We start from the raw sequence: 72,089 nt of genomic DNA on the forward strand, positions 1-72,089 counted from the left end.
TGCATCCCTACCAAGCAAAAATACCTACTATTCCTAATTTGCTGAGAAGATTCCTTTCAAAGTTGGCATAAACCAAAATATTTTTGACCAAATTGATCAAAATCCCCAAGGTAAGGAAAGATGCTGTGTCCTTCATTTTGATGAGATGGACATTAAAGAAGCTGTCCAGTACGATAGTGGGGGAGATAAAATTCTTGGTTTTGAAGATTTTGGAGGATTCAGCTTCAGTAGAAGGCTTGCCACCAAAGCATTGGTATTTATGCTGGTAGGGTTGGGCAAAAATTGGAAGCAACCAGTGGCATTTTTTTTCAGCCACAGGGGTTGTAATGCTGCAGAGTTGAAAGATTGTCTCTTAACAGTCCTCCCTGCAGCAAAGCACATGGCCAAAGTGGATGTTGTCCCCTTGGTGCTACCATGGGGACACCTTTTTTCTTCTTTGAAGAAAAAAAGGTTTTTTGCATGTTCGACCCACCACATCTGTTAAAATGCTCATATTCTCTGTTTCGTAAGCATAATGTCCAAATTCCGCTGAAAATTGGTGAAACCACAGTAACCAAAATAGCGAAATTTGAACATGTGGTTAAAGCTTACGAAATAGACAAATCCAAAAATATGGTGCTCAGAAGTCTTTGCAAAATCAAGGAGATTTACTTGAAACCCATATTTCAGTTTGCAATGGAAGTGAAGCTGCAAAAGTACTGAGTCATACAGTTGCAGCTCACGTATTCACTTTGGTCAGTGGAGGAGATATATATTTCATCAACCTAACTTAACCAACTCTAATAATCTTTTCTTAATCTTTCAGGGCAACTGGACGCGGAAGCTGTCGCTACGGCAAATTTCACTACGGAAGTGGACATGCTGTTCGACAGCTTCAATGGGAAAGCGGCTGTAGGTCCTGTAGGTAGCTGAGGGGACCTTTGAAGCTAGGCTCCCCTCATTTAAAATTTTGGAAGGAGGAACATGAGAAGGTGCAAAATTGGCAGTTCATGAGGTATACAAAAAATGGCAGCATCCGAAAATCTATGCCACCTTCCCAAACAGGTTGGCTCCAATCTATAAATGCGATTCAAATGATCTGGAAATACTTAAGGAACAATGGTTTCATTTCCCTGAACACCAGATCTTCGAATGAAGATCCATTGGAGAACCTGTTTGAGCAAATGAGATATGGTTGCCGATCCAATGACAATCCTACAGCGCAGCAATTCATTGGAACCCTGAAAACACAACTCCTCAATGGTTTGGTTGATCAAAGCTTTCAGGGGAGAAATTGTGAGGATGACGAAAATACACTTTTGTGCAATTTGAAATCATTCCTTAATATTTCCCTTGAGAGGGAGGAGATGGAAGTTCCAGAAGATGCTTCTTTGACCGATCAAATACCTCATTTCCAGACGTCACCTGAGGAATTGTTGGTCAATATATCGGGAGAAGTTTCTTCTGGAAACCCTGGTGTTTTTTCGGTAGCATATATGGGAGGAGCTATTCTGAAGGCCTTCAAAAAACACATATGCTGTGCCTTATGCGATAATATGATCAGTTCATCCAGTTCAGAACCTCAAAATTTATTCATAGTGAATTAAGAATGGTCAGATGAAAGATCAGTCTTAATGTACCCAAGTGAAAGGTACATTGTTGCTGTAGGATGTGGATTTAACAGGTTGGAGGAATTTTTAAATCACTCCCCATCCCATCCTAAAGTAACAGTAACCGCACGACTGCTGCAATATATAGGATTGGCATTCCTGGGTGGTGCAAAAGGAAGTGCGAAGAAGTAAAGTCAGATGCCAAAAAAAAAAGGCCTATGAAAAAAAAATGAAAGAAAGGCTTCATTCCTGATTTAATTTATTTTTTTCACTTCTCTCCGACCAGCTTTTGCATCATCACCCATTTCGATCGCCATTCTTGTCCATCTTTATGACCTTCATGGCTCTAATTTTCATGGTTTTCAAAAATTTCAAAGTTTAATGAATTTTATATGTTCTAATCTTCAATTTTTATGCACCAATTGTAATAAATCCTTGAATTTACTAGTTGTATATGTATGTACCAATATGTGTGTATGTCAATAAACATATTCTTGTTCTGTTATTCCTAAAAATGTGAAAAATGATTAAGTTTGCACATGAAGAAAAACTTTCATTTTTGTTATTCAAGATATTTTCGTCGATATTATATGTGTCTTGAATATAAAAAATGAGAGCTTTTTCCTCATGTTCGCAAAAATCGAAATATTTAACTGCGATATGGACTAATGGAGATTCAAATTTCCTGCCATTTCTTCCGCCGCCTATTCCAGCGCCACCTATATATTGCCAAAGCCAATGTTAGAAAGAGATGGAAGATAAAATCGGACATAGATTTAGTTCCTAGTTGACCGTCTCGGTTGTTTCTGCTCACGTCATCCCGGGTAGCTCAGAGGAGGAATTCATAAAAACCGTGAAAGCGAAAGCGAAAATAATCATGAAAGTTATAAACGAAGAAATGCACGACAACACGCAACAGAAAGTGAATAAAAGACCAATAAACAGTGCCACGGGGGAACCAAATAGCGAAACCGACGAAGTGTTAAACGTACCCGCGTACGCGACAGTGAAAACCCAAGTTTCTCGCACCCTATCACGAATAAAAAACAAAAACAACTCGAACCACACGAAGTACGAATCAAAAAGGACTTTGCAACTCTTAACAATGAAGAAACAGATGAGGAGTAAGACAATGAGCAAAGAACAACATTTAAAAAACCAAAAAGGCCACCTCCGATTGTTGTGAGAGGCCATTTTACGAAACACAAGTGCTAATTGAACAAATAAAAAATCATGTGACCAGGAATTTCGAAATCAAATACGGGAGATATTCATCAAAACTACAATGCGAACGACTATAGGACCATAAAAATTTAGTCAAATGCTTCGCAGACCGCGGACAAGTGTTGTTCCACTCGTATACACCAAAAGAAGAGAAGACTCACGCATTCGTACTGGTTGGACTCGAAAACGATCCGGAACCGGAAGAAATAATATCCGAATTGAAAAACATAAATAAATACCAGTGCGGACGGTATATAAGATGAAAGGAACCAAATCCACAACATTCCTCGTGATAATAGTGTCACGTTCAAAATTTCCCGCGCTGCATATCGCACTCCTGGCGCCATCTATCCGTGCCCCATCGATTCAGTAGAGGTTTGCAGTGTTTGTTTTTCTCGCAACGTACATCGATTTTTCCGCGATCTGCCATCGATTTTGTCATCTGTGATCTGTCATCGATTTTTGGTTCTATGACAACTACGTTTTTTTGGTACGAAAGACACCATTTTGTGGAGCGATTCGAATGTTCTGGAAATTTTGGAAGTTTCTTGAAGAGAATTTTGTGTGCCATCTCGAAAGAGGATTATTTCTGCAAGAAAGTTTGCTGTATTTTGGAATCCAGTCGTCCTTCTGGTTGTCGATTGAATTTTATCGGTGATAACCGATTTTTTTTAGCAGCACCCAAAAGAGTAGAGCATTTTGAGAGTCGAAGATCGTAAGTTGTTATTTCTAATAATCATGTGTGTTTAGTTTTGAAGAATCTAATGGATCACGCTTTCCCTTTTTAGAGAATCTTTTTCCACCGGGAAAAACACCGGAAGAATTGATATTTCTGGGCCCCTAAGAATACCTACCTTTTTACCTGCGTTCAACTGAACGAAACGAGGGGATTTAGAAGTGGATTGTCTTCGTGTTTGCTGTAATTCAGAGAGTTATCCCAATCCAAAGAGTTGGGAGAATCTTCGAGCAACCCATACGCTGGACATCGTTGTGTAGAGCTTACTATAGAACCACATTTCCTGGTAACACTACGTGTTGGATGACAAGGTCAGATCCATTACCTTACTTTGTGTTTATGAGACAGACATCGCCACCAAATTTTATATAGAGCTCACACTACTTGCCGTAGAAGCATCAACGAGAGAACCCGAGTAGTTCTTTTTAAAGATAAAGATACATCTTATTATATTCCTTACTGTTACCATCTAATTTCAATTTACGAATTATAGAATAGTGTAAAGCCTACGTAACGTTACTGTGGCCCACTGAATTGTTTGTTTCTATCGGTACGTTTAATTTGTTCGAACACTATGTGTAGACGAATATACAATATTCGAAAATCTATAATATATTATAATAGCTTCCCTTTCACATTGATAGAGGTAACAATCCCTTTATTAAGAGACAAACGAGAGATCAGTTTACGATTGTTTGGTGCCCTTTTCAACAAATCAAAAATAAACCCACCCCTATTAGCTCCAACCGCTGAGGGGCACTGATCTTTCTTTTCACCGTCTGGGCAAATCGACGTGTGACAACAGACTCCACCATAACGATGAAAGCCATCGAGAAAGTTAGGGTCATAGACCATACAGTCGTTAGATGGTTTAGATATACCTCAAACAAACAAGTCATTCAATGCCATCGATGCCAATTGTGGGGACACGCTACCTCTAATTGTCACAGATCCATAGTGTGCCTCAAATGCGCTGAAGGGCACCTTACTAAAGACTGTCCCAAACCTAAAACATCCCCTGCAAAATGTGCCAATTGCAAAGGGGATCATTCAGCCAACAGTGTACAATGTGACACGTACATAAAAATAATAGAAAGGAGAACAACAAATACGCAACCGTTACCCCAAAGGAGATACTTACAAGCACCTGCACCTGCAAAAACAAACATATGGGAGTTGAGGAAGAAAAGCGCGAGAGTGGTAACCGCAGTAGTGTAGTGAGTGAAAGTGCGAATAACAGACCCAAAATCTCTACATATAAGAAGTGTTCAGTACATCCTTCAATTTCCATCACGAAAGAAAACTCACGGGTTATGTAAAAGGCTTGGAACGAAAAATTATTGCAGAACGTCTTCTTAGACGCAAACCTCTACAATGCAAAAAAGAGATACTGCTGAAATGCGATGAGCCGTTCATAAATAGATTAGAAATTTTAAGAAAAATTGTTTCTGACCCTACATTGAGGAAAATTCGATCAGAAAAACAAGCACAGTTTGATAGGGACAAAAATGATATTTTTGATCTAATAAAACTACAGGCGGATCATAAAGATTTCTTCAGAAAAGTTTCATTTACCTTTCAGGCTTTCCTTGGAACAAATACGCATATTGCATAATTTCTACATAAATAAGTCTGGTAGTCTTTTCATACATTTTGACGCCACTGGTTCAATCATCCGACATCCGCTGAAGGTTAGAAAAAGAGTTAATCTTTATGTTGAATACAAGGAGAATATTTCCGATTTTTCCAATAATTTCTTCGCATCATGATTCCAATGCTATATTCAAAATTCTTCACGATTTTAGATACTGCTGCGAAGAACAGAATAAATTCCCATTGTTTCGGGATTCGTGACTAATTTTTCGTTCGCATAATTACACACTGCAACCAAAGCTTTCAATAGAATGAGTTTCTTAGAATATCTCAATTTATGTTATAATGTAACTGACATTTCCACTCAATGTATTAAAACATTAGTAACAATTCATTTATGCTGTGCTCATTTCATGAAAATGGTGTGCAAAGATATTGATTTGGCAGGAAATAACGAAGTTGCTTTTCAAAGGTCTAATAGCAACTTCAATAAATATTGAAACTTTGATAGAGCTAGATCAATGGTTCCGAAATATAGTGGATTTACTCTATAGTAAAAATATGAGTGAACTCACACAAAAAAGCTTAAATGAATTGTACACAAAAATTCCGTCAGAAAATGAGAGTGCTTGTACATGTGATCTCAAATTACACGAATAAGAAACTGCGAAATCACTCCATCAAAGGAGTCTTTATTTCAAGCGATATGAAACGCTCAAAAATAGTGTTGTCAAAAAAATTAGTAATGATGAGAAGCCGGGTTTGGAAAATAAATATTATAATGAGGAATTTCACGCAGGACACAATTTTGAGAAAATATATTGCCTTGCGATTATCGAGAATCATTTCGGTTACTTGAAAAATGGCATATTAGAGGAGAATATTAAATGTTCGAGATTCATAAGGCTACACCAAAATGATATCAAATCAATGTGTAAAGAAATTGATATCTCTATTTCGAAATCTAAACTGACGGCAAGATCTCAAACAAAGATGAAGGTAATGAATGCTATTTTCGAGAACGAAGAGCAAACATCCGTCGTAGCAAAGCCCACTTTAGAGTTCGAAAAAAAGTCGAAGAAAAAACGGCCAAAGAGAGTTGGAGCAGAAAGGCTTAACGGACACATTCTCATTTTAGCGGGAATTATTTAGGGACACTTAAAAAAAGTCTCATATTCATCGATAAAGAATTGATAAAGAAATTCGTCCTCCATCAACATTTTTCAAACAACCTTCGAATAACCTCAGACAAAAATGTAAGGAAGAATTAAAAAAAATTGAGGTGTCCTCTGTGCAGAGGGAACTGATTTATCAAGAAACCTCTGCACAGAGGGACTCCTCGATCTGGAGGGCAGAGAGAGAAGAAAGGATAACTTCCTCCTTTTTTTTCAAAATTTGTCCATGCAAAGATACCACCAGAGTAAAAAATGTGAAAGATATCACGGATCCCACCATTCTAAATAACATTGAAATGAATCATGGTATTAAAAATGAAAAATTTTGACGGGCAAAATATTCAAAAATTTTCAATACGAAATGTGAACTGAGCGGATTGATAACCGATACGATTCGTCCCTTTTTAGCTTGTTCACCGGATGGACTTGTCGGTAAAATGGGCTTAATCGAAATAAAATGCCCTACTCGATCAGAAATGTAGACCCCAAACACTATATCTCTGAAATTCTTGAGTGAAAACAATGAATTATAGAAAAATACTCAGTATTTTCATCAGATTCAAGGTTTATTGAATATTGCTGGTAGAGACTGGTGTGACCTGGTAATTTTCATTGTTTAAGGATTGAAAATAATCAGGGTATGCGAAGACGAAATTTTTTGGCAGAGCAACATGCTTCCTAAATTGAAATCTTTCTATTTTTTCGATTTCTTTCCGGTAAAGGTACAAAAACATAATATATCTTTCGTAAAAGAAAATGGCATACGGTCAACAGGATCGAATTTCTCCCTTACGGATTGGTAAATGATATAGAATATAACAAAAATATTCCGGATCGCTCGGACATCGACAGCAAAAGTAGCAAAATGAAAACACGAGAGTATACAGTTGCCGCGTTCAATAATGAAACTTGCTCCGTACCCGAAATAGGTATCAGTGATTACCTCAGCCTTAATAACGGTGAATACTTAACTAGTTTTTTCATTGACAACTGCTTATGTCTGTTTGATGAGAACGGAAAATATCAAAAAATTTCAATACAGAAGATGGCGGGCTTGATATTTAATTCATGAGAGAATGTTCATATCAATTTGGAAAAAACAAGAATTGCTTTTCCTTTGAACGAAAATAATTCACAACACAACACACGTTATTCACAAAGTCAGATGCTACAAGGACAACTAAACCCGTTACAATTAGAATGCCTTGAAAGCTTAAAAAAACAAACAGAACATTCAGACACCCTCTGTGACTGTGATTCATTAGTGAATGAAATGCTCAGTTTTGAGTTCATCATATCACTACATGTCTGGTATGAGATATTATCACGCATTAATATAATAAGCAAATTATGGCAATCTGAACAAATCCATTTGAATATCGCTCTTTAGCATTCGCGTTCCTTCTCTGACTAGATCAAAGAATATCGACAATCTGGATTCGAAGAGTTCTCATCTGAAGTTCGTCAGTTTATTGAGAATAGCCAATGATTTCAGGAATAAACGGGTATCCAAGAAAAAAAAGTTCGATAATGAATGCAGCGATCAGCCTATTCAGTCCCCCAAAAGCCGATAGGAAACAGTTACACCATATTTGAGTCTATAATTAGCAATATAGATTCAAGATTTAAGTCTCTGAATCAACATTTTGCAACCTTTGGTTTCTTCATGATCTGAGGCAGTTGAAAAATAACCCAAAGCAATGTATTTCAAAGAACTATCAAGATTCACATGTAGCTCTGAAAGTTGGAGAGAGCAGTGATTTTCAACGAAACGAGTTGTATGAAGAAACGAAAACGATTATGCCAAATTTGCCCGAATTCATCGAAGATGTGAGACAGCTACTCCAGTATATAACAGAGTACAATTTTAAAGGAATTTATTCCAATTTATATATATAGTCACCAGAATGTCAAAGACCATATCAGTGAGTACAGCTTTCGCTGAAAGTAGCTTCTCCAAATCGAAACTTTAAAAAAATTATTCAAGAAATACCATGAATCAAGAATGATTCTCAGCTTTGGCAGTCTTATCACTATTGATATATATATCTGCTTCTATAAGCAGATATAGCATTTAATGTTGGAGTACGACACAATCATTGATGAATTCAGTGAAGCTAAAAGCAAGAAATTCCTATTTGTTTGATTTTTTTCATTCACAATTTTCTGTTGTAGTATTATTTAAAAATTGAAGATCTTCTTCATATAGTGTTTTATATTGAAGATAACAAGTTTTTCTGCATCAGCCAAAGGCCTCGCAAAATATATCTTGCCCACTGCTGACAACAAATAACTTGCCATTTTTGTTCATGGATACTCTGACAAAAGTTTGTGCTGATATATTCCCAGACTCTACAATCGCCAAAAATGTAGCATTGGATAGAACTAAATGAACAGCAAAGCTTAGGAAAATATTTCAAAGAGGAAATTTATTCTCACCTAAAAATTCCAGGAAATTTTTTTAGTATTATTATGGATGAAACCACTGATATTGGGACAATAAAGCGATGTACTGAGGAATTGCATGTAGCATTCAACACAATATCACATATATGTGATATTGCGCTGAGTCATTCCGTACGGTTCAAGGTGGTACTTATAAGAGGCTATCAAAAAGTGACAAGATTAAGAAATCCAGACCTCCATCCCAAACTGGATGGCTGACTTCAGGGGTTTTCCTCTTTAAACCCAAGATCCTTGAATCAAGGTCCTCTTGAGAATTTATTTGGATCTGTGAGATATGGATGTGGCGATAATCCAATAGTCCAACAATTCATTGGAAGCCTCAAGTGCCAAATTTCAAATGGTCTTGCAAAAAAGGCTTTCCACACCAAGAACTGCGAGGATGATGACCATAAGTTGCTCTCTTATTTTGAAATCCTTCCTTGAGTTGGATAAACTTCAAGAGGACACAGAGCCAGAAAGATCATCAGCTCAAATAATTCCTCAAGATAATTCGGATATTTCGAAATTATCTGCAGATATAGCTGGTGATATTTTTTGTGGAAGTCCCAAAATCTTTTTGGAACGTTGCTTATGTTTCAGGCTTCATAATCAAGGGAATCAAGAAGGGTATGTGTGCATCATGTGATTCAAAATTGCTTTGTAGCAATTTAGGATTTCATAATACATTCATATCCAATAAAGAGTGGTCTTAAATATCGTCATGGAAACCGCAATATGTCGTATGTCAAGAAAATCGGATTTATTATTATTGCACCATTTGTTGATCTGCACAGCATGCAATGGGTGTTATGTCAATAAACCAATCAGGAGCTGAGCAGCGCGCCCTTGCAATAAGTCGATCTTACATCCGCTTGATATCTGGTCATGAAAATAGTCGTCTGTCACAGGCGGTGTTGAGATTTATTTGTTTTCTTTCATTTTGTTCGGTGCAAGTTGTTGTATGTCACTACAGTTCAAGTTTTGTTGTTAAGTTTATGAAATTCATAATTGTTCTTGATAAAAACCAAACAAAACAGAAAGAAAGTAATTTTATTCTCATTCCATTATCATTTTACTCAAATTCATCACTTACACGTCGAATTTGCATGTTCATTCTAACCTAACTAATAAAATTCAATGAAATTGATTATCTTATCGTGGGAGTTTATTCTTAATTATAGTAAAATCACAATGTTGAGACTTTTAATGAGTAGCATGTTGATATTTTTATATTAACGTTGTTTCAAAGTATAATTTCAATGTGTGAAAGTATGATATACAATCTTTTGCATCTACAATTTTGGACACCAATTTGACATACGACATATTTTTATGTTTCGCAGGATAGTTGTAAAGAGGAAAAAATCATTAAATAAGATGTTTGGAGAAAGTCGTGGGAAATACTTGATGAATCTTGCATTATAACAGAATAGAACTAGAACTGATTTGGGTAAGTAAACATGGCTTTTAGAACACCCTGGGATACCCATTTCTATTTATGATATCGCTGGCTGTGTTAATTATGTATTTGATAAATCGATGACTCCAGCTAATATAAAATCCGGATTTCGAAAAACTGGGATTTTTCCTTTCGATAAATTCATATTTACAGATGACGACTTCGCAATTAGTAGCGTAACTGATAGGAATGTAAAGAAGCTCGAACACTTATAGACCAAATCAACCATCAACATCCAGCTGCATTGAAGAAAATATTATGCCAGTCTCCTTACTTTCAGCATCAGTTAATTCACACACAACTCCCAGATAAAAGCAAAGCACAGAAACTTCCGTAAGTCCGAAAGAATTCAAAGGATACCAAAAAGCTCAAGAACGAAAAAATTAGAGAAAGAAGAGAGAAACAGCTAAAAGTATTATCGCAACGGACACCCCAGAAAAGATCGCCCTGGAAGCTAAACAGATGGAGGGAGAAAGAAAAAAAGTTTAAAGAAGAAACATCGTGAAAAAAAAAGTAGGATTCGATAAAGACTCAACAGACGAAGAAAATGAGAACGCGGCGATAACTGAAGATTCTGATGATGAAAATTTATAATAAGATGCAAATATTAGTGTCCACCACAATAATTAATAAATTGATAACTGTATTTTGCGGGATAAGGACAAACTCTCGAAAGATCTTAAAGTATATTCAGCAACGTTTCGCAAACTCTCGTTTGCTTCATCAGGCCTAAAAACATTATAAAAATGTCATACAAAACACTTACAGTAAAGTATAAATAAATACCTCTATACTATAAATATATGATACTGATATGATATGATACTGAACATTTAAGCAAACTTTACAATTCTGTCTTGACAAAATATGTGCATTTATAGTGCTGTGCGAGCTTGGTGGAAACTAATTAATGTACGGTATTTCATTGAAAGAAAATGAAGATAATTCTGTGTTTGACAACCTTGATATTGTTTTACTGTATTGGTTTGTTCTGTTGTGTTTTCAGGTTATGTTTTCCTATGAATTATTTTGGATGTAAATATTCTGGAATTTTCCAAATGAATTTTAGCCAAACTTTTAGTATTTTAAGCTGTTTTTTTGTGATTTGACGTGGAATATACAGTTGATGCCGTCGGTTTTTAAAGTTTTTACATCTGAATGTCTTATTTATAGTATAGAGGTATTTATTTATACTCTACTGTAAGTGTTTTGTATGACATTTTTATAATGTTTTTAGGCCTGATGAAGCAAACGAGAGTTTGCGAAACGTTGCTGAATATACTTTAAGATCTTTCGAGAGTTTGTCCTTATCCCGCAAAATACAGTTATCAATTTATTAATTTATAATAAGAAAACTACACGTCCCTAGTTCACAGATGAAAATATTTATCATTTTTCATTTGAAGAAGTTTTTTTTCTGGTCTTGTTTGGTGTTCTGTGGTTTTTATGAATGAATGGAACATAGAACTGTTAGTTCACTGATTTTTATAAGTCTATGACTGTGGTCTGTGGATGAATTAATGAACATGGAACTGTTAGTTCGCTGTGATCTGTGAATGAATAAATGAATGAATTCAAAATTTTATATTAAAAGATGAATAAATGTGTTATAAAAAGCAAAGCACTTACTGAAGAACACAAAAAAAATTTCGAAAAACAAGAAATACAGGTAAGAAATAAGAAAACTGCTGTAAAATTTTCCATTTGTTATTGCGCGATTAGAGCAATTTTAATTTCTCAAATATATTCAGAAATACAGGTTCTATAGCTTGTCTATATTTCCAGAAGAAAGATTCAACGAAGAAATCAAATTTATCCCTAGAAAATAGTTATGGCATTGTTGCTGAAACTGTACCACTTGTACCAGTAGCAACCGGTTGCTCTTCATGGGATTCTGGTGATTCAACTCCAAAGCACAAGAATGATGAAGGTGAAAAACACTACAGTTTTGTTTCGGATACTTCTGATGCTGAATCTAAACATTCTGAGGTTCTGCTCAAATACAGAAATTTCATCATGATTTGGTCATGACCTTAGAAGAGGTCACCAATAGAAGAATAGAATAGAAGAAGAAAAGCATAATTCAGAACAATATATGCACTGTTTAAGAAAAATAAATAATATACTACAGAGACGGTGAGCATACCTCTGACCTAACCTAAAAAATTAGAATATTTTGAGAAAAAGTTGTATGTTTTATTGTATTTAGTTTATTGAGAGACAATTTTAAAGAGATCGTATCATATGTAGAATATGTAAAACTACATTAATTATATTTTTCAGCTGGCCTGATGATCGATAGCCAATAGAATAACTATCTTATAGTGTGTTTTATTACAATACCCTTATGATGAAGTTGGACACACTCATGGAGAAATTCATCAATAAAGGTCACTAAAACTTATGTTAGTAGTGAATATATAAGCGATGTTGGAGGGAAGTTAACAACACATAGTTATGCAAATGTAAGTGTCTTTCATCCTTTCAAAAGACAGTAATAGTAATGAAAGGCATTTGCGAGTGCATGCAATCAGCCCTAAGAAAATACAGTCATGTGTCTGCATTTTTGCTTTTCATCTGCGATTACATCAAAAAAAATGAACACGCAAAATTATTCGCCACAAGTCATCCCCGCCAATGGGGCCTTAGATCAAAAAAGCATAACCCATCAGCAGTTAAATCTGCTTTTTACACTATAAAGAGGTACGCATCAGAATAAGCCAATTTTGATCCAAGGACTGAAGGTAATGCGGACTGAAAAAAATCTTTGACTACGCCACTGCATTCTACATGAAGCAATGTCTACAGAATGTAACATTTGTATTTCGAAATCACTGATACTTTACGAAATAGAGGCACTTGTTTGAAGAGCCGAAAATTGAGTTTCCACATATAACTTGAGAACAAAAGAAGATAGAAGGAAGAGGTTTTGGCCATTAACAATCTTGTGAGATAACCCTGTAGATAAATGAACAGTCAACTACACACAAAAAAAACACCCACATGCCACAGTCATATGCACTATGTATGTACCATTCTTGCACTAAATGCTCAACTATAATATGCCTCGTAGTTATTGAAATCAAAAGCATTTTCTTAGCAAACCTATAAGTGGGGAGGATAAGTTCCTACCAACTCTTAAATGAAGAAATGTAGTGATTGCATTTTGAGTGTCACTCAATCCAGGAATAAATGAATATTTTTGATAATTTGTTTGCCTCCATAAGATTTTCTTCGCTAGGGATATCAGAATTTTCATTTATAAATATATAATATAAACCATTTCAACTAATAATATGTGGTAAATATCTTTCAATGAAAAATGTTTTCAGTATGTCAGTATTTTTTTGAAAAATACTTGCAAAATATTTCACTTATGCTGGTTACCACAACTAAGGATATTTGCTTAACTATCAAATGATGGCATAGACACTTGAACAATTTGCTCAAAACGATTCAATGTAAACAATTGATCCACATTAAAGATTACAAGAACATGTGGCTTTACATAAAAAAGTCTAAAATAATATATTGTCCCATTGCACACTGGCACAACATGAAAAGTAAGGAGAACTCTCTGAAGGTATCACGTAGAAGGGATAGCTCCTAGCTAAAGCTTCTGTTACCATGTATTTGTTCACCTCCTTCATAGAAAAACAGTATATGATTTGGTGAGCCGTATGTTTATTTAACTTGTTGAATAAATATTGTTATTACCCAAATGATGACTGAGGTTCTCAGTTTTTTCTATTGAACCATCACTTTGTCCTGGAATAATTTCATTCTTGGTGTAATCTTCCACAAGATTCTCTAAGGTTTAACTCTTAACAGTTTGCTAATGCTATTCTACTGAAAAACTGTATCACATTTACTGCACTCGATTTTAGTAAATAAAATCTGCCAAACACTCACCCGGCTTCTAGCGGTTATCATTGGAGAATTTTGAATTTGCTTGCTTCTAGGAAACCACCTGAAATGTGAATGATTAGCCATTTTGCGGTAATTGATGTTGCTATAGTAAATAAGTAGACCTAATAAATATTCAAACATTTTACATAAAAGTCGAGTTTTCCTGAACAAAACAGTTTCATTTGATATATTCTAAACTAATTAACAGGTGACAATAATAACCAAAATAATTTTGTTGATAAACTAAACGGAATGAAACCCTTTAGCAGTTCTATTAATAGATATGAAAAATGTATTATGCAGATATGCCAAACCAAAATTTGAATTAGGAAAATAACAACCAAATACGAAGTACTCACCGTTTTGAAACACTGCCAAATTTATCGACCTTTTCAATATCGGAAACCCGCACATTAATTTCAAATCAACAAATCTGTTTTTCAATGAGTAGATCAATCAGTTAATAACCACAGTCGCTTACATGATGTAAGTTTAACGATGGAAGTTACATCGTTCAATTTATTATAATAGCAATACAATAACAATAACAAAGTTAACCTTAAAATTAGAAGTCGGAACTCCAAGTATTGAGGTTAATCCATAGAACTTTAAAGATATTGACATAGAATTATGTGGGTTAATTTCATATAAAACTACTAGGTTCTGTGCATGGACCAGAGATATATCTCTGGCATGGATAAAGTCTCTGATTCTGTGGTAGAGAGTGTAGTGGACTGCTTTTTTTTTCAATATTGACATAACGACTGCCCTCTAGTGGACTTTATCAAAGACCACCAGTAAGAAATGAAATGTTAGAGAAGGTTTTCTGTACTAGCTATTGAATTGAAAGGGGAGATGGCGCAAGCGTTAAGAACCCTGGAAGACGCTCTTTTTCAAGTAGGTACTTGAGATCGAAAAGGCAAGAAATTCCTAATGAAGATGGCATTCATTAAGCGTCCTTTCTTGAAACGAGTTAAACCGGTTTTTCCTGTTAGTTAGTTTTTTTTCTGGAGTGAATTTTTGAGTAAGACAAAGCTTGTTTTTTTCTTTATTTTGTTCAGTGAATCCCATACGTAAGTTACCACTCATTTCATTATTACCGTTTCTTATTTTATTAATTTGAAGGTTTTATTGCGAATATGAGGTTTTGGGTACTTGATGCATCATATTAGTTTTCATTGTTAAAGTATTTCGTTAATTACTCGAGGGCCAATACCGTCCCCGTCTCTATTTTATGTGCTTCACACACAATATAACTCATTTTCTTTATTGTAGATAATAACATACTTTCTGAGTTTTTCTTTCTTTGAACACGTTATAGGGACGCCAGACGCCATTTTGGACGCTACCCCTTTTTGCTTCAAATTCTATTCCATTTATGATATGAGGGCTTGTTATTATAATAAACTTGTTTCATGGTGGATGCGCTTGTGTTATATAATATTCATAATATTAATTTCTTAATTTCTACATATTTTTTTGTGCTTATTTTATGAATACTTGTAAATGTCACTGAAGCGTCCCCAAGCCAAGCCAATGATTCGATTACTTAGGTACGACCAACAGGGTAAATACTGTAATTGCATTAAGAACCCTTAATTATCATTTTTCCTTTTCTTTTATTATTATTATTTGTCTCTTCACTGGTGGAGTTGGTCAATACAGGACATATTTGAACGTGATAGCCAAGAGCGGAAATAATTCATATTTGTGTTACGGGACAAACATACAACTTTTGTGGATTTTGCCCTTCCTAGTATCCTGCAGGCCGGATACCCTTGTATCTGCGTCGATTTCTGAGGCCGGATGCCCTTGCAGCTGCGTCTCTCTCCCCTGAGGCCGGGTACCGTTGTAACTGCGTCTCTAACCCTTTAGGCCGGATACCGTTGTATCTGCGTCGATTTCTGAGGCCGGATGCCCTTGCAGCTGCGTCTCTCTCCCCTGAGGCCGGGTACCGTTGTAACTGCGCCTCTAACCCTTTAGGCCGGATACCGTTTTATCTGCGTCGATTTCTGAGGCCGGATGCCCTTGCAGCTGCGTCTCTCTCCCCTGAGGCCGGGTACCATTGTAACTGCGTCTCCAACCCTTTAGGCTGGATGCCCTTGCATCTGAGTCTAATCCTTCCCACAATCCCCTGACTGAACCCTACCCAATTCAGAACTGTTGTATGCTGAACGTAACTCATCTCACTTAAGTATCGGGTTAAGAGTCATCATAAAGGAGCTGATAGCTGTAGATGTAACTGATTCCACCAAGTGTGCATTTCACATGAGATTTTCTCTCGCCAGTTGAACCTGTTGCCGTAGCTACGTAAAATCATACCTGTATAGGATATTATATAATTGCTGCTGTTCTAAGGGGAGGTTTTCTCGCAGCTCTTTTTCCTCCCCTCTGCTGCGCCCTAGAGCTATGACATTGGAAATCGTCTCCAATGAAACCCGAAATAAACGTTTCTTGTTTGGGTTTAAATGTGTTGTTTTCTTTCGAATCTCCCAACCTCCCGTCAATTTTTCTATTAGTAATCAGGGTAAGTACTTTGGGTTGCCTACGTAATGTGGAGTCCTACCACAACCAGACGATCACGATTTTTGGCCATAGAGTAGTAAGGTGTCTTTAAAGTAAGTATCTTCGAAGTAAAAAGAATTCTACAAGCATCACTGACCAGCGCAAGGTAATTTAAGGCCAGGACAGTACAGAGTGGTGCCGTGACCAGGATCCTTGTAATGAAAGTAGAAAGTGGAGGTTGAGAGGTTCAATAGATATTTTAATTGTTTTTTTTTTAACTAGCATTCTCAACATTTTGAACTTTGTTTAAATTATTGAACTGCCGTTAACCCCTTTATTGTCCAGACGTTCATTCGCAAGATGGAAGATGCTAACTTAGACCAGAGTGGGCTAGCCACTAGGGGCGAAGTGAGAGCCATTGGGGAGGAAATCCAGCGACAACGGGAACTTCAGAACCAGCATACCCAGCTTCAGACACTTCGGACCCTCCTTCGCCTGTCTTACACCGAGCTGTGGGTGCATCACCCATTCTGAGGACCTACCCTACGGAATCACGATCGACTTGTGGTCGTGACAACCCTGGTGCTGTCCCTCAACCCCTGGGACCATCCTTGAATGCTAGCGTGGCAGAGTGGCAGGGGGCGACGCTGTCTTTAATAGCGATGTGCAGCGCTTCCAATTCTGAGGCTCCTACTTATCGGAATGCTGTGCGTCATCATCCAGCGAGGTTCTTTAAGGCGTTAGAGGATCACTTCAGCTTGACTCATACTCCGAAGTCGGACCATCTAAACCTTGCCAAATCCAGGTTCTGCAAAAGACTGGGTGGAATACCAGTCCGATGGTTGGTCCACCTATGACGATTTCAAAGGGGAGTTCTTAGCTGCTTTCTGGTCTGTGGATCAACAACATGAAGAACGACTGCGCCTAGGCATGAGGAAGTACCAAGCTACACAGAACGGAGACATGGCGATGCACTTTCTCCGCCAAGTCAATTGTTATCGTTCGTCCTCGCCACCTTTGTCACAGGGCACGATGCTGCGAGAAATAATGCAACAGTACGATGCATCTGTTCAGTCACTGTGGGTCTCATTGGACAACCCAACGCTGGCTAACAGTATAACATTTTTGGAAAGGCAGGACAACATCATAAAGTAAAAGAGATAAAAACTAACCAATATAACCCCTTTCATCATCCCAGTCGAATGAATGCTTTTGCTTGTCCTACAGACTTATGGCCATTTGATATCTAACATTAACAATCTGTATATTAACCCAGCACGATAACTATTTCGAAGCTTATGCAATGTAGGGGCGTAGTTATATTAGATTTACAAATATTGCGTTGCTAGCAACAAACATTGAGTAGGATAGTGAATATCTATGATAGAGTAGATAGTAGATCAGTAGGAGAGCCTTTTTCTATGCCTTTCTCGATATGAAAGCTTACTATAAACTAGGAGAGGCAGAATAACCAAGTCTTGAGGCACAGCACTTTCGAACAAGGGACTAACCTGTTGTACTTCCCGAATCAATTCATAGGGTGGATTACGTACCCAATAAGAGCAACAGTGTCGCAGTCGCTCTTCGTAGATGCCATGGTGATTTAGGTTCAAACTATACCAAGGGAGTATGAGCTGGTCGCCTACCTTATTGCGGCTAAACTAAACTTTTTCAACAATAGCTCACCCATGATTCTGAGTGTTGCCGAATTTAATTTTTTTTTTCTCTACCTTAGAGAACCCCGAAGACATCTGTGACACTTAATGACGTTGTTATCCATTCGCTGAACAGTAGGGATGCTGCCATTTCTGGAACGCCAGAAGTGTGGAACCAACTCTTTTCGTCCAGACCCAACAGAAGTACCTTAACTGTGGCAGATGTCGATATCCGTAAGCCGTCAACATCCAGGATGGCCAAGGAGTATGCAGTCATGGTGTGGCCAGCGACAAATGCTACCACTGACCGGAGAATTGGGAATACTGATCCAGATAAGGTATAGATGTTGAAGCTCCAACTCTCTTCGCATGGTGCTCCTCACAGATTACAGAGTAGAATAGATCTGACACTCACGTTCTATGATGCAAAATACAGTTTATCCCGCCCTCAGCGCCCCCATGCGGCTGCCACCCAACTAACCGGGAGAAATGTCGGTATAACTGGAAACTGCAATCGCATGGCGCGAAATTTAAATTAGCCCATTCACTGGTATTTTAGACGTCGATAGTATAATATGGATTATTAAGGGCGAATTTTAAGGAGAAATAAAACTTGTCATGAAAAATATACAGCACAGGAAAAAAAAATATGGAAATACATAAGCTATAATTATGGCAATGAATATATGAGCAGAGGTAAAATGTCAATAGGGTCACATATCTTCGTAAGACAATAATTATAATAAACAGTAATAATATTAATAAAGAATGATCACGCCTAAACAGGGAGGCAATGAATAAAATAATGAGTCAGGTGGTATGCATCAGAATTTATCCTCATCAGTAATAATATTGTTCATAGGAAATGAGGTTGAAATTATTATATGTTCAGAAATCTTCAACATTATCCAAAAAGGACACAATGTTTGTTGGGAGTCGGCAATAGAAATCAAAAACAGCATGCCAAAGCTTAGAATGCATGAATAATTCGGAAAAGAAAAAATTAGTTGCCCAAAGACCTATGTGGATTTTATATTTTCCTGCAGGAAAGATTTCAAAGTCTCTAAACAACGACTCCCTGTTTTATCTTCCTCACAGTTAGATCACCAGGAATGCACCGACATGAAATTATTAATAACTAAAGTTTTGAATGATGAAATAAAGTGTTCAACATTTGGGTTAGTATTCCTTACTCCATGTGCTCTAATGTACCCAAAAAAGTTTACTAAACAATCTTGATTGAAAGTCCCAGTGAGAATATATTTAAAGTGATAATCATTGAACAGTTTTTGAGTAAGGTAAAGGAATGCGTTCAATGTTATGACTTTAGCCTTGCGGCTTTCACACTCCTCTCCAGAGGAAAATTCACTTATCCCAGATATCTCAGATATCAAAAGGATTAAGCTCTGTTGGAGCCCTTTCCAGGTTTTCGGGCTCGTGGTGGTGGTCGGGTCCGGGTCGCTCCTCGCCTCCCTGCTGTAGGTTGGATTCCTGCTCCACCCGCACTTCCTGTCGGAGCAGACGGTGTTCCTCTGCATTCCCCATGTACTTGCGTACAGTTCTCGCCGTTCCGAGCAGTACCGCCTTCTGCATGACTCTATAGATATTTTCGTCCAACTGAAGTTTCCTCAAGTTCTCTAGTAGTTTCTTCGGTATCAGGCCTGTAGATGAAATGACAATAGGGATGGTCTTGATATCTTTCAGCTTCCACTGTCTTCTGGTTTGTTCCTCGAGATCTCTGTATTTTGAAATTTTTTCAGTGTGCCTATCTAGAAGATTGGTATTATTTGGAATTGCCACGTCTATGAATAGTGCTCTGTCCTCATCCTTATTGAGCAATATGAGGTCTGGTCTATTGTGGGTTATTTTTCGGTCTGTGAGAACCGTGCGATCCCAGTAGAGCTTGTGATGTTCGTTTTCCAGCACAGCATCCGGATGGTAATTGTAATAAGGAACCTTTTTCGAAGTTAGAAGTTGGTGTTTTAGTGCCAATTCTTGGTGAAGAATTATTATTATTATTATTAATTCCCAAAAAGAGTAGGGGTTATACCCATAAACTCAAAAATACGAAATAAAATGGAATGCTCCAATACATTAATCGGATAACTCGCACGTATGTTCACAGTCACTTGAAAAGTCATTTGAAAAATCACTTGAAAAGTCAATTCTGGTTCTGAATGAGCAGATCGAGTCGGTTTTTGAACGTATTCACCGAGTTGGCACCAACCACACTATGTGGAAGACGATTCCATCCATCGAAAACTCTATTGGAGAGAAACACTTGACGCTGTGTAGTCCTAAAATTCTCCTTGGCCAGTTTGAAGGCATGGCCGCGGAGTTGAATGTTGTCACTATATTCTTCAAAGTGGGCACCACAATGGATCTTTTCTTTCGAGGGCAATAAAATGAAATACTGTTGAAAATTTGTATCGCCTGCTCCCAAACAACATTGTGTTCTGTTTGAATACTAACCGTCTTCTTTAAGAGTTTCGCAGTGGATGTCCAAGCTCTGGATACATTCAACGAATCAAATAACTCATCCAAGGGTAATTATGGAGAACATGCCACCATCGAGAAATACGGTTGAAAAATTCAGTACTTACTAATTTTGGGGCGTAGATTGCGAATCCGAAGTCGAAATCCCGTGCAAATGCCTAGTTTTTGAGAAAAAAAATAAAAATGGTAACTTCATTCACGTCCCTTCATTTCTTTATATTTGCCGTAAAAATGCATTCGTTCTTGATTTCAGCCAAGTATTTCGTGTAAAGATTCATTTTCAATCACAATTCATGCATCTCCATCCGTTTTTTTACCATCAATTCGGTAAAAACGAGATGTTTACGTTTGCCCACGAAATCGGCCATTAGGGTTATGATGACAGCGAGTGGAGCGTAGTTGCCAGACCGAAAATTTTTCGGATCAGCCAAGAAACCACGGGGAAGTGTGTGCCACCCAGAGATATATCTCTGGGCCCACCTTTGTCTGCATAGGAGAATGGAAAAAGGAATGATTTTGAGAGGGAAAAAGAAGGTTAGGTAAGGTTACGTTAGAACTTTTTCTAGCACATAATTGAGGCGAGTACAGCTCTCTCCAAATGATGAGGAAGCAAATAATTGAATAGTTCAAATCTGCGGTTTAGTTCCTGTAATAATGTTATTTTTCGTTTCTATTTTATTATTCAAGCTTCTCCTGTTCATATTTGTTCGTAACCTCGCCTAACCTTCTCACAATCATTCCTTTTTTCCATTCTCCTATCCAAGCCCCGACCTCCCCGTTGTCTTTTCTGGATGACTTTTTCAGCTGTACTCACCTCACGTATGTGAAAGAAAAAGTTCTAACGTAACCTAACCTAACCTTCTTTTTCCTTCTCACAATTATTCCTTTTTTCCATTCTCCTATCTAGGCAAAAGTGGCCCCAGAGATATATCTGGGTGGTCTACATCTCCCCGTGGTATCTTTGCTGATCCGATAAATTTTCAGTCTGGCAACCTCGCTCCACTCGCTGTCATCATAACCCTAATGGCCGATTTCGTGGGCAAACGTAAACATCTCGTTTTTACCGAATTAATGGTAAAGAACGGATGGAAATGCATGAATTATGATTGAAAATGAATCTTTACACGAAATACTTGGCTGAAATCAAGAACGAATGGATTTTTACGGCAAATATAAGGAAATGAAGGCACGCGTATGAAGTGACCATTTTTATTTTTTTTCTCAAAAACTAGGCATTTGCACGGGATTTCGACTTCGGATTCGCAATCTACGCCCCAAAATTAGTAAGTACTGAATTTTTCATCTGATTTATCCGATGGTGGCATGTTCTCCATAATTACCCATCCAAGAATAGTTATAACGTCAGCAGTGTCGATAGCCTCTCTGTGAAGCTGAAGCGGATGCTTGATTTCTAAAAAGGAAAATAGTAAATTTTGGTATTACTATGTTTCAAAAAATACTTACCCCATTGAGAAATGAGCTTCATCATTGACCCCACGGAGTGGCTTAATAACTGACTACACAGTTTGACTTTCATTTCCATTAACACAATTTTTAAAGGGTTTGGTTGGATTGGTTTAAGTATAAACGATTAATGTTATAATTACGTGGTTCTTTGAATCAAATATTTCTTACAAGAAAATTGATTTCCTGATAAAACTGTCGAGTTCAATAAATGGGTATTTTTAATTTACTCTCGTATAAGATCTCGTTTGTAAACAAGAATTTGCATTAAAGCATATTGACATTGACACTGTTGGCGTTCACAAATCCAATATGTCACTTATGTCAGAATACAGTAATCTGTGGAGAATATGATATATATTTTCGTATGCAGTGCCACATAGCGATTGATTGCAGAACTAAAAACCGTATTTGGGGTGGGGGTAAGGAAGTGTCAAGCCCCTGGTGCTCCTCGAGTCGAACCTTCAAAGGGGCGACTGTAGTGGACTGCTTTTTTTTTCAATATTAACATAACGACTGCCCTCTAGTGGACTTTATCAAAGACCACCAGTAAGAAATGAAATGTTAGAGAAGGTTTTCTGTACTAGCTATTGAATTGAAAGGGGAGATGGCGCAAGCGTTAAGAACCCTGGAAGACGCTCTTTTTCAAGTAGGTACTTGAGATCGAAAAGGCAAGAAATTCCTAATGAAGATGGCATTCATTAAGCGTCCTTTCTTGAAACGAGTTAAACCGGTTTTTCCTGTTAGTTAGTTTTTTTTTTTCTGGAGTGAATTTTTGAGTAAGACAAAGCTTGTTTTTTTCTTTATTTTGTTCAGTGAATCCCATACGTAAGTTACCACTCACTTCATTATTACCGTTTCTTATTTTATTAATTTGAAGGTTTTATTGCGAATATGAGGTTTTGGGTACTTGATGCATCATATTAGTTTTCATTGTTGAAGTATTTCGTTAATTACTCGAGGGCCAATACCGTCCCCGTCTCTATTTTATGTGCTTCACACACAATATAACTCATTTTCTTTATTGTAGATAATAACATACTTTCTGAGTTTTTCTTCCTTTGAACACGTCATAGGGACGCCAGACGCCATTTTGGACGCTACCCCTTTTTGCTTCAAATTCTATTCCATGATTTGAGGGCTTGTTATTATAATAAACTTGTTTCATGGTGGATGCGCTTGTGTTATATAATATTCATAATATTAATTTCTTAATTTCTACATATTTTTTTGTGCTTATTTTATGAATACTTGTAAATGTCACTGAAGCGTCCCCAAGCCAAGCCAATGATTCGATTACTTAGGTACGACCAACAGGGTAAATACTGTAATTGCATTAAGAACCCTCAATTATCATTTTTCCTTTTCTTTTATTATTATTATTTTTCTCTTCACTGGTGGAGTTGGTCAATACAGGACATATTTGAACGTGATAGCCAAGAGCGGAAATAATTCATATTTGTGTTACGGGACAAACATACAACTTTTGTGGATTTTGCCCTTCCTAGTATCCTGCAGGCCGGATACCCTTGTATCTGCGTCGATTTCTGAGGCCGGAGGCCCTTGCAGCTGCGTCTCTCTCCCCTGAGGCCGGGTACCGTTGTAACTGCGTCTCTAACCCTTTAGGCCGGATACCGTTTTATCTGCGTCGATTTCTGAGGCCGGATGCCCTTGCAGCTGCGTCTCTCTCCCCTGAGGCCGGGTACCATTGTAACTGCGTCTCCAACCCTTTAGGCTGGATGCCCTTGCATCTGAGTCTAATCCTTCCCACAACCCCCTGACTGAACCCTACCCAATTCAAAACTGTTGTATGCTGAACGTAACTCATCTCACTGAAGTATCGGGTTAAGAGTCATCATAAAGGAGCTGATAGCTGTAGATGTAACTGATTCCACCAAGTGTGCATTTCACATGAGATTTTCTCTCGCCAGTTGAACCTGTTGCCGTAGCTACGTAAAATCATACCTGTAAAGGATATTATATAATTGCTGTTGTTCTAAGGGGAGGTTTTCTCGCAGCTCTTTTTCCTCCCCTCTGCTGCGCCCTAGAGCTATGACATTGGAAATCGTCTCTAATGAAACCCGAAATAAACGTTTCTTGTTTGGGTTTAAATGTGTTGTTTTCTTTCGAATCTCCCAACCTCCCGTCAATTTTTCTATTAGTAATCAGGGTAAGTACTTTGGGTTGCCTACGTAATGTGGAGTCCTACCACTACCAGACGATCACGATTTTTGGCCATAGAGTAGTAAGGTGTCTTTAAAGTGCTGTCATTCGTAAGTATCTTCGAAGTAAAAAGAATTCTACAAGCATCACTGACCAGCGCAAGGTAATTTAAGGCCAGGACAGTACAAGAGAAGGTAGTAAATAAAAGTGGTGCTCCAAGCTCCAAAAACGGGGAACATAGGAGTCGCTGCGATCGCTACGTTGATCGATAAGGGGTGGGCATTCAATCGTCAATTTGAAATGAAAATTACTGTTCTGTGTGAACAACCTTCATTTTATTTTATCTGGTTCTCTGTCACCACAGTTGCAAAGATTCTCTAATCTTTTGCACAGTTCTAAAAATAATACTCAAATATATTGAAATTTTGGAGGGTATCCTCTACCCTGCAAAATATTGTTTTTTAACGCTTTATTGAAATTTACAATCTACTACTCTTAAGTATTAAGTAAATGTGTTGAAATATTATCTTACATGAAGGAGTCATCAAACATTATTGATACCTCTGTACAATACTTCAATTAAAGTCAATTGGCCAAGTTTTTTGTAGTCTTCTTCTGCTGAGGGGGTTTTGTGCCAGTTGGTCTATGAGGCTGTTGTCATGACCTTCTAGGACTTCTAGGTTCTGATAGTATTTTGTTGTTCGTTTTTTTATTTCATCTACGATAAATGGTATCATTAAATCATTATGTGTGATGTAGTTGGACACGTACCAAGGCGCATCTGTTATTGAGCGAAGTATTTCGGACTGAAGTCTCTGTATTATTTGTATATTGGATTTCTTGGCACACCCCCAGAATTGTATGCCGTATGTCCATATCGGTTTAATTATCGCCTTGTAGATTAATATTTTGTTCCGAAAAGACAGTTCGGATTTTCTTCCTATGAGCCAATACAATTGTCGGATCTTCATGTTTATTTGTGTTTTTTTTTGGCTAAGATGTGTGGTTTCCAAGTGAGGCGTTGGTCTAAATGAATTGCAAGGTACTTGGCTTTTGTTCTAACGGGTATTTGAATACCGTGGATTTGGATAGGAGGACATATATTCCTTTTGTTGGTGAATGTAACTTGGACTGACTTTGTTTCATTGATAGAGTGAGTCGCCATTTTCGATACCATTGTCCCAAATCAGTCAGATGTTCCTAGAGGTTTTTGGAGGCCCAATCAGCATTTTCGTGAGATGTAAGTGTCGCTATATCATCTGCAAATGAGGCTAATGTTGTAGTTTAATTTTCTGGAATGTCAGATGTATAGATCAGGTAGAGCAGTGGACCCAATATACTTCCTTGTGGAATTCCTGCTTTTATTTTAGTTGGGCATGATATAGCATCACTGATAAGATAATATGGTTGGGTGAGTAGTTTCTTGAGTTTGAATAGAAGTCCGTTCTGCCATACCTTATCGAAAAATTGAGATGAATCCAGGAATACAGCTGTGCAATATGTGTTCTCTTCTAGGCTTGTTGAAATAGTGTTCACTACACAATTTGATGAATTGCAGAGTGGTGTTCCCTAAAACCTAGTTGATGATCGGGTATGAGTCTGTTCATGTCCATGTCCTTCTTCAATCTTTTGAGTAGGAGTTTCTCGAACAGTTTTCCTAATATTGGTAATAGACTTATGGGTCTATAGGATTTTATGTTCAGTTTTGTTCGGTTTAGGTATCATAATCATTTCAGCATATTTTTAGATTCTGGGAAAAAAAGACACACTCATAATTCGTTTGAAGTTGTTTCAGAATTTCTGCTCTTATCAAGTCAAATCCAGGAGCTTTCTTGTTTTTTAAGTTCTTTATTTCATGAAAAACTTCTTTCGGCTTGGAAGGTCTAACAGGCAGCGACATTTGACAGGCTATATCTAGGAATGACTCAACTTCTGTATCATCTACTAATGGTTGGGATTCATCTGGGGTAAATACTTCTGATAAACGTGTTGCAAGCAGTGCTGTTTTATCCTCATCAGAGCTAGCGCACTCTGCATTCAGCTTTTTGATCGGAGGATTTCGCTTTATAGGTCTTTTGTAGTTTTTCGTAGCTTTCCAGATGTTGTGATCGCCTTTATCGTCAATGTTCTCTATGTGGTGTTGGAATTGTGAATTGAAGTAACTTTTTTATTATTATTATTACACTACAATATGAGTGGAGGTTAAACCTATGCACTCAATATAGAAATAATATATATAATATAATATATATCTTTTTATTTTATATATAGCCGATTTACCTGCATCAATTAGATCTAAATGTGCACTCTTCGCTGATGACACGAAGATTTTCAATCGCTCAATCAATTCACGGTTTATTCAGCAGGATCTCGATGATCTAAGCAGTTGGTGCCAGAGGTGGATGATGCCCCTGAATTTGAGCAAATGCTGTGTTATGCACATAGCTTAGAATAACCCTTCGGCCCATTATTACATCGATGGGGTAAGACTTGGCACAGTGACTCGCCACTTGGATCTCGGTGTGACTATAGCGGAAGATTTGAGCTGGTCGTACCATATCGCTTCAGTATCAACAAAGGCGAGACAGATGATCTACCTCTTCAGCAAAACATTCCCAAACACTGATGTTGTCTCCTGGGGCATGATTTATAAATCTTATATTCGGCCGATAATGGAGTATGCTGGTCCGGCTTGGTGGACTTCTTTGCGAGGCGAGGTGGATGGGTTGAAGTCTGTTCAGAGATGGTGCACCAGAATTCCCTACGGTGTTAGGAGACCCGACTACGCAACAAGGTTGAGAGTGCTCGATATGCCCACATTTGAACAACGACGTGCGAGAGGCGACTTAATATTCTCCTACAGAGCGGTCCATGGTCACTTTGGTCCGGATATTATGAATATGTACCGTATGAACACGAACAATTTACGGGGCCATGGATTTAAGCTCGCGAAGTAAAAATTCAGGACTACCCAGAGGCAAATGTTTCTGTCAAACCGAGTGTTCAATGTTTGGAACTCCTTGCCTGAAACCGTCGTAGAATCGTCTTAAGTGAATGGATTCAAGAACTGCTTTGACAGATGGGTGACCTCGTCGTGATGACGGTGTTTCTATAGTTTTTTTTTCTCTTTGTTTTCAATCATATGTATTAAGTTCATCTTCAGGAGTTCAATTTAAACTTAGTTTTTATGTGAGTTTATAGGTGTATTCCTCTACTCTTATTTAAATAAATAATAATAATAATAATATATAATGTATGCTAGAAAGTAGATAAATTTAAGCAGTTCTCCATCGGTCGTACATGTACACTTGAACTTGTTGACTGTATCAGCATTCACCACTTCATTCGGGAGACGATTCCAAACGTCGAAAATTCTGTTAGGTAGGAAGATGGTAGATGGTTTTTAACGATTTTGGCAAGTTTGAAACTATGTTCGCGAAGATGGTTTGTATTTAAAGGAAATAAATGATCAAGGTCCACACGAAAGAATCCATGCGTAGCCCTAAAAGGCACGCTGGTCTTCGAATCTGGTCAGCCCAAATAATCCCATTCTTGCTTCGTAGCTTGGTCGAGAGAACCAGGAAAACGGGATTCTTGTGCACCATCTCTGGATAGACTCAAGAAGCTATAAGTCAGATTTTTGAGCCACCCACCAAACTGGCCCGGCGTACTCCAGAATAAGCCTCACGTAGGTTGTGTACAGCAATTTGGCAGTCTGTATACTACAACCTCTGAAAGACCGCTGGATGAGGTAGGCGGCCCTCCTAGCTCTACTGCTGGCCTCGGTTATATTCTCCGACCAGTCAAGATGAGAATTGACGATCACCCCAAGATCACGGTGGCTCCGGACCACACTAAGCGGCTCTCCAGCCAGCGTATAAGGAAGTTTGGGGTTATTTCTGACGTGGTGCAGAACACAGCACTTGTTGATGTTGAGAGGTAGCAACCATTTTTCATTCCAGAGAGCAATACTATCCAGATCGGACTGCAGCTGGTTAGAGGTAAGAGCGGAATACTGTATAATTTGGCATCGTCGGTAAACAGGAGACACTTTGAGATCAATGATTGTGGGAGATCCGCTGTGTACAGCAGGAAAAGAATCGGTCCAAGAACCGATCCCTGGGGCACACCACTTGAAACCTTCCTATATATTGTAGAGAAAACACCACCAACCCTAACTCTAAAAGTTCTATCACTGAGGAAGGACTTTATCCATGAGAGCAATCCTCCTCGAATTCCCATATACTACAGCATATGAATAACCGACGGTGGGGAACTCTGTCAAACGCCTTGGCGAAATCCAAATAAACAACATCAATCGGAATACCACCGTCTAAACACTTGGACCAGTCATTCACTGCCATGAGAAGGTTAGTCATCGTTGATCGACCCTGCTGAGCTGTGATGTATCCAACTAGGGTAGGTTCGGCTAATCGTCTATGCGGTGGAGGGATGACGAATAATGTTCGGCAGACTCATCAAAGGGTGTTTATTTCTTAAGACATGTTGAACGGAGCACAGACTATCGAATTGACAACTGTATGATGTAATTCAATAATGAATGAATACACACACTGAATGAATCTTCCTTAGCCAATTGCTATATATTATTATACATTGTTTACGTGTTGTGTTTATAATACATCATGAATTGATAAATATGAATGACAATGGTTATAAACATACAGATACAGATTACGTGTTATCTCAAGATCAGTTCTATCTATCTGAGGCACGTTCTAATAATGATGTAAGGTTTCACAGGCCTTGCCGTCTCACGTATGAAAATATACAGGTTGTTCATACTGATACATACTACAGAGCATTAGGTATCAATTTATTAGACTTGGAAAAATCAAAAATGTGTTCGGTTATTATTCTTTCGAATAATTTGCAGACAGTGGACACGAGACTTAAGGGGCAGTAGTTAGAAGGAGAGGTCTTCCCTTTTCTTAAAAACAGGCGTCACCGAAGCCGAACGCCACTGTAAAGGAAATGATTAAATAAGCATAGATCTTTGAAAAAGATGGACAAGTGGTTCAGCAAAAGCACCAGAACATTTCGAAAGGAGAAGACAAGTAATTCCATCACTACCGGGAGCAGCAGCGACCCTCAGGCCGAAAAGATACTTCTCTACAATATCTGACGACAAAGGTATATGATCAAGGGAGCTAGAACATCGAGGAGTAAGTAAAGGAGGTATGGCTGACATAGGCTCATCAGTGAAGTGGGAGGAAAATGTTTCAGCGAGAACATCAGCTGACTCATAATAGGTGCTGCACTGTTCTCCAGGGTCAAAATCACCAAGGTGGCAAATTCCACATTCTCTTTTATGATGAATATACCTAGCAGCCATTACTTTGATAATCAGCTCAAATTATCACTCAACTTGTATATGAACTATATTCACTTTGGTAGAGCATAGAATTGAGTAGTTCACTAGTAATTTCATTTTTAAATTGAGCTATCGCATAAAACAATCATTCCGGGAACGTTTTTTTGATGTTGATAATAAAATGGGGGGATAATCTAAGTAATTTTTTCCTCTCCGTCCAAAAGCAGTAGTGCGCAGTTAATCATCGTACACTGAAATACTCTAATGAAATCCCAAGCAAAAACATTAAGGAGCAGGAGATCGCTATGAATTGAGCTTCATGATTGTTTCTTGGTATTGAATTCTGCAAATATGCTAATATCGCCGAATTATATACAAACAAATAATCTGTAGGTATGAGGAACCCTATTGATTTTAATATAACCAGATCCTGTTCTTGAATATCTGAAATAATACAGTATTATTTGAGTTTTGGGTGACGTTCCCGGAAATGACGACGTGTTCACGGAATGATGTATGTGTTCCGTAAATGACGATAAAGATAAAATGTAAAATTATCGAATCATAAGCAGATATTTAGATGCCGTATTCATATATTTGGTTTATTCTTAATTATTAATCATTCTAAAGTCATCAACCTTTACGTTTTTAGCTTCATTTACACACTTCCATTGAAAGTATGCCGCAGAATCTGTATCATCACCTGGCTCAAAATTTGTATTTTCAGAGTTATCACATAAACCATTCATACAGTCATGGGAAGTTATATCGCAACTATAATCCATGATATTTCTCTCAACACCTCCGTACTTGATATTTTGTAAGTTTTTTTATTTGTTCAGTTTGAGTTCGAAACTTTCGTGCTTGACACATAAACAGGTTTCTCTATCCCTTAATCTTGGGGCAACTACCCAAAATGTTTTTGCCCTTAATAATATTGAATAGGACAAATTTATTGCAGCTCCGTTGAGTAATTTTGACATCAGTTCTTTAACGGAGAATAAAAGGTGTAGTTTTTGTTTCTTGATGCCTCTCTTCTTCACGAAATCTCTTTTGGCTGGGCACATCCTACTAACGTCATCCCTTTCGAAGAAATCTTCAACTTTTTGTTGAACTTCCGGCTTCAAAACCATCTTACGCATTTTTGTATCACACACAGAATCGATGAACTGTTTCTTTGTTTTGGCAAAAAAGTCTTAGTCATTTTTGGAAAACTTCCCTCTCTTTAGAATTTTTTCTTCGAAGTACTGGCTTTGTCTTTCGATTGCGTAGTCATTACTTCGTTGAATAAAAGAGTCTTGCGTATTTCAGGAGGTTCGTCGATATTTCCTTGCAATGCATTTACTTTGCTTTTTGGTGTTGTTGTACCTGAGTTTTCTCCTGTCCTCTTTTTTTCATTTCTTCTCAGTGTCCTCTAAAAATTTTCATATTTACGTGTAATTTCAGCATTTAGGCATTTTATACTGCCGCATTATTTTGCGGTATGCTTTGGATCTATGTTGGATGTGTTGAGCTGCATCATCATTGGAAGGTGAAGAATTATTTTTCATTATATTTGATAATGCTTTCTTCTTTTTTCTGTATTTTTGTGATGCTTCATTCCAAATTTTTCTCTGCTTTCGCTTTACTCTCTCAGTCATCTCAGCATGTAGTATGCTCTATCCTTAGTCCTTTTAATATCTCTATCATTCTCAGTCATCTTATCTAAAAATTTCTTTTTTCTGGCATTAGCCTTTTCTCGATTTCTCAAGTAAGCTGAACTATTTTTCTTGAGTTGTTTTTTCGTACGTTTTTTTTTATTTTCTTCAGACTTATGAGACTCCATATAGCTGAAAAATGAAACATTTATTAAAAACCGAGTTTACACCATACAAAATGAATTAAATGATCAATGGTTGTAACATATACCATTTTGGCAATCAAATAGTCATCTCGGGAACATCATAGTCATTTCGAGAACGCTCCATCAAGTCCGGGAACGTTCCCGAAATGACCGTTCCCGTAATGATTTTTTCAAATACGAACCCCATTTTCAGTCATTTGCCAGTCATTTGCGATATCGCGTTTGGCTTGGTTTAAGTAAAATATTTGAAGTAAGTATTCGTTACAAACACAATAAAACATATATTGTTTAATACACATAATAAATGAACCCGTTCCCGGTAAGATGACCTATTGATGTTCAGATGGTCTATAAAAAATGAATCGAAAGGTACTTACCATTTATTTTCAATTATTTGGATGAAAACCTTACTAGACAGTCACTTCCTTTAGACCTCCTACGACACCGGACCACATCTAATGTAAATACTGCGTTAACAAACATAGTTTTTTCGGGCGATCAAAACTGTTCACTGAAATAACGCTCTTATTGTCGGAAATGATATTTTGTACCGATTTTCTTTAATTCAATTTTTTTCTTCAATAAAACCCTTAATTACTTGATTTAAGATACAATTTTAGGCCAATGAGGAAGAAAACTTGTCTAATTTATTCCATTTTATGAATATTCACGATGTTAGTTTCCAAAGATTGCTATTCCGGACACGTTCCCGAAATGATTTTTTTGTACGTATTTTTTCAAATAATGATGACAGTTTCAAATTACCGTTCGAGTTCGTCACGTCATGAAATGACGCCGAGGTCAATATCCCCGCAGCTTTCACAGGCCGAAACCGACATTTAGAAATACCGCAACGATACCCAGGGGGGTCGAACGAAAAATAAGACTTCGTTTTATTTTTTGTCGACGAAGGAGGGGGATGTGACGAGGCAGATTTTGCCCCGCCACGAAAAGGAAATTTCTTCACTTATACTTGCATAATAAGACCTGACCACCGAAATATTTTCGAAGAAAACCGTTATGTTATCATAGAGGGTCTTTACCGATTTATATTATGTCATTGTTTTCCACCGACCAGTCTCATATTTGTGGCTGAAACCGCATTTGTCTTTTGTTTTCGGAGTTCATATATTTTAGAATTCTTTCCGTTCAAGGTCTTTCAACTTGTTCCGTTTTTCCTTCTCTTCAATTGTTTCTGTCTCTTTCCGAGCCCATTGATTGACCGAACTGAGTTACCCATGGTGGGGCAGTTTTCCGCGGAGGGGTACCTACTTCTTCGAGTTCCGGCGCTGAAAGTCAAGATCAGTATGAATTGAGATCGACAGGTGAGTGAGTGACGAACGTGAGAAATTTTCCCAACTTATGAGATTATAAACTCCAAGGCAAGTAATTTGTCACATTTATTTCTGCTTTATTGCACCCTTGTAAAGTTATATTCTCTCTAGAGTTTTTGCTTGGCTGAAAATCCGAATTAACCGTGATCTAACCATTCCCTGCTGTATAGAGTGCTTTCCGTTACCGTAGAGTGCCATTTGGGTTCCAGGAGGACGTTGGGCTCTCTTACTTTTCCGATACTTGAATATTTTACCGATTCGTCCCGATTTCCAACCGTTTGAATTATAAGTTATAGGTTAGATTCGCCGAGCATAGAGTTGGGATTCCATAACCGTCAAATACCCTCACCGCCGGACACTGTGGCCGCTGTTTGACAGTCAGCCATCTTGAAGTCACCGAGAGAGAGAGAGAGAGACTGACAGACCGAAGGAAACCGACAGCGATAGAGAGCATACTCCAGCTGAACTGGTGACTTGTCTAAATTACGTATATTTTTTTGAAACCGTTCATATTTTTTCCGAACTTCATTCAATGGTGACTCGGCTTAGTTCAGTTATTTTTCCGAAACCATGCATATTTCTCCACACTTCGTTCAATTGAGACTTGACTTAATTCCGTATATTTTTCCGAAACCGTTCATATTCCTGAAGTGTGACTGTACTGAGTTAACTGGGGGTTATTTTGCCAGCCGTCCTGCGCCGACCAGACCCAGCCGTTGACGTCCCCGTTTCATTGTACCTATATATTTTCTTTTTGTGTACAGTTTATTTTTATAGGAATAAATAGTTGAACATTTATTTTTGTTCTCAATTATTTTGCCAGTGAGAGTCTATTTATTAAATCAGTTTCATCTGAGAGTTTATTTAGAAGAGGTAAGTACTCTTTCTGACGCCTAAAGACCTTTGAGAAGCAGACACTTAGATGACGCTACCGCCTTAGTCTTCATGGATACCCCTCTCCACTGATACTCAAGTCTACCCGGGCTCTCTAATTCTTTGGAGATTCTGTGAGAGACGTGGGGTTTGACTGATTGCCCCACTGGCGCCCGAGCAACCGTAAGGAGCGGAGAGTACGAAAAGACTGTCACAACATAACGCTGCCATAGAGACTTTTTCACCTTAATTGAATCGTAGAGTTTAAATGCTATCTAGGTTTCTTTGGAACATGATTGACTAGCTTGGAATAAGTGTTATATGAAACAGCGTGTAGTATAGTTTTGTGAAATCTCTTCCAAAGAACAAGAAAAAAAGTTTCACCGATCATAAGTCCCTAGCACTGCCGACACACCCTCATAATGCGTCCTCCTAAAAACTTTGGTTTGCTTATTCTGTGTAGAGGGAAAAAAAGTTGCAGATCCAACTTCAAGACTACGTGATCAGATTTGCCAAGAGGAGGTAGATACGACAGCTCGGACAGAAGATCGTTATCCGATGTGAAAATGAGGTCTAATATCGAAGGATTTTGTCCATGTCTGTACCTCGTTGGCTCTTGTACAATTTGTTGTAGCCCCATATTGAGGATGGGGTCATTGGGGTCTACATATGGAAATTATGGTGAGTTTTCAGAGAGGCGCTTGATGAGGGGCAATTCCAGATCAGAACAGTTGAAATCAACGATATCATCCCTCAAGAAAATGCAGACACCTCCGTAGCCGATAGTTCTGAGGCTGTCTCGCCGAAATATTGTGCAGCTTGGTATATGGTTCCGTCAGGAATGGAAAACTGCAATAAAGTTTCGGTTATGAAAATAATGAATGGTTCCTCCATTTGGAGGACACTGAGCAACTCGTTGAATTTGGACAGTAGAGACTGGGCGTTAGTATAGACGATAGGCCACGAATTTAGGTTGTCCGGTTTTTTGTTGAAGACTTGGGTTGGTTTTTCTTTGTTTATGAGATAGTTGGTCGACCCCTGTCATATTTTATTGTGCATTCAGTTCAGCTACCTGATTCTTCATTTTATCATCACGTATTATTATGTCACGGAAGCGTTAGTTTCCATTCAAGGATTTCAACTCCAGACGTAGATGGTTTCATAGCAGCAGCATCAGAAGATAAGGTGCGAGCTCCGACGGAATTACCCCTAAGTCGGCGCTCCACGGACTGACAGATAGGACAGATTCAAGTTTCCTGTTTCTCGGAGAGAGAACTAATTTCACTCGAAGTGACATTCACGCATAATGCATGTAAAACTTTTGAACATTTAGTACAAGAAATCGAGAGATGTGAACCTGTTATATTCTTATTACACAAAGAGCAATTACGCGGAATTGTTGAAAAATGGACAGAAGATGGATTTATATTAAGACTCTTCGCTTTCCTGGGTCGATAGGGAAGGCTCAAGACAGAGATTTTGGTAGACCTCGAAAACAGAGGAATAAAGGAAAGGCGTAAAATGCGAATATTCAGCGATCACAATTTGTGATCAGTTCCTAAGAACGAAAAATTATCAACACCGCAACACGTGAAAGATAACAGACTTTATTTTATACGTTATCAACTCTAATGAGAGAATAGTTTTTCAAACCTACCCCCTCATATTAGAAGAATCTTTTAGTTACATTTTTAAGTAATTTTATTTTCGAATTAATTTTGGAGAAAAATATTTTTAATTTCCAATTCAGGATTCCGACATCGTTCGGAATTGTAAACATACCGCACCGTTTTTGTTCCGTTTTCAGTTCTGAAAAAACGATGTCGTACCGTATAAAACATCCTGAATTGGAAGATAACCGTTTTTTTTTTTGGTCGCTAGCTAGATAAGTCGAAATTAAGACGTCTTCATCGACGCAAATTTACCGAATTTCGACAGTCGGGGCACATCTGATTTCCGCACCCCCCCTGTGGGTATAGAATCAGATGTTCCCCGCAGGTCTCTTCACTTCTAATTATTCGCCGAATTAGTACCTACGCTACGAGTAAAATTTCGCTTGCCGTCCGCCGTTGCTTATTAGAAAAGTATTTTTGAGTTTAGAATTTTCATATATTTTTTTTGCGCTCTTTTTCATTAGTCCGTGATAGAATTTTTCTTTAGTTTTTCTTATTGTTCACCATATTGGGTGATTGTCCGAAGTGAAGTGGCCAAACAGTAACGTAGGTAAGACGACACTCCGTTCTTTTTTTTACCATTGGAACTTCAGCCTTCCTTCATCCCTTACTACCCTAGTTTAAGCTCCACTCCTACTGCAGAAGCACCCCGCTGGCGTGGATACTCAGGGGGCGCGGAAAGCACTTTGGAGTGGCGGAAAACTTCCTCCACCCCTTCCTACCCCGGGTTAAGTTCCACCCCTACTGCTAAAGCACCCCGCTGGCGTGGATACTCAGGGGTTGCGGAAGCACTTTGGAGTGGAGTGGAGTTTCATTCCGTCCGTTTTGCCCTGTAAATTCACTGATTTCGAGCCTTTTACTGTACGAATTTTATAATAGTGCCATTTGTGTTTCCTTGTAAGAGTCGACAAATATAATTTGTGTGCGTTGATTTTGAATTTCACTGGTTGTCGCTAACACCCCAGACACCAAGGAACCTTGTGTTCGGCTAGTAGCTACACTGAGAGAACGAAATAGTGAAATTACAGTGAAAATCTTGGGTTATTTGTGACCAACGATAATCACTGGAATTTTACAAGGAATATTCTGAAACGAAAACCTTGTAAAATCACAGAAAATATAAATCACAAGTTGGTTGTGATTTCACATGACCTTTTTTCTAATGATTTTTCTAGAAACTAAATCTGTGAATACTCATTGTGAAATCACAAAAGAATTTTATGGTATCAACTGTAAAATTACATTTATTCTGTGAATTCGCAAAGGATTATTACAGAAATAAATTGTAAAATTGATTCCCGTATGGTTGACCGACTGATAAAGACGTATCTGCACCAGTCTGTCTAAAATACTTGATTTCTACTGTGACAAAGTGTAGTGAAATAAACACAAAAGTGAAAGCCATTACCTAAACTCACTTCGATTGACCGCTTTAACTGTAAGTGTGTTAGTTCTGATAATTTCCATCATCGCGAGCGAATAAATAAACAATAACAACGAAGAACAAAATTCGGAAACACCTTATCAGTAACCTGGTTCGCCTTATCAGTGCAACAGGTGCCCAGATGCTACTCTCCGACAGAACCGTATGATACGATACGATGATTAATATGGAGGAAATAAATGGAATCCCAATGGATTCAGAAAATAATTCGACGGAAAACTCTGACTACAGGGTTTCCCAAACTTCACAAACTACTAGATCCTACTCATCAGTACTTAACCAACCTACAACAATTTTTCCTTCAAAGAAACAAGCAATAATTTTCCCCGCACTCGAAAACCTTAAGCTAGAAGATTACCTTATTGCCTTAGGCAACAAAATAAAACCAAGTAATATCATATTCTCATCTAGGATATCGAACAACAGAATTTGTATCTACTTATCAAAGGAAGAAATTGTCGACAACTTTATGGATACAAACCAAGGAACAATACAAATCGGTCAACAATCACTACAAGCGCGAAGGCTGATCACACCCAACGAGAGACTACTGATATCTAATGTTTGTCCCTCTATCCCACACAACATAATCGAAACAGAACTACAGAAATTGGGAATTAAACTGGTTTCACAAATAACTTTCCTAAGGATTGGTACACCCAACCCTGAGTTCAAGCATATTGTAAGTTTTCGTGGACAAGCCTATATTGCTCCCCTAGAACAAATTGAGATACCCGAATCGATAGTAGTGTCGCATGACCAAACATCATACCGTATTTTCCTGTCAATTGATCATACCTGCTTCCGTTGTAAACAAACAGGACATCTTGCAGCCAACTGCCCTGCAACAGAATCCCCCAACAACACACCAATCAATCAGAATGATTCCACCACGACTATCTCCACAAATATACCTCCTTCAGGTCCAACAAAAGAACTACCGAAACCAGTGAGCCCCATCAAAGATACTCCGCAGCCACAGACTTCATCAAAACGACCATTATCCGATATAATCACCCTTCCTATTCAGACTGATGATAACGAAGCTAACACAAAACCAAATTTTGCACAAAAAACAACCAAAAAACCGAAAACATCTCAACCACCCGAACATTCAACACCTATAGAAGAACTGATGCGACCAGCCAAAATAGTGTTCGACCAAGAAGCATCCAGTTTTCCCTTGACCTACCAACAAATCTCCGATTTTTTCGAAAATGTATATGGATCACCAGACCCTTTGAGCGTTGCCAAAATTTATACATCTGACATACATGGTTTGTTATACACACTGAACAAAATCTATCCTTGCTTCACGGATAGAAAGATGAAAACAAGATGCACAAAACTACAAAATAAAATAAAAAAACAATTGGATCTGGAAAAAACATCTGACAGTGACTCTTCACAAGAAACCCACTAAAACTAGCACGCTCAAATCTCTTCTACAATGGAATATCAATGGGTACTTTACCCATTTAGAAATGCTAAAACTCCTTATTTCAGACTTCACCCCGTCCATAATTTGTCTTCAGGAAACTCATTTCAGGGATAGCAATACCCACAGACTCCGGAACTTCACAGGCTTCTTTAAAAACCGAAGAAATTTACAACATGCTTGGGGTGGTGTAGCCACGTATATATCTAACAAGTTAGAGGCACAACAAATCCCAATAAATACTAATCTAGAAGCAATAGCAGTCACCATACACGGGCCAACAGAACTACATATATGCAATCTCTACATACCTCCTAACGAACAACCCAGCATCGAGGAGATCACCAACTTAATTGACCAAATACCGTCCCCTAAGATTATCCTTGGAGATTTCAATGCCCACAACCCAATATGGGGTTCAAAAAAGCTTTCCTCGATGGGACGTAACATTGAAACATTAATCACTTATCTTAACCTTAACATAATGAACAATGGACAAGAAACACGTTTCGATGCCCATACGGGAGAATTATCAGCAATCGACCTCTCACTTTGCGACCCTGCACTGTCAATCACATTCGACTGGGAAGTACTTCCCTTCCTGTATGGTTGTGACCATTTCCCAATAGTTATCACGAACAACGAAACTGAAATAAATACTACCCCAGTTATGAAATGGCGCCTAAAATCGGCGAACTGGTCTAAGTTCACATCACACATTGAAGAGAAAACGGACGAACTCTTTGGGAATACACCAGATTCTGAAAACATCGATGAACTTGTCGACAAATTCACCAACATAATATTAGAGTCCGCCAACCTCCACGTCCAAAAGAAACAGATGGTAAGCGGACATCATCCGGTGCCATGGTGGACACCAGAATGTGATAAGGCTATCAAAGAATCCAAAAGTGCTTTCAACAAATTCAAAAGATCTAAAACCGAGGAGGATTGCATTGAATACAAACGACTCAGAGCTAGAGCTAGATTCATTATGAAAAAAAGCCGTAGGGAATCCTGGACCGAGTTCGCATCTAACATCAACAGTTCAACTCCAATAAGCGCTGTATGGAATAGTATCAGAAAAATCTCAGGAATAAAAGGCAACAAAAGAATATCTAATTTGATCTATAAAAACAAAACTATATCTCGAACTGCTGACATGGCCGAAGCACTAGCATTCAATTACCAACGACACTCTCAAAGTAGTAACTACCCAAAAGAATTTATAAATATCAAGAGAAAAGAAGAAAACAACCCAGTGGAATTTGATACCGACCAAGAATCTCCAATCAATGCCCAAATCACTATGCAAGAACTCAATGATTCTCTGAGCGGTACAAAAAATTCTTGTGCAGGACCAGATGACATACCTGTCTTATTCCTTAAAAACCTTCCAGAAAATGCCAAAAAAATGTTGGTCAGAATATACAACACCATCTGGACAACCAATGTCTTTCCCGAAGCCTGGCGGAAATGCGAAGTCATTCCAATACACAAAATCGGAAAATCAAAAATCCTCCCTGAATCTTACAGACCAATCTCTCTATCATGCACCATGAGCAAATTAATGGAGAAGATTATTAATAGAAGACTTATGTGGACGTTGGAACATAAAAACTTCATAATTCCCGAGCAAAGTGGGTTTCGTGAGAATCGATCAACACTGGATAATTTGATCGACCTCGAATCAGAAGTTCATGAGGCCTTCGCCAACAAACAACACTGTATAGCCATATTTTTTGACATAACTAGAGCCTATGACACCGTCTGGCGACATAAAATACTCAAGACATTGGAAAACTACAACATCAAAGGCAACATACTCAGATACATTGCAAACTTCCTTAAAGAACGAACATTTCATGTGAACTTAGATGGGTATCAATCGGGATCAAAAATCCAAGAAAACGGCATCCCACAAGGATCCCCTATAAGCGTTACCCTATTCCTACTCATAATTAATAGCATTCTACTAGATTGCAAACCACCTGTGAAAGCAAGACTATTCGCAGATGACTTAGTTATAATTTCCAGAGGAAAAAACCAACACACAACACGAAGATACCTACAAGATATCCTCAAAGGCTTGGAAAAATGGTCACTCGAATCAGGACTGCAATTTTCCTCTTCAAAAACCAAATGTGTGTTCTTCGCCCGGAAACCTCTAGATAATCCTCCCTCACTCACGTTACATGGAAATCCTATAGAATATGTCAAGAGCATTAAATTCCTCGGTATGATATTCGATGAAAAACTGAACTGGAAACTCCATGTTTCACACTTGAAAAAGTCCTGTCAAAACGGATTGAATCTTATGAAGTTCATAGCAGGTAAAGACTGGGGAGCAGACTTTACCATGCTTATAAGAATATACAAAGCACTCATAAGGTCAAAACTCGATTACGGTGCCATCGTTTACGACTCAGCGAAGAAGACTGTAACGAAAGATTTGGAAACAATACAAAACCATGCACTCAGAATCTCTTTGGGAGCATACCGTACTAGTCCAGTCAGCAGTATCCAATGTGAAGCTGGAGAACCATCCTTAGCATCACGAAGACAGTTCCTCACCATCAAATATGCTATGTCAGTTTCATCGAATCCATCAAATCCAGTTCTCCATAACGTAATAGCTAATCGTTTCAAAACTACATACCTTGGAAATCCCAGAACTGATCCACCATTTTATGAAAGACTGAACAAATACCTATCAAAATACAACACCTCCATCCCAACTATGATCAAGACATCGAATCCTCACGACCCACATAGCATGGTATATTTGTCAAATATTTATGAAATATTTGTACGCAAGGTTTTGAATATTTAATAAATCTTTCGTTGAAATATTCATGAAATAAAGTTATGTCCGACTTTTTCTCACATTGAAATATTTCATGGAATATTTCATATAGATTTTTGAAATATTTTCTACAACATTATGTGAAATCTCTTCTAAAGATCATAGTAATATTACATGGAATATTTACGCAAGATTTCTTCTAATTGAAGAAAATGTTTCCTGAAATCTTCAGAAGAGGTTTTCGAAATCTTCCAACGAGGGGTTCTGAAATGTTACGAAATATATTTCTGCGATGTTTGTGTAAAGTTGCTGGAATCTTTCTAGAAATATTTTTGTAAGATTTATATGCAATAATAGGAAATATTTCCATAAAAATTTAGGAAATGTTTTGAATTATATTAAGCGTTATCTGCATTTCTGCAATAATATGCAAAAAAATATCTTGCAAATTCTCTGAACAACATTTCGCCAGGGTAGCTGAGTAACTTCATAAAATACATGTTCCAGAAGAATTGAGCAATACTTTGAAAATATATCTTCAAAGTAATACCAAATTTTTGAGGATTTGTATTTTATGAAGTTCAAAGATCTCGCAAGATATTTTTTTGATGAACATTATATTTATATACATAAGGTTTTCCTGAAATAGTATAACAAGGTTATATTTGTATTGAATAGATCAAAATCAGTTAAAATAATTTATTCATTTTCCATTAACTACATTAAAATATGTATCAATGAAACCTTTATCTTCGTCATCAGGATCTGCAGATAATTGAAACGGAAATTGTCGTTGGCTACTGGCATTCCTGGAATAAATATATTTTTATGATTTTTCAGAAACAGAAAGTTTCATATTTTGTCAATTTAGGGTCATGAAAGTTCTTCTATGAAGAATTGGGGTAATTATCGCAAAATTGGAGGAAAAATAATTAATATGTACTTTTCAGAAAATTAATTCAGCAGCAGTAAATACGGGGTCTTTATTAAAGATTGTTGCATAGCATTTGGCTTCGAATGATGCTCCTTACTAGAGGGTTTTGAACTGAATAACATCATAGAATTTCGAAATTGACGCCAACTGATGTAAAAATTATTTATAAAGCACCTGTCAGTACTAGATGATACTACATTGGTGGTATGGAATATTTATAGTACTGAAAAGATACACTTTACTGAAATATATTTTCTCCAACTTGTCAAATTCCTGATCGGTGTGATTTTTGCTATTAGAACAAATAGATGGTAACAGAATATTATATAGTGCAAGTCTCTAACTTTGAACAAATTCAGTATATCGAAGGCAGTTTTTTTTGTAAATATGCCCGGACAGAGCGATCGGAGGTTTACGTTGCGCACAATTGTGATTTTTTTATGACTACTCTTAGGTTACACATACGCACCCAAATATCAAGTTTTTATTTAATATTCTTTTGTTCGATCTTTCAACAAACGTTGTGACCCACAAAACGACAAACTAATGAATATCCTCGTTAATCTTCGCTGCTACTCTCATTAATCAGTTTTATTCAACTTTTTATTTGACAGAAAATGATTATCAAGAACCTCGTGACATTCAATTTTTGAAATAACCGAGTTATTTCTTCGAGTTGAATCAGATTCCCTCGTTTTCGAATTAGTCGATGTTTGTTGAATATCTTTTCAACGACAAGAAATAAGACTTTGATATTTCGTACATACTTAAGTGTAACTTGATAAAACATTCAGAAATGGACTTGAAAAATCGAGAGGATAACCACTATGTGAAAAATGTACATTGATTTCGGAAATCAAGATGATTTCGACGATGATTTCGGGATTTCGGATGATTTCGGTCTTCAAAAGTACATCGATTTCGGAAGTGGTTACTCCCTCGGAAAAAATCAAAAAAATTTCGATAATGTATCAAATTACAGTATCATATTCCTTCACTTAAAAAAGCGCCATTTGAAAATACTAATTAAACCTGTGCTAGTATATTTACAACAAAAAAACTGCCCTTTTTCACAGAATTTGTTTGAAGTTAGACTCTCACACTCTATAAAGTGAAGTTATTAAGTATTTACAAAACAATAAAAGGCCTAAAAAAATTCACATCACGAGATGGAGAACAGGGGAGCTGAGCCTCCTCTGTTACATTTTACGGGCGAATATGGTACAGTAAGTCAGCTGAATTCTTGTTCGGCTAGTATGCGAGTCCAGAGAACTTATGCGTGAGTTACACTATCAACGGAGGCAGCAGGCCCAACAGCCTCCGTCCGAATAGGCAGTACTAGGAAATATTCACATTCGACGCGGCGGACGCGTACGCAGCCGGTGGATTGTGTGATTGTTATGCTGGATTTTTATGAGCGGAGGACCGAAAAATGAAATAATTTTTATCTGAATATCTAGTTCAGGTGTTCGGAAAATTTATATAGAAATTACTTTCTGAAAATGAGGACATGCCTGAAGTGAATGTATTTTAGCTCTAAGCTTTATGAGGAGGCTTAGCCTCCCTTGCCTCCTCTGACGAGCCGCCCTTGTTTTAAGTCAGTTCCTAAGACAATATGATATATAGATATAGATATAATTCATCTACTTCACAAATTATTTATTAGGTACTCATAATGATTGAATGCCGGTTATACAGTTATAGATAAAAGCTGAATCCAACGTTGAACCCAATTCAACTGACTGCCTGACAATGACAAAATAGAACTGAACTGTCCAAAATTACAATGGATTCAACTTTGAACTCGGTTTGAACCTGAACTGTAGAATGTAAAACCGTGGCTTAGAGTAATTGAAGATAGTGTAATATATGAAATAGAACAGATTTCTGGACATCGGAAAATAAATCTTAGGAAAATTTCTCCAACCTGGCATCGCTGCTGATTCTATCGGGGGGGACTGGGAATGCCGCGTCGACGCACACTAGTCTTGTCGAAAGAAGAGCGCGTTATTTGAAAGTTAATTAGGATACGACGAAAATTTAAAGATGATTTAATATACATAAAGGGGTAGTAGGTGACTGTAATTGAGTATCTCCGAAGTAATTCAAGGGATAAAATTAAATATAAATTAATGCTACTCTATGCAATATAGTTTCAATAGAAAATCTACAGACGAAATTATAAATTGTTGAAGAAAAAAAGTATAGACTATAACGTAAAATATATTCATACAGATAGATATTTTGTTGTTGTTATTTGCTCTTTCGACGTACCATAATGACCCACACAGCATGGAATATTGCAGTGAAATATTTCAAAATATTCTCAAGAAAGATTTCTTTGAAATATTTATGAAAGGTTTCGAAAATATTTACGGAAAGAAAGTTTTCGCAAGATTGGCAGAATATTTCCATGATATGTAATAAATGTTTCATGAAATATGACTTCATAAGATTCATTAATATTTCATGAAATATTCTACGAAATTTTTATGACAGATTTTGCAATATTTCAGGAAAATAAATATCCATATGAATCAGAATATTTATGAGAAATATTTCTTAAATTTTTCAAAAAATATTTGCAGGAATATAAACTAAATATTTCTAATTCGTCTACATAATACATTGAAAAAAACCTTAAAGTAATATTTCAGTGGAAGATTTTCGATGAAAAGCTGAAAGTGTAAAAATTATATCAATTTTCATTCCCGAAATCTTACTGAATGCTCTTTGAAAGATTGGCTGGCCAATAATTTGTATAAAGATCGCCAATATGTATGAAATATTTCGTCTTCCAAAGTACCTATAATGCAACTGAACATTTCATTAACGTTTCAAGTAATACTACAATAAATATTTCAGAATCGCTCCAGAATATTTCTTTGCAATATTTATGAAAGATGAAGTGGAAGCCCAAATAAATTGTTAATATTTCATGAAATATTTCAGGAAATGATATTTTGATTTCACTGAAACGTTTTCATATAAGAATTCATATATTTAAATAAATATATAAGAAATACTGCAGGAATATTTCAACACATCTCCGGATTTTTGTGCGGAATATTTTGCCTATATGTTATATCCGTGAAATATTCTACTGACTTTTTATTTAATGTTTTGTCGTTAGCATCCCTCTTGTCTAAAGTTACTGTCTTTTTAATGTGTGAATATGCTTTTATTCTTTTCGCACTGGGTAGTCATTATAGTACGTCGAAAGAGCAAATAACAACAACAAAATATCTATCTGTATGAATATATTTGACGTTATAGTCTATACCTTGTTTCTTCAACAATTTATAATTTCGTCTGTATATTTTCTATTGAAACTATATTGTATAGAGTAGCATTAATTTATATTTAATTTTATCCCTTGAATTACCTCGGAGATACTCAATTACCTACTACCCCTTTATGTATATTAAATTCATCTTTATATTTTCGTCGAATCCTAATTAACTTTCAAATAACGCGCTCTTCTGTCGACTAGACTAGTGTGCGTCGATTCGGCATTCACAGTCCCCCCCGATAGAATCAGCAGCGATGCCAGGTTGGAGAAATTTTCCTAAGATTTATTTTCCGATGTCCAGAACTCTGTTCTATTTCATATATTACACTATCTTCAATTACTCTAAGCCACGGTTTTACATTCTACAGTTCAGGTTCAAACCGAGTTCAAAGTTGAATCCATTGTAATTTTGGACAGTTCAGTTCTATTTTGTCATTGTCAGGCAGTCAGTTGAATTGGGTTCAACGTTGGATTCAGCTTTTATCTGTAACTGTGTAACCGGCATTCAATCATTATAAGTACCTAATAAATAATTTGTGAAGTAGATGAATTATTTTTAATCATATTGTCTTAGGAACTGACTTAAAATAAATAATTTTATTCCTTGGATACAAATGAACTTAACAAGTACTACTTAAAGAAGTCGATATTCTCTATATCTCTATCCGTTCTTCTCAAGGCTTGATAAAAATGAAAATCAAGAATCTAGGTAATTCAACATAGTAAAGATTTACTCTACTCTGGATACCGTATACTGGGGAAAAAAATTTCTGGACCCGGCAACGCTGATCACTAGCCACTCTAGCCACCTGCTTAGTGCAGAAACAAGAAACGGCAGTACGTGAGATTTGGGTTTCATTCGAAGAAGCGCAAGCCGAACAAGGAAGCATTCATTGGTGCCATTTTGATTTTGTCGTTTGCGCGTTGGCTCGATCGTTTTGTGTGTTTGTGTGAGACTAACGTGTGTATTGATATGAAACGAAATAAATTCCAGTTTGATTACCACTTGATTCTTGGTAAGTAACTTATTTCCTCTTTAACGTTTTCCATCTACTTGCACGTGTTATCAAATCTATCCATTTGTGCCATAATGTAACCGAAATATTTGTATATGTTCATTTTTATTATTTTTCATCACAATTCAACTGTTTCACCCTAGGTCTTACCTTACCACAACCAGGTTGAACGAGAGGTTGAATCTATTCAATGGAATTTTCGAATTAATCTTTATTCTTTTCATAATATCTATTTTAACATGTGATTGGGAGCTAATGAATTCCATGTTTTACGGATTTCTACTCGTATTTTTATTTTTTGTTATTTGTTTACCTATTTATGCAAATTATATCATTTGATTGAAGTTGGTATATACTTCATACTTTGAATGTTTTGCAGTAGCTTTTGGTGTAAGGACAAAATATGAAGAAGCGACAGATGCCGAAACAATTCAGTGTTACCCATACGGATATGGTTGGATGACTTCAGATGGTGGACGGAATAAAAAGTGAGTTTTATAATTTTTTCATATCCTGAGATTTTTTGCTTTTCTTCAGTTCACCCTCAGAATAGAATGAATTTTGTGTTTCTTTTCACTACTCGACTACTTGCTCTGCGAGTTGCTTTCAAAATAGAATCTGCACTAAAATTGTTCTCGTGATGTGAATTTTTTTAGGGCTTTTATTGTTTTGTAAATAATGACTTTATAGAGTGTGAGAGTCTAACTTCAAAGAAATTCTGTGAAAAAGGGCAGTTTTTTTGTTGTAAATATACTAGCACAGGTTGAATTAGTATTTCTAAATGGCGCTTTCTTAAGTGAAGGAATATGATACTATAATTTGATACATTATCGAAATTTTTTTTGATTTTTTCCGAGGGGGTAACCACTTCCGAAATCGATGTACTTTTGAAGACCGAAATCATCATCCGAAATCTCGAAATCATCATTCGAAATCCCGAAATCATCGTCGAAATCATCTTGATTTCCGAAATCAATGTACATTTTTCACATAGTGGTTATCCTCTCGATTTTTTAAGTCCATTTCTGAATGTTTTATCAAGTTACACTTAAGTATGTACCAAATATCAAAGTCTTATTTCTTGTCGTTGAAAAGATATTCAACAAACATCGATTAATTCGAAAACGAGGGAATCTGATTCAACTCGAAGAAATAACTCGGTTATTTCAAAAATTGAATGTCACGAGGTTCTTGATAATCATTTTCTGTCAAATAAAAAGTTGAATTAAACTGATTAATGAGAGTAGCAGCGAAGATTAACGAGGATATTCATTAGTTTGTCGTTCTGTGGGTCACAACGTTTGTTGAAAGATCGAACAAAAGAATATTAAATAAAAACTTGATATTTGGGTGCGTATGTATAACTTAAGAGTAGTCATAAAAAAATCCCAATTGTGCGCAACTTAAACCTCCGATCGCTCTGTCCGGGCATATTTACAAAAAAAAACTGCCTTCGATATACTGAATTTGTTCAAAGTTAGAGACTTGCACTATATAATCTTCTGTTACCATCTATTTGTTCTAATAGCAAAAATCACACCGATCAGGAATTTGACAAGTTGAAGAAAATATATTTCAGTAAAGTGTATCTTTTCAGTACCATAAATATTCCATACCACCAATGTAGTATCATCTAGTACTGACAGGTGCTTTATAAATAATTTTTACATCAGTTGGAGTCAATTTCGAAACTGATGTTATTCAGTTCAAAACCCTCTAGTAAGGAGCATCATTCGAAGCCAAATGCTATGTAACAATCTTTAATAAAGACCCCGTATTTACTGCTGCTGAATTAATTTTCTGAAAAGTACATATTAATTATTTTTCCTCCAATTTTGCGATAATTACCCCAATTCTTCATAGAAGAACTTTCATGACCCTAAATTGACAAAATATGAAACTTTCTGTTTCTGAAAAATCATAAAAATATATTTATTCCAGGAATGCCAGTAGCCAACGACAATTTCCGTTTCAACTATCTGCAGATCCTGATGACGAAGATAAAGGTTTCATTGATACATATTTTAATGTAGTTAATAAAAAACGAATAAATTCTTTTAACTGATTTTGATCTATTCAATACAAATATAACCTTGTTATACTATTTCAGGAAAACCTTATATATATATATATATATATATATATATATATATATAAATATAATGTTCCTCAAAAAAATATCTTGCGAGATCTTTGAACAATATTTAGCAAGGGACTTCATAAAATTCAAATCCTCAAAAATTTGGTATTACTTTGAAGATATGTGTTCAAAGTATTGCTCAATTCTTCGGGAACATGTATTTTATGAAGTTACTCAGCTACCCTGGCGAAATGTTGTTCAGAGAATTTGCAAGATATTTTTTTGCATATTATTGCAGAAATGCAGATAACGCTTAATATAATTCAAAACATTTCCTAAATTTTTATGGAAATATTTCCTATTATTGCATATATATCTTATAAAAATATTTCTAGAAAGATTCCAGCAACTTTACACAAACATCGCAGAAATATATTTCGTAACATTTCAGAACCCCTCGTTGGAAGATTTCGAAAACCTCTTCTGAAGATTTCAGGAAACATTTTCTTCAATTAGAAGAAATCTTGCGTAAATATTCCATGTAATATTACTTTGATCTTTAGAAGAGATTTCACATAATCTTGTAGAAAATATTTCAAAAATCTATATGAAATATTGCATGAAATATTTCAATGTGAGAAAAAGTCGGACATAACTTTATTTCATGAATATTTCAACGAAAGATTTATTAAATATTCAAAACCTTGCGTACAAATATTTCATAAATATTTGACAAATATACCATGCTATGTGGGGACTACCCAGTGCGAAAAGAATAAAAGCATATTCACACATTAAAAAGACAGTAACTTTAGACAAGAGGGATGCTAACGACAAAACATTAAATAAAAAGTCAGTAGAATATTTCACGGATATAACAAATAACCCAAAATATTCCGCACAAAAATCCGGAGATGTGTTGAAAGATTCCTGCAGTATTTCTTATATATTTATGTATTTAAATATATGAATTCTTATATGAAAACGTTTCAGTGAAATCAAAATATCATTTCCTGAAATATTTCATGGAATATTAACAATTTATTTGGGCTTCCACTTCATCTTTCAGAAATATTGCAAAGAAATATTCTGGAGCGATTCTGAAATATTTATTGTAGTATTACTTGAAACGTTAATGAAATGTTCAGTTGCATTATAGGTACTTTGGAAGGCGAAATATTTCATACATATTGGCGATCTTTATACAAATTATTGGCCAGCCAATCTTTCAAAGAGCATTCAGTAAGATTTCGGGAATGAAAATTGATATAATTTTTACACTTTCAGCTTTTCATCGAAAATCTTCCACTGAAATATTACTTTAAGGTTTTTTTCAATGTATTATGTAGACGAATTAGAAATATTTAGTTTATATTCCTGCAAATATTTTTTGAAAAATTTAAGAAATATTTCTCACAAATATTCTGATTCCTATGGATATTTATTTTCCTGAAATATTGCAAAATCTGTCATAAAAATTTCGTAGAATATTTCATGAAATATTAATGAATCTTATGAAGTCATATTTCATGAAACATTTATTACATATCATGGAAATATTCTGCCAATCTTGCGAAAACTTTCTTGCCTTAAATATTCTCGAAACCTTTCATAAATATTTCAAAGAAATCTTTCTTGAGAATATTTTGAAATTTTTCACTGCAATATTCCATGCTGTGTGGGGATGCACCACCCTGGATAGTCCCTCTCCCTGAATGTGACTGTAAGCTCACCTACATCAAAAAAACAGAAATTAACCATGATACTATTAGAAGAATTTTCAATGACCACTTGCAAACATACCAAGATTACAAACATATATATACAGATGCATCTAAGACAAAACAAGGAGTTGGAGCTGCATTCACCACAGACGACCACGAAAGCATTTTCAGATTACCCCAAACAGCAACAGTATTCACTGGTGAACTAACTATACGCTATATGGAGAGCACTAAAATTCTGCAACGATGAAAACCTTCGACAATGCGTCATAATCACCGACTCCCTCAGCTCATTACAGGCCACGCAAGATCTCTACACTAACCATCCAATTTTGACAAGGATTAAAAAAGAACTAGAAAGGGCAAATACCAACGCAGCGAAAATCAAATTTTTGTGGACTCCATCACACACAGGAATCCGAGGTAATGAGCGAGCCGACTATCTAGCTAAAACTGCCACAACCAACGTAGACGCTACACTTGTTCCATATAACATACAAACAGATCTGACACCTCTTCTGAAAGAAACCCAGAAGAAACTGTGGCAAGCAGAATGGAACTCATCTACTACCAAGTTGGCAGAAGTAAAAAACTTCATTGAACCACATAAAAACATCCCGAAAATTAGGAGACACCAAGTGATACTAAGTAGACTCCGGATCGGTCATACCAGACTAACACACGAACACCTCATAACCCGGACCCAAGAAGCTTTCTGTGACACGTGTAACGTGAAACAAACTGTAAAACATATATTTTGTGAATGTCCAAGATACCACGAAGAAAGAACAAGAAATTTCATTGCAGGTTCTCTGAAAGACATTTTGGTGGAAAAGTGTGAATTTAAAAATATTATAAACTTTCTCAGAAGTGTACAAATTGACAACCTTATATAATGATTAATATGAACATGTACCACTCCATCGCTAATAACCCTTGTGGTTGAAGCGAAATTTCTAAATTAAAAAAAAAAAAAAAAAAAACAAAAAAAATTGTAAAATTAAAACATTTTGGAAAATTACAGGATTCATTGTGGAATCACCTCTCGTTCTCGCGAAAATACGTCGTTATTGTTGAAATGCATCCTTCGGAACATAGATTAAATTGAGGGCCTTCCTGAATACATAGGTTGTAAACACATATAGTTTTTCCATAAAGAATTCGTATCGGTGGTTTATTCCAGAAAAAAAAATGAAATAAGTAGGTATCCAATAAGCAATATTTCGATACAGAATAATTGAATAATAAGTTGTATGCATACGGTGTTCAATTTTTTTTTTCATTAGTATCTGCCAAAGGTAAACCACAAATCGAAAAAATAAACATCGCTTTCAAAAAATGTGAACTATCTACTTACCAGTATATATTTCTTTTGTCACACACTTGAAACCTTCAAGGAACTTGGAAGGCAAAAAAACTTGGAACTTGAAAGAACTAAATCATTGGAAACAAAAAACTGAACCATGTATAACTCTTCGCACTTCAAAGTTCTTGAAGACACAGTGGATCATTCCAGAATGAATTGGGTTATGGGGTAAGTTAGTGAGTATCTACGATAGGATATGGGATTGGGCAAGGAGCAGGTGCCAGTTGCAGGAAAGGTTTTGATTGGCCACGGAATGAATCCAGAAGCAGATAAAAGTTGTGATTTTACAATTGCATTATAAAATTCCATTGAAGCTGTGAATTCGGATCCAGCCGAGCGACGTCACGTACCGCATAGGTGAAAAGTGACTTGATATTTGCAATCATATTGTAATATTACGTTCAAGCTATGAATGTGTTAAACACATTCTTAAAATAGATATTTCACAGAAATACCCAGACTTGCGAGTTTTTTCAGCAGTAGGTACATACTCAAAATATTTTCTGACCAAGTGACAAACAGAATTTGTTTTTCGATTATGGTTGAGGAGGAATACAGGAACCTATAATCTCTATATTAATTATACAAAGAATAGAATAAAATATATTTTATTTATATCTTCAGAAATGTATTCATATAAAAAACAAGTCGAGAAAAAAATTTCTACAAAAAACGTCATTGTGAGCTGTCTCAATGCGATGAATAAATTGGACAAAAAGTCATCTGTATGGACTCTATGTTATTGTACTGATGGATCAAAATTAGAAAGAGGTACAGGCATTGGGGTGTGTGGAGGCAGAAGTCCAAAATGAGGAGGGAAGGAAGCAATAAAAAAACCCTGTACACACACTCCTTGACATGCACATAATAGTTATATCTAACAACAAAAAAATTCGTCTTTCCTTCACCGATCTACACCCGAAAGATCCTGGAGCTGCCACGAGTTGAGCTTCTGAAAAGTCATCTTCAGATGAGACTTTGTGGATCGGAAAAAGAACAGCACAATTTTGGCCTTCGAAAGATCATTAGTTGTTTATTAAATTTCAAGCGGCATCTTTGGAACGCTCTAATGAAAACCGATTGATCTATTTTTTTATTCTGTTTTCATATTCGAGAGAAAAATTTTGACCATAATATATTTCAACAATTTCGCGTAAGATTTTTCTCTTGCTGTAGACATGTGAATAAAAAGTGTTCGATCCTTGAAGGAAACTGTGCTGCGATATCATGTTGTACAATTATATTTTTTCGTGGGAATTTCACAACCGCCTTAATAACACATTGTATAAGCACATTTGTGAGGAAATTTTAAAATTAAAAGGGATCTGCATTGTAATTCTACAACACAACGTTTTTTTATTCGCAAATTCACAATAACTTTGTGAAATAACGTTGTGAAATCACATTTTCATGTGATAATTCACAAAATTATTGTGATTCAAAAAAAATTTAGATCACAATAATGTTGTGAAATTACTGTTTCATGTTGAAATTCACAAATTTATTGTAATATTGCATTGCAGTTGTAATTTTTCAGGTGAATATTACAACCCTTGTGATATCACAGAGAATTAACACATATTTTCTGTAAATTTCATATTCACTGTAAATATACATGCTAGTTTTACATTTTTCATGAAATTTCGCAACACCCTTGTAGAAACATCCAGATATTAATTGTGAAAAAAATAATCCAACTGTGTAACTGTAACTTGTCCAGCTAATATATGGGTAATTTCACATTGTAACCTCAAAATTTTTCTCAGTGTACCACCTCGAGTACACCGAGGAAAAACCGTCACACAACATACGGTGGAATGAATCGTTTGATAAACACGAATATCTCAATTGAAATCAACAATTGATTTCCAATCAAGTCAAAAACAATCATACACAAAAATTTGCCGATGAAATGAGGGTGACTGTAATTGATGGTATTTTACCTTAATTGATCGGTATTAGAAGCTGGTAACAAAGTCAACACTAATGTAAGCACTCTTTAAGAATTTCGAGGACAAAACCAGAAACGCGTGTTAATCAACTGACTAGCCACGATGATGGCCTCTTGTAAGAACTTATGCATTTTCTGGTTAGATAATTAAATTTTTTTTTTATCCGCCGAATTACGAGATCTCTGCCATCTACCCCTCGCTTGTCGTTTCGCGGTCACTACTTCACGAATGTACAGAGGTAATATCGTTTTCCCATTGGCTGTGACTAGAGTCCCGACTAGGGATCAGTGTCCAGTTTCGCCTGACGAAATCACATGTAACGGAGCGCCGTAAGGTTTATACCTCGGAGCCATAGACATATTAAAAGAGACGGAATTGTTTACATTGAAAACTGTCGCCAACCTTCCCTATGCGTATTATCAAAGAGTAACAACTCTTTTTGATACTCTTTGGTATTATTCAGCTGGTCGACTACAGGAGAAACTATTCCCATTTCGTTCCCGTGTTGCAAGATTTCTGTAGTAGGAATCGAATTCAACGAATTCACAAATAGCTATATATTGTAATTTATAATTCGAAATTCATAACTAAAGCGAAGTTTTCTCAAATCCACATAACTATATTGAAAAAATCAATAAATATAATGCAAAATGTATGTTCAATTTTCCATTTCATGAGTGCCAGCATTGACTTTCTAATCCTACCACGGTATGAAAGAAATTCTTCCTGCCACTTAGGCAACGTCGTAATAAGCGCTGCCCAATAGAATGAAGCCCTCTCTCTAAGGCTCTCCTTCTTCAGTTATCACCATAGTAACGTAGCTCCACTCTGTAAAGCCTAGTTCTCAGAGCTTCGTAGTGTGGCCAGCGACAGTATTCCAGCCAATCAGAGCATGTAAACAAAACTTCCCCTGACCCCTTCCTTTTCATTTCTGGTTGTCGAGAAGCCCCTTCTGTAGTTGAAATATTCGAACTACACCTCGAATTTCTGTGACAATCACAAGTAAATATAACCTATCTCTCAGCCGCAAAAACAGTTGTTTTTGATTTTAGATATTCTCTTCAGTATTTTTTAATCATGGTATATTTTCCATCTAATTTCAGTTAATTATATGAAACACCAATGATAAATTATCACGGAGAAAGGAAATATTCTTTCATTTCATATTTATTGTTTATTTCAGAATGGAGTTTTTCTACAAGTATACCAGTTAAAGTCCCATCATAAATGTGAACATCGAGAATTGTATTATTTTTGATGGCGCAAAAAACATTGAAACTCCAGGTCTCTTGAAAGTTCCATTGTCTGAAGTGGTGGTTGTTCTCTTCATCCCAATAATGACTATTATGCCTATTGAAAGAACCATTCTTTGTGAATTTAGATTCATCTGTCCAAATTATGCAGTCCAAAAAGTTTTCATTCTCTTGAAATCGAATCATCATAGCTTCGCAAAACTCTGTTCTCCTGACGAAATCAGTTTCCATCAAATGCTGTACCCTATTGAATTTATATGGGTGCATTTTATGTTTTTTAATATTCTCCAAACACTCGATTGAGATAATCCCAAATCAATCTCGGCATCTTTGAGAGAATTTTGAGCATTCACACGAAAATATGCAAGAACTGTAATTTCGTTGTTCTCATCTTCTACTACACTTTTTTCTCTGAGTATAGTTTTCTTAACGAAAGATCCGACATTTCTCAAGTCTGTCATGGTTCTGTTAATGGTATCTCTCGTTGGTCTGAGTCGGTCAGGAAACCTCTCAATGAACAGTCGAATCGTTCTATCTACAACTTTATTACATTCTCCATGAAGTAGAATGAGATTTAAATAATCTTCATTGGTAAAATCAGGCATAGTGATCGATTTTATAACTTAATACGAATTATCACCAAATTAATAGTAAACACAAAATGCTACTGAATAAAGAGGAATTTGGCAGATGTAATTAATGATATCTATCATTAAAAAAAAAAGAATGTAAAACATGGTAAGTTTTTGCATATGGTTCATAAGGAATTATTTATTTATCACTGGAGAGAAAACCGATGGCCGATTAGTTGAAATACAGAGGTTTCCGATACAAATTCGAATCAAAATTCGCCATCTATTTAGGAACAACCTGCAACTTTTTTCTCTTGCATATTAGAGGGTAGTAAAATCTAAAACATGGTTTAAGTAACAGTTCCTGAAAATTTCATCTTTTTGGCGTGAAGGGAAAAGAAATAGCTGAAAATTCAAGACGAAAAACATTTTTTTGTGAATAACTCAGAAAATATCCACTTTAGGGCAAGGGTGTGATGCATACACTCACATTATTTTTTAACGTAGATTCAATATCTGCCATAAAAAAATGGGATTCTAATTTGAAAAAATTGATTTTTCACGATTTTGTCATCCCTAACTTTGAAAGCGATTTTTTCACCCCCTGTATCATGAATCGCGATTTCGTTTTTTAAAGTGGATACATCAATCTTACATCTTGAAAAATCCCAAAAATGAAAATTTTCCATCCAAAAACCTCGAAGTTATTCTTGTTTCAGCGGAGCTCTATTTTCGATTTTTTTTTCGAATTTTCCCGCTCAGAGAGAATTTTCCAATCAAAACTGAAAAATGTTACATCAAAATAACTTGAAATTTTCTAAGGAATCTATTTCTGCAATAAAAAAATGGTGTTCTAATTTGAAAAACGGAAGTTGACGTCATTTCCGGAAAAACCGGAGGTGCTCATGCCTTGAAAATATTTCAGATTTCATCAGCATCGTGAAATACTTATAAGTGCTGAATTTCATGAAAATACGTTCAGTAGTTTCCCGTATAAATATGGGTGAGGTTCCTCGTGAAAGACCCTGTATAAAACTTTCAAAATGACATAGTTAAAAAAAATTTTAAATGATTACAGAAATAGATCCTAATACGACCTAAGACCGTTTGTTAGCTGAATTAGCCTAGTTGCACACACACCGATTCTGGACGTCCCGGAATAAAATCGGCCGATATTTTATCGGTAGCAGTTGCTAGCACACTACCCGGATTTTTACTGTCCAAACGATCAGCCAACTAAAGTCGACTGAAATGGTCGGTAAAAAACATTGAACTCAAGAAAGAACTCCTTCTGGAGTTCAATGGTAAACAATCGGTGCTTGTACAAACGTGTACTTGGTCACGTACGCCACTACATCCCGGTATTGCCGGTATTGGACGGTTTCTCACCGGCATTTTACCGTCACCGATCAGTGGTCGGCGTATGTGCAAGGTCCCGTTCCCACACGTGGTTCACTATTGGAATTTGGACGACCGATATAAAATCGGCCGTCCAAAATCGGTGTGTGTGCAACTAGGCTTATCCCAAAACAGCGGGAAAGAACTTATATCCTGATTCGACTATGTGGTTTCGTTTAGGATATTGGCTACTTCGATTTTTACGTGGTAATGGAAATAATGAAAATGGAAACTTAGGATTGCCGAATTGTGCTCATTATTTTTTAGTAACTTCCACGATTTTATGAAATGGCTCATTTTGATACCAACAGATAGAAAAGACTTACAAGTGTAAAAAATAGAATAATATCTTGAATAATCTCATCAATAAAATTCGTCCGAATTATTCGCGAATTTTTCCATAGTGGGCATCACAATCTTCTTGTTCGAACATTCTAACAATCGTCGTAAAAATGGAATGAAATGGGGAAACCTCATAGCATTTTTTCAACATAACTAACCCACTTTCCAGAAACTGCCTCGATTTTCTACATTTTTTTTCACCCTAAATTGCACGATACAACAATTATGATTCTTTCAAAAGTGACCTGATGCATATAATCCGATGAACTCGGTACTGAACCATGCATTGTCCAGCCATATTTTTATTGTTTTGTTTCGTTTTTGCGATGCCGGAGTCAACTTCCACAGTCCCGTACTTGAAATTCAATGAAATTTTGTCGAACTCCTAGTTGCCATCTTGGATATTTTATAAAGACAATGTTTGGTTGAACGACTTATTTTGACGAGTTCTACCTTCTGTCAAAAAAAGCTCACCTTTGAAAACACCCTGTATATTATAAGATGTTGAAGATATTGAGATGTGAGAGACGTCATGTTGGAAGGTAGAACTTTTTGTCAATAAACTTTCGTTTATTTCGGCCTATCTGGTATAGTTTGGAAGATAGCAGTGGTGAGCATCGAATTTTTCACCACCCTGCAATTCACGTTCAAAAGTCCTAAGTCTTATACATTCAATTCACCTGATGATTCCCACATATTTTCATGAATACTTTCATTCGCCCTATGCTTCCCAATGCTATTCATTTCCGTCTTAATTCAAAAAGGGATCGATGAATTCATCTGATTTTCAACATATACAATCAGAAGGAAGGAACAAAGAGACTCTCGTTTCGTTTTTGAAAAAAAATGAATATTTTTTTGTTAAACTCAGTTCGAAAATGGTGGTATTTATATATGAGTATAAATTCGAATGCAGAAGTGACGGTTCGAAATGATCAACGTGAGTATTTTCTTAAAGAGACCTTCTTCATGATAACAAAAAAAAAATTTAATTTTTTTTCAATTTTTCTTGATTTTTGAAGGAAATAAGATTAATTCACCCGCCTCTCATCAAACTCCACCCTCCTCTTTCTGAGTAGCCAATTACAATTTACTTTGCTCTTGCATTGGGATTTATGACCAAACAGTCGACCAGCTTTTATGAGGGTTAATTTTATAATAACAAAAGGACGGGTGGTACTCGACTCTTGCAGAAAATTCAAAATAGACAAGATTTATAAAATCCTCATAAATTATACGTGAAAATAACGTTTTGGTGTCCAACTATCCGTCTGTTCCGATATTCCTGAACAGTACTGTCAGTATTTCAGAGACGATGCCTATTGGCCCAGTCGTTCGAGTTCTATTGTTATTCGATTGCGGGCCAGTAAAACCAGCAATATCGGAACAGGCCCTATATGTACCATTCTATGTACCATCATGTGAATTCTAAAAGAAATTTTAGAGTTCAATGATATGTAGGTACCTATATAAAACATATAAAGTTCGAAAATTCGTTATTATTATTTTACGTTCTCCCGAAACGTACACTGTATGAAAATTTCTTTAACTAAACATATTTTCGTCCCACCAAGACAATAGCTCCACCCACTACAAGACCTTTTGTCTGAGGGGACAGCAAGCGAAGGATAGTTGAGTTTATGTGTTTATTATCCCTAATAAAAGGGTCTACTAAAGATTTGGTTTATTTCGAATCACTTCCACTTATAGGAGTTTCAGCGCGATGTTAGTAACAGAGACGCGAAAATAAATATTGTTGAAAATCGAAAAATTCTCAATCGAGCTTTGGTATGAAAGGACCTGAAACGAGCACAAAAATATGTAGACATTTCATTGCATCAGCTATTGATGCTTTAGGATCGAGAAAGAACTGAAATATCTTGCAGTATACAAATTAACAGGCCTTGAAATAATGATTATAGCTGTGATGTAAGTGAATAGGTATAATTATTTAGAAACTGATGATCTGGGAAAAAACAACTGTATGAAATTCGAAATATTTTATTTTGAAAATTATTGCCGTGTTTCATTTTTATCCCGTGCCCGCATTCCTCTTGGTATTCTCCCATCTATTAATTCAGGAAGAATGCAATTCCTATAGAACGGCTCCAGCTTTGGCAAGATGATATTTTTCCATAGTGCCTCGTCACATTCTATTCTTTCTATTTGAAAATCATCATCTGAATATAGAACGAAATCGCAAAAATTTTTTTACAGATATTCAATTGTCCTTGCACTTGGTAAAAATAATTTTTTTCAGCCTAAAAATGATAGAAAATGATATTTCTTCGAAGATAACGAATTAGCTCAGAATTACCTCATTCTACCATCCTCGATGGTGAAGCAGTGCGGTTTCTTGTAGTCCCTTAGCTTTCCTTTGATTGATTGGAGACATTTGACCTCTATCAAACCATCGTCCCCAACCAATCCATAAGGAGAGGCTCCCAGGAATGGATACTCAGGGTCAATAAATTATCCGCACCGGGTTACCCCTATATTTTTTTTAATGTTCTTACAGTGTTATCGCCTTACTTTGGCAAGGAGTGGTTGATTTTTTTTCACCACTGAACCAAAGTTCGAGGATGTTAGATAGTCCTGCCTGCATTGCCTCCAAAGTGCATTGTCATGCTGCCCACGAGTTATTTCTTCCAAATCTTCCAACACTTTGACGAGTCAGATTTTCTATTTCTGAGAATATCTGAAAATTCTGACTTCTTGGAGGACATTTCTTTCTCAATGATGTCAGGTTGGGCAGCATCTGGTCCGTAATTGTAATCCGGGCCATTGAAGAGAGTTTTCTTTTCTCTTTCTTGAAAAGGTCAATAATTTCTCTCTTCTCCTTTCATGAATTTTCCTCCTCCTAATGAATGTTTTTTCAGTGTTCAGCCCTGAAGGACCTCTGCAAGTGTGTAGGTGCCAGGCAGGACCCAGCAGCATGGGAAAGGGCTGCTCCGTAAGCCCGAACTGTCTATGAAACGGCTCCCTAAAATTCACCCTCTTACCTACAATATCAGCCGAAACTTTGGATGACTCGTAAAAATAACGAATTTTCGAATTTTATATGTTTTATATAGGTACCTACATATCATTGAACTCTAAAATTTCTTTTAGAATTCACATGATGGTACATAGAATGGTACATATAGGGCCTGTTCCGATATTGCTGGTTTTACTGGCCCGCAATCGAATAACAATAGAACTCGAACGACTGGGCCAATAGGCATCGTCTCTGAAATACTGACAGTACTGTTCAGGAATATCGGAACAGACGGATAGTTGGACACCAAAACGTTATTTTCACGTATAATTTATGAGGATTTTATAAATCTTGTCTATTTTGAATTTTCTGCAAGAGTCGAGTACCACCCGTCCTTTTGTTATTATAAAATTAACCCTCATAAAAGCTGGTCGACTGTTTGGACATAAATCCCAATGCAAGAGCAAAGTAAATTGTAATTGGCTACTCAGAAAGAGGAGGGTGGAGTTTGATGAGAGGCGGGTGAATTAATCTTATTTCCTTCAAAAATCAAGAAAAATTGAAAAAAAATTAATTTTTTTTTTTGTTATCATGAAGAAGGTATAACACCCTTAACGGTAATCTCCTACCTTGAAACTGGGTTGGACATATCAGGATATCAGATCAACTAGACCTCTTGCCGAAACCATCGTATCGCGGATGTTATGCCAATCATCTTCGATTTCCAAACGCCCTTTGAAACGGTCATAGCTGACTGTCCTAGTACAATGAGTTTCGAGAATCGTCTGGACAAAAAGTAATCCACGTTGTTTACTGATGGATTAAAATCAGAAAGGGGCATAGCATTGACGTATATGGACTTATCTGAGGATCTCTGAAGCCCTGGGAAGTGAACTCTTTATTATACAAACCGAGACACGGTCTGTTTACGTATGCGCTCAGGAGTGTCTTAAAATGAAACCCAAAGGGATGCATATGTATATCACCACGGACATCCAGGCCACGCTGAGGTCTCTGGAATCACACTGCCAAGGATCTTTGCTGACATGGGAGTGCCGTAATATCATAAAGCAACTGGCCCAAGGTAATAGAGTGACTCCAAAATGGGTACCAGGGTATTGTGGTGTTGAAGGAAATGAAAAAGCCGATGAACTTGCAGAAAGAGCACCAAGGTTAACCCCTGCTGGACCTGAGCCTTTCTATGAGCTTGGAAAATACCAAAATAAGTAGTCCAACAATAGCTAGGAGTTGAAGAACAGAATAACACTCTGGAGAAATACTCCTGGACTTACTCAGTCAAAGAAATTCGTGCTGATTTCACTGATCTACACCGGAAATCTGTTAAAGCTGTCACGAGATGAGCTTCGAATGATGGTGGGACTGCTGACAGGACACTGTCGGTACAAATATCATTTGTACCGTATGGTAGAGTCAGCAGATGAGATTTGTAATCTCTGTGGATCAGAAGCAGAAACAGCTGAGCACATGGTATGCAAGTGTCCAGAGCTAAGTGGCCTCATGACCATTCATATGGAAAAACCGGTCCTGGATTTATCAGGTCCGAATCGGAAAAAATGGTATAGAAAAAAAGTGTTTCTTTTGACCTCTACTGTTAAAATATTTGTACGATTCAAAGACTCACCCTGTACTGTCTTACTGCCCATTCACAATGATGTTAGAGGTAATGGTAATATTAATGTTGAGCTACGATGTTAACGTTTAAATAATAGGGCTACTACGATACTGTTCACATCAATGTTAATGTTAAACGTTATGTTAATGATAATGGTATTCCGTCAAAAATATTTCTTGAATTTCTAACATCACAGTTAACATCAGCCAATGAGAAACGTTGTTTGTGTAGATGCGCACTGTCGATTTATAATTTGCTCACAAACCTAACCTCTATAATTTTTGCCTAACCTATTTGTGTTCAGTAGTTCAGTCAGTTCAGTGCTATCTTCGTTTCAACACTCCATAATTTCGACAAAGTTGGTTTGAAACTCGACGATTTTGAGAAACGCGTTGTTAAATTTTATAATAAATATAAGAGAGAAGCTTCAATCATGCCGGTTGATGTATCGTTATTAATAGAATTGGAAATACAGCTTCCTCTACGATTAGAGTAGAAAGGATTTTAAAGATCTACATAAAAAAACAACGCGTGGATTGAGATTGTAGAAACTCTGGACTGTAATAGTAAGTAGTATTTTCGGTCATTGTCTTGTTTTACCTTCCCCTGCAAATTGTAAGTGCGAGTTTATGCTAGCCGGTAACTTTTTCCCTAATATCTTAACTTTAGCCCTAACTATGTAGCCAAAAAAAATTTCTCAAGGTAAGGGAAAAGTTAAAGTTACCGGCCAGCATAAACTCTCTCTAAGATCCGTTTGGTTAACAAATCTACGAAAATTCTTCAATTTTTAATACCTACTTGAAATTTTTTTTTGTAGTTGAAGAAGTGAAAACTCGATGGAGGACGTTAAGAGAAAGATTCGTCAAGGAGAACAAAATCCATGAGTTCCACACAAAAAGTGGGCAGAGTCAGGAGGAGCCAAGCTCTTGGGAGTGGTTTGAAGCCATGAGTTTCCTTAACCCTCATGTACAGGGGCGGATGGGACCGCCGGGAAACCGGGAAAATTCCCGGTGGGCCGGTCGATTGTTGGGTCAGAGGGCTGGTCATTTGATACCATTTTTTGTCTTCGGCGGGACATGTTTCACGTCGATATCTTTATTTTTAGAAATATTGAACACCAATACGAAATGAATGTTGGGAAAACTACTGATAAATATATGTTTCAATAAGTTTCGAAAATAATGCTGATAAAAGTAAATTATTCATGAACAACTAGCATAAACAGGGAGACTTTAAACGTAATGAAAATACAGAAGTTACAAAACCACTGCACGTTATTGTAGGTATGATTATTATGCTAAAATTGTCTTATACGAATTATTTGAGTTGCCAGTCACGGGAACACGGGGTGTGGAAGTAAAGTTTGGTATTGTGATATTGAGAACAGAGGAATGATATTATTAGACAAATGCTTGCTCGCTATAGAAAAAACAAAATCTACGTCGGCCAACTTACTATTTGAAGATGCATAAATGCAATTCAATTATGTAAAACGAAAATCTCCGAAAGAAGGTTGAGGTTATTGAGCAAAAATACATTTTCTAACAGGATATTCTTTGAGATATAGCTCCTTCTATTATATATATTAATATAATATACAGTAAAACGATTTATATAAGTATTCTTATTTCTCAAAAAAAAAACCCTACAACTGAATTTTTCTGTTTCTACTGTCAAAATTATTATTATTATCAATTTTTGTGTTTTCTCGATGGCCATATCATTTGTTGCAATATCAATAGTATCTAGATTTTTATTTTAGTTTCGAATAACACTACCTATATGTTCCTTCAAAATTTATGAAGGTAATGTGTGTTTCACGTAAAAGGGTCCCTGGATTTTGTACCTTATTCGTTGAGCAAAATCTTGAAGTAAATAATATCATTATGATATTATTCAATCTTTTCATCGCCTTCTCGCTCCTACAAAATGTCTGCTCAATTTTTTGACAGTTTCTTGAATTATAAGAAAAAAATTTAAAATTGCTTTCCAGGTGCCATCCTTAGGGGCTGCTCATCAAAACCTCTTTTCCATGGCATGTCATACTAGCTACTCCACTAAACCCTAACCTTAAAATTACTTTTTTCGTTCTTCAAGTGGGCCGGTCTGAAAGGAAATTCCCGGACCGGTTCGAGGTAGCCCATCCGCCCCTGCTCATGTAAAGGCAAGAAAAATAGCTTCCAGCTTCCAGTAACCTATTAATGGAGAATGCCATCGAAACTGTGCGTAAGTAGATAGCCAGGATCATTGTTTTCGGTGGGCCTGAATTATCTCCCTCTATTAGTATATCTGCACCAAGCTGCTCGAAAGATGTCAGTACCCCTTCAAGGGTAATGGAAAGGAGTTACGGAAAGAAAAGGAAAACTTCAGAGGATATAGATATGGAAGTATTAAATACTTTAAAGGAGATGAAAGATATCAAATCACAGGCTCCTACGGAAGATGAGGATGACGTATTCTGTCGGGCTGTTGCTTGTGAGTTGAGGAAAATAGCAGATGTGAAAGAGAAGCAAAGAAGAAAGGCAAAAATATATTTAATTGCAATTGGAAATGAAGAATTCATAGTTTAATTAAAATCATATTTTTGAAATGTTTTTTTATTTAGAATCAAAAACATGAACAAACATAAACAAATTTGGCCCCTTTTGTATCACGTTCGAAGTATAAGTTAAAAGTTAAATTTATAAAAAATTCGAAGGTGAAAAAACTTATTAACTTGAATTTTCTAATTATAATACTAAATATTGCTTCGCCCCCTTTTTACATAATCTACTTGACCAGGTAAAGATCCTGCTGGGCTAATGAGATACTCTGTTAAATTTTCTCTAATCGTGAGAGCACTTTTACCAGGATTATTGCCACAATTTCGCCCTCTATGCACATCTTCTAAAACTACACATTTTCCCACTTCCCTACGCCAATCTCCTTCAACCACTCCATTGTCAGTTTCTCGATCAAAAAAATTTTGAGGACAGTACTTTCTCTTAACCTCACTCATATGATATTCTTTTTTCTTAATGAAATTATGTAAACAAACTGTTGCTTTTATTATGAAATCCACTGTCTCTGGGCGTGAGGATATAGTTCTGGTGAAAATTCTCCACCGTGCAACCAATATACCAAATGAATTCTCAATAACTCTCCTTGCACGGCTCAATCTATAATCGAATATTTGTTTTTTTAACGGTAAACTCGTTCCCTTGTATGGTTTCATTAAATATTTGCTGAGGGGAAAAGAATCATCCCCCACAATGAAATATGGCATTCTTATTGTGCTGTTTGGAAGATAACATTCTTCTGGCAATTGTAATTTATCCAGTGTATCAAGAAAGGCTGAATTTGATAAAACACCACCATCACTTTGTGAACCATAAACTCCAACGTTGACATAACGAAAATTATAGTGAGCATCACATATAACGAGTAGTACAATGCTAAAATGTTTTTTGTAATTGAAAAATTCGCTTCCTGAATTAGGAGGACACTGAATAGCTATATGTTTGCCATCTATTGCACCTTCAAATTGTTCAGCAATTTTTTGGAAGTCTTCTAAAGTCAAAGGCTTCAGTACTAAGCCATTTAATATATTCCATAAAGTTTCTGTAGTTTCCTTGATTATTAGGGAAACTGTTGATCTAACAACTTTATATCCTGAAGCTAAACTGAATAAGGAGTCACCCTGCGATAAGAACCTACAATTAAATTTATCATTGCCATAGGCTGAAGTATTATACATGAAAGTTATGCAAAGTGCTAAAGGTCTACCTCAATGTTAATGCTAAGCGCTGTGCTGGATTTATTGGTTCACGGTTGCTTTTTTTGGCTAGAGAAGGCCCAACTAGAGATAGTACTTCGTCGAATTATACAGGCGTCATTCTAGTGTACAGAAAAAACCATTCATGATCAACAATCTGTGAGTGTAAGAAATTCAGAAATAGCTTGTATCATTTCCCTTCTTCTGACTCACCTTATATTTGAGAAATGAAGTAAAAAACTCCCCGGTTATTTTTCTCTCTCGTAAAACAGGAATAATTCCCCAACGACGTCTATTATTTTTTTTTTGTCTTAACAACGACAATACTTTTAACTTTAGAAGGTTCAACATTTTCTCATTTTGTTGAAACATAGGAATCGTAAAAACTAAAAAGGTTTCACAACAAACAAAACAGGAACAAAAAATATCAACTGTGTTTTGACTTTCGTATTTAGGCGCGCAACCGGCGCTATTCGAATTTTCTTTGACATCAACATGATTGTGAACAGTCTTGACATATGTAGACATCAACATTGACATCTTAACATTGACGTTACTATTAACATCATTGTGAATGGGCAGTTATTCACGTGCATGTGTTCGATGTTTGTCCCACTTTAAATTTCAGAAATTGTGGTACTTCTTTATGACTCCCTATGTAAACTTTGTTCTACGTTCTCTGTAACGAAACAATAAACAAATACCCGAACATTCGATATTTACGAAACCATCGAAATATTCCAACTTCCACTATCCATATCAAAATTTTAATCAAATACCGATAGAGAAACAAAAACTGGGGAATATCATAGCAGTAGAAAACATTGCAGATGGAATTCGGGACTAATTCAAGATTTCAGAATTGTCTCTCCTCATTTTTGGATTACTGATACTGATAGGATTTCAAAGGACATCCATCTCCCCTATACCATGAAGAATTTCTCTTCGAGTTTCACTGAAGGGGGCCATGTCACTGCCGAATTGAATCTGCTAGATTCTAAAGGATTTCTCTCCGAAGCAATTTAGTATATTTAGTAAGAAACAATCCGATTTTAATTATAAACGGGAGAAGTTAAAAGCCATCAAACTCTTCGCTGGGAGAAATGCAGCATCTTTTTTTAATTAGACCGTCTAATGGTCCGTACCGGGATATTAGTAACTTTTCTGGGAAGAACTTTTTTCGTTCAGAACATCGAAAAATAGAGCTTCGACGAGATAATGAAGGGATGAACTTAATGGGTATTAAATTCTGTACTTGGGTATAGAATCAGGAAAGAATTAGGTAACGGCCGGTTTCATAATAAAACCTAAAGTCGCTTTAATTTTAAAGCCACCTTTAACCCTACTAAAAATGACACTAAAGGAAGCTTTAAGCTTAAAAGGACTTCAAATTTGATTATGAATTTATTTCTTTGGGCTTTACATGTTGAAATGTCAGTTTATACAGGGTGTCTGTAAACAAATGCGAAGGACTGAGGGAGATGATTTCTCGATGAAAATAAGCAAAGGGTAGTTCCTATAAATTTCTTTCGAAATCGACCTCCTCTCCAAGAAACAGCCTTCAGAAGGCGATGAAGAGTTGACACTTAATTTTTTTTATGGGTTCTTAAAAACACTGAGTCACAAAACTATACATTATATGAAGCACTAAGTGAGTTTTTATTTATTCCGAAAAGTATCGACTGTATCGAAATTTTGCATGGAACTTTTTTTTTCCAGAATCGAATGAGAAACCATTAGAAAATTTTATTTTTCGAAAATCTATCCTCTGAAAACAATTTTTGAGAAAAAATCATAAGGGGTTGTTATTTTCAACCCCTAATTATAAAGTTATGAAATCTAAAAAATTGTGTGAGTAACATCTACTTAGTGATTCATTATGTATAGTGTTGATATAAATTCATCAGAGTAAAGCAAAACCAAATCCCTTACTCATTCAGAATTCTCGACAACAATAAATATGTCAAATGCGATTGGTTTATTAGTCAACAATATTAGTGCTGGCGGTCAAAGTGTTGAATAACATACCCCAGCAGTTTTCGACTGTGAGAACCATATTATGTACTTTGCTATTGGAACCTATATACTGTATAAAAGCATCTTTCAGGAATAAGATATTTCTCTCCGTTTGAGTTAGTTCTGGTTTGATATTCATTGAGAGTATAGATCGACCTCCGTTAAATCGATTGAATCAATATACAGATTGTTTCACAAAGTGCGTTTCATTGAAGAAGAATTTATCCTAGACCAACCTAATTTCCAACAGGTTATGGGCCCAGCTTGCTCTGTTAAAAGTAAATTCGCCGCTGTTTATTGCGAATACACCTTTCGTTCATGAAGTTAATCAGTGAAATAATGAGAAGTTTCCTTCTTCTATTGAGAATGAAAAATTTGGTAGTGAGTGAAGTGAAGTGAACTTGGTTGAAAAGCAATATGAGCGTAGTTAGCTGATGATCAGCGATGAGTTCTACGAAAGACCACGAAGTGTTTTTCAGTCAGTAGCAGAGTTGGATCAAGATGCAATAATCCATCACAAGGGGAATTAAGGAGCTAGAGAATGGGCATCTGCTCTTTCATATTGATCAACAGCCTGTAGGGATTTTCAGATAAGTAAAATGAAGGCTCGTTGAATCTAGACAAAATCAATTTGTCTCTGACTGTTATAAAAATTCGAAGAAGGAATTTTCTCAAAGATAGTTTTCATTGAAGGTCATTATTAGATCCTCCGTTTGAAGTCACACGGTGCGGACGTGTCTAATACCCGCTCCGGGCAGATTATTTAATGGGTGTTTCATATTGAAAACAGTTAAAAGGACAAGTAATTATTTGCATTTAACGTTGTTTTCATTATTATTGTTTGTTGATTATATTCGTTTCACTACCTTGAGGAATCATAATAATCACGTTAAAAACTATGAGTAAACAAAAGCATTGTCAAATATGTTCCGAGCCGGTGAATCGGAGGAAACCCGGTCTCCAGTGCGGTAGTTTTTGTGAAAAGTTTTTCCACGGCCAATGTTTGAAAATGTCCCTGAGTCAGGCGGATGCGCTAAGACTTGATGGTGCATCGTGGAGTTGCCCGAGCTGTCGCGGTGGGGAGCGCGTTCACGGTCTTACAGAAGTACGTACCTCGATGGGTTTCGAGGACATGCCGACAGAGACGGCGGTAGTTCCCGCCGCCAGGGATTCCGATTCATCCGATAGCGAAATGGTATCTATTTTGCGATCCCTCAGAAGAGAGGTGAGAGAGTTGAGGGGAGAAATGAAAATACTACGGGAATCTGTTTCGTTCTGTAGCGCTAAGGTTTCTGACTTCGAGGAACTTCTCACTAAATTCAACGATTGTGTGAAGAAAATGAGAATCTCTTCCAAATTATGAATAAAGTGTGTTAAACCCTTAATATCCGAAGTCTCCCTAGAGGGAGACTTCGAAAGGATCCATCGTGTTCGAAGCAACTCGAAATATTCCCCTAAGGATAAACCCAAAAACATTATTGTTACTTGTTCTTCTCGCCGATTGAAAGATAGCATACTACTGGCCAACAAACGATTACGAACTCGAACAAATTCTAAAAGTTCAGCGTTGTCTGTGGTCCTGTGGAGGGACTGTCGAATGACATATATATAAATGAACATCTAACCCTCGCCAATAAAATTCTCCATAAGGAAACTAGAGAAGTCGCTAGAAAGAGGGGCATCAAATTTGTATGGGTGAGGGATGGTCGAGTTTTTGCTAGGAAAACAGAGGCGTCGCCGATCTTGCATATCAGGGGGACTTGTATGTTGCAGAAGCTGTGTATAGTCAGTCTTGAGTGAAATCTTGACAAAAGAAGACGTGCTATAGTGCTCCTAGTGCTATAAAAGAGAAAGCGGAAGAGAAAGTCGAAGTGAAAGTTTACTCTGGCGAAGCTACGGAATTTTTGGTTCCGTCTGTGAAGTTTGTGTAGGTTATATACGTGTATGTGTTATCGGAATTTTATTTCGTTAAAAAAGTTGGTGTTCATCTGCGGCGTCCAGGTTTCGATCGATGGTTCTGCAGAAAACATCAGGTGAGCTTATTTTTCGTATCTTCTTTCTGATTTTTCTCATAGCGTAGAAAATTTTTGATGAGTTGTTTTGTTTTTATGCATGAGATACATTTTTTTTTGTCTTGAAAAATTTTATTTCCAATTTCTTTGAGTAGCAAAGTAATTATTAATTAGATTTTAAAATGTCTGACCATTCGGACTGCGATTCCGTAATGGAAGAAGACGCGCAAGGAATCGCTAATGTCGTGTCCGAACACGATATTTTGAGAAAGGAGAACGCAAGTTTGAAAGCGAGGGTGAATGAGCTAGATAGATGCGTATCTAGCTTAGTTGCTGAGATTAAAAATCTCAGGGAGAGGCTCGAGTTGCAGGAGGGAAATAAGGAAAGTCCTTACTCCAAAGCACTCAAAAAGAACATTATTTTGAAAAATGTCCAAGAAGTGATCTTACCGGTTCAGAAACAGAAGATGAAGGTGGTCAAAACCCCTCAAAACAAAATTTCCCCATCCGCCAAAAGAGTGAGAAAGGATAGCTCCTCGTCCAATGAAGACTCGAACAAAAAAAGAGTCTTGGAAACCCCAGCCCAACAGAAAACCACTCCAGTGGAGGAGAGGAAAGAAAAAATCCCCCTAGTCACCCTGAGAGGTACGTCCGAATGGACGTCAATTTCCAACGCTTTAATGCGAAACGGCATTAACTATAGCAGAGCGACAACTGTGAAGGACGGAATTAGGGTCGTCCCACAAACCCCACAAGATCATCGAAGGATGACTGAATTCCTCCACAAAATCAACAGAGAGTTTTACACTCTCCAACGAGAGGAGGAAAAGAAAATTTACGCGGTAGTGAGATACCTACCGCTGGATGCAGATATCCCGACGATCTTTGACGACCTCAAGGATCCAGGGATCGTCGATGCTGAGGTCATAAGGATGACCTCAAATATAACAAAAAAGCCGATGCCCTTATTGCTGGTTAAAACCCAGAATAAGGGTATCTTCAAGGTGAGAAGGCTCTACAACATGAACTGTGTTGTTGAACTAAGAGAAGGACGACCGGGCCTGGACAATGTTATCGCTATCAGCGATATGGACATGCCCAAAGTAAGTGCACTTTTCCATGGAGGTGTGTGAAATGCTCCGGTAACAAGCCTGGAAAGGAACGGAAATTTCCTCAAAATTATAGACCGATCAGCCTACTATCAGCACTAGGAAAAGTCGTCGAGAGGGTTATCGCCAAAAGACTGAATGAGGAAACAGATTTGTTGAAGATAATTCCACCCGAACAATTTGGATTTCGACGAGAACACTCGACTGAACTCCAATTACTACGGCTCATAGAATACGTCACCGAAGGAATGCAGACCAAACAGACCACAGGATTAGTTCTGATGGATATCGAGAGAGCTTTTGATAGAGTATGGCACGAAGGCCTAATCTACAAGATGAAAAAAGCAGGATATTCGACCAAGCTAAGCAAGATTATAAGGAACTATCTGAGGAATAGAAACTTTTATGTGAAGATAGATGGAGCAACCTCTCAAACCAGACAATTGGAAGCGGGAGTGCCTCAAGGATCGGTACTTGGACCTCTGCTTTACGTAATATACGTTTATGATATCCCGAAGAATGCTAGAAATATGCTCACCTTGTACGCAGATGACACAGGAATAGCGTTCAGACATCGACGCTCAGAGATCATACACCCGAGACTGCAGGAAGCCATAGATGAAATACTCAAATGGTGCATCAAATGGAAAATCCAAATCAATGGAAGAAAGACTCAAGCAATTTTACTGCAAAAGAGAAGATTGAGGATGGAAGAAAACCTTGAAGTTGATGGAGAAGAGGTTGAATGGAAAAATGAAGTAACATACCTAGGAGTGAAGCTTGACAGAGGACTAACTTGAAAAAAAAAACCACATCAAATGTACAGTTGATAAATCAAAAGGCGCAATGAGTAGACTTTATCCACTCATAGGCAGAAGAAGTCATATGAATAAAAACATCAAGTTGACGATGATTAAAACTATTGCGCGACCACAACTCACATATGGATCGGCGGCATGGGGCTTCGCAGCCAAGACCCACATCAAGAGAATACAGGCCACTGAGAATAAACTAACAAACAAACAAATCTACAAGGACTTGGAATGAGAACCAGTAACAGAATTTATGAAGAGAAAGGCGGAAAGGATATTCGACAAAGCCAAACAACATCCAAATGAGGAACTACGAAGATTAGTCGACTACGATCCAACGGAAGAAGCTAGAAGGTCAAGAACCTACCACCGAAGACCGAGAGATCAGTTAAGGATTTAAATGTAACCAAAGAAGAGCTCAACCTATAAAAGCTATAGGCAGCATTCAACTATTAACACGACTATGATCGTGTGGAAGTCCAGAAACCATAAGAGTCAACTGGTTAATAGGCAAAATGCCCGGAACCTATGAAGAAGCAGTTAAGGGTTTTTAGTGGGTCTCGAGCTCAGAGAGTGAGAATCCCCACACTGTTCCCCCTCAGCAGAGGGTGTGTTCGTCTGTTTTGCAGATTTTCCCCCTGCTACACCAAAAAAAAAAGAAGCTGTAGAGTCGTCGATTCGGTGTGCT

The 72,089-nt window shown here is 36.8% G+C and overlaps 2 protein-coding genes and 2 long non-coding RNA genes across 4 annotated transcripts; 1 reads left to right on the forward strand and 3 right to left on the reverse strand.

Annotated features, from left to right (window-relative positions):
- Window positions 1-11,090: 11,090 nt before the first annotated feature.
- Window positions 11,091-11,515, forward strand: LOC123320933. Its single transcript, XR_006538827.1, has 2 exons — window positions 11,091-11,401; window positions 11,459-11,515. It is a non-coding gene; the product is annotated as an uncharacterized LOC123320933 (long non-coding RNA).
- Window positions 11,516-13,127: 1,612 nt separating this feature from the next.
- On the reverse strand, window positions 13,128-14,711 carry LOC123320187. Its single transcript, XR_006538709.1, has 2 exons — window positions 14,490-14,711; window positions 13,128-14,191 (listed from the first exon to the last, which is right to left on the reverse strand). It is a non-coding gene; the product is annotated as an uncharacterized LOC123320187 (long non-coding RNA).
- A 3,021-nt stretch (window positions 14,712-17,732) lies between these two features.
- Window positions 17,733-23,124, reverse strand: LOC123320190. Its single transcript, XM_044907395.1, has 2 exons — window positions 22,695-23,124; window positions 17,733-18,662 (listed from the first exon to the last, which is right to left on the reverse strand). Exons 1-2 carry the CDS (start codon window positions 22,759-22,761, stop codon window positions 18,367-18,369), a joined length of 363 nt encoding a protein of 120 aa, XP_044763330.1. The 5' UTR covers window positions 22,762-23,124; the 3' UTR covers window positions 17,733-18,366.
- Window positions 23,125-64,435: 41,311 nt separating this feature from the next.
- LOC123320988 (protein ALP1-like) lies at window positions 64,436-65,558 on the reverse strand (the record flags this gene model as incomplete). The annotated part of the gene is made up of 2 exons (XM_044908489.1): window positions 64,436-65,390; window positions 65,464-65,558. Coding segments are annotated over 2 exons (1,050 nt in total), but the record flags the coding sequence as incomplete, so codon positions are not given.
- Window positions 65,559-72,089: the final 6,531 nt, after the last annotated feature.

The sequence above is a fragment of the Coccinella septempunctata genome, chromosome 9 (genome assembly GCF_907165205.1).
Source record: "Coccinella septempunctata chromosome 9, icCocSept1.1, whole genome shotgun sequence".
Classification (NCBI taxonomy): Eukaryota; Metazoa; Arthropoda; class Insecta; order Coleoptera; family Coccinellidae; genus Coccinella; species Coccinella septempunctata.

Bases quoted from the DNA above. Each gene is read 5' to 3' on its own strand.
- LOC123320190 (XM_044907395.1), bottom strand. From the start codon at position 22,761: ATGTTAATATTGAAAAAAAAAGCAGTCCACTACAGTCGCCCCTTTGAA. The intron at 18,663-22,694 runs CAGGGGCTTGAC...TGTGAGGAGCAC, and splicing joins AGGTTCGACTCGAGGAGCAC to CATGCGAAGAGAGTTGGAGC.